The sequence below is a fragment of the Ovis canadensis genome, chromosome 7 (assembly GCF_042477335.2).
Source record: "Ovis canadensis isolate MfBH-ARS-UI-01 breed Bighorn chromosome 7, ARS-UI_OviCan_v2, whole genome shotgun sequence".
Lineage (NCBI taxonomy): Eukaryota > Metazoa > Chordata > Mammalia > Artiodactyla > Bovidae > Ovis > Ovis canadensis.
In genome coordinates, this window is record NC_091251.1 from 80,071,185 (window position 1) to 80,143,273 (window position 72,089).

General features: G+C 38.2%; 1 protein-coding gene and 1 non-coding gene across 2 annotated transcripts; one reads left to right on the top strand and one right to left on the bottom strand.

Moving 5' to 3' along the window:
• Positions 1-18,479: 18,479 nt before the first annotated feature.
• LOC138444514 (U6 spliceosomal RNA) lies at positions 18,480-18,586 on the bottom strand. Its single transcript, XR_011258531.1, has one exon. It is a non-coding gene; the product is annotated as a U6 spliceosomal RNA (small nuclear RNA).
• Positions 18,587-28,996: 10,410 nt separating this feature from the next.
• On the top strand, positions 28,997-50,181 carry NAA30 (N-alpha-acetyltransferase 30, NatC catalytic subunit). The gene is made up of 5 exons (XM_069596700.1): positions 28,997-29,206; positions 29,479-30,241; positions 34,977-35,100; positions 37,010-37,065; positions 46,777-50,181. Exons 2-5 carry the CDS (start codon positions 29,480-29,482, stop codon positions 46,912-46,914), a joined length of 1,080 nt encoding a protein of 359 aa, XP_069452801.1. The 5' UTR covers positions 28,997-29,206; position 29,479; the 3' UTR covers positions 46,915-50,181.
• Positions 50,182-72,089: the final 21,908 nt, after the last annotated feature.

Consider the following 72,089-nt stretch of genomic DNA (forward strand, 5'->3'; position numbering starts at 1 on the left):
CCTGGTAGCTCTGGGGATGATACTCATCATAATACTTATGCTGAGTTAACAAATGGAAGACACATGAGTGGGAACAACCTCCCTTGTGACCTACATCTCTACCTGATCATGACCCTACATCTCAGATTTGTCCACAGAACCCTTTTCAACAAATAGTACTATGATAATTCTACATATGAACAAGTTCCTTTCCAAGAGTGTGTTTCATAAATCCAGTTTGTTCACAAGTCCAACAAAGTTAGCCTAGGTAACCAGCTAACACAGTTGGCTATATAGTACTGTACTGTAATAGTTATAATACTTTTCACACAAATAATACATAAACAGTAAACACAAAAATAAAGAAAATATTTTTAATCTTACAGTATAGTACCTCAAAAAGTACAGTAGTACAGTAGCACAACTGGTAAACAGGAGAGATGATTGAGTGAACAGGCAAGAAGAGTTACTGACTGGAGGAAGGAAAGGAAGTGGGAGATAATCAGCAGCAGAAAACAATGGGCAAGTTGTAATTCACTCACACCTAACATTGATGGAATATGTTTGCATCTCTGAAACTATGCAACTTAAAAGTTCATATGTAGAGGACTTACTCTGTAGACAACAACTAATTTTCAGCTAGACCGGCTTCAGGAGAACAAGCTCATTCACCATAGTACAGTTGTCAAGGATGCCCAATGAGGGGTGTGGGTGGCAATCCATTAAGAAAGGAGACAGTAGGGGCAAAAGAAGGGGAAGTCCTAGAGTGCTAAAGAATGCCACATTGCATTAGAACAAAGTTTATCAAATCTAATTGCTCTCTCTTTCATAGATAGACACATTGATGTCATTATATGGCTTCTGCAGGTGGCACAATGGTAAAGAATCTGCCTGCCAATACAAGAGATCCAAGAAACTCAGGTTTAATCTCTGGGTTGGGAAGATTCCCTGCAGGGGGAAATGGCAATCCACTCCAGTATTCTTGTCTGGGAAATCCCATGGAGAGAGAGGAGACTGGTGGGCTACAGTCCCTGGAGTCACAAAGAGTCAGACACAGCTAGCATGCACACACACATAGCTTCTGCAAAACTATAAGTGATCTTTTTTTAAAAAAAGTACACTAGACTTGAAATGAGGAGCAGGGATGATATTTCTGCTTTATCTCAACTAAACACTCTGGTTTGCCTGCCATATTCCTTTGAGTTTTTTATATGTATTCATTATATACTTAAATTTGTGTATATTCCTGATAACAAACTCAATTTACTCTTATTTTGAAAATTCCACTGTTAGGAAAATATATAAAGAAGAAAATAAGTAAAGAACCTCCATAACACCTCTACTCGGGAGACCACCACTCTTAGTGATTTTGCATCCACTCCTCCATAGTCTTTGTGTACATATATTTAGTTTTATCTTTTTAACAACTATATAGTAGTCTATGTCTGAATGCATCACATTGTATTTAACTAGCCCCCTTACTGATGGTCTTGGGGTTGCAGACAGTGTTATTTCATTGTAAACAGTGCTTAGTGAACATCCTAGTACAAGTGTTTCTGTGTACTTATGCAAAAATTTCTGTAAGGGAAACCCCTAGAGGTAAAATTCCAAGAACAGAGAGTATAAACATTTAAAATTTTAATAAAAAGTGCTAAATTGACCTTCAAATATGTTGTATCAATTTTTGCTCTATTGGTGTATTAGACTGCTTGTTTCTCACTTGTTTTTAAAGGAACACAAAAATGATGAGAGGAAATTATTTAAAATTAGATTCATTTGGTCTTAAACTATAGTACTTATAGAAAACAAACAAACACAAGTCCAAAGAAAACAGTATCAGAGTTGCCAGTTGTCAGGGTAAGTAGTTGTTGGACATTCAATTGATTTTTCAGACTCCTCACCATTATCAGAATGGAAAAATAGGAGAGTACTTATTCGATTTCACATTAAAGAAGTGAGATAACAGGAAAAAGTGAAAATTTCTTATTATTAGTGGGTTTTTTTGGGTTCATCTTCAGTTGCAATATTTTGAGTGAGGGCACGGTACTGAGAATAATTTAACATAAATTAGGTTCCTAAAAGTGATAACCTATTTTCTTCATGGAATTCCTATGTTTGAAAAAACCCAATATAAATTTGGGTGGAAAAAAATACATGCTTTTAAAAAATCACTTCTTGTTTAGTTTAAACACTTATAGCATTGCCTACCTTTATGTGATACTTGTATTGCTTAATACAAAAGGAACTGTAAAGAAGTATAGCTTAATAGACATCACACTTATTAATAGCAATTACCAGTAACTACTAGCATCTGAGTACTAACTCAGGCACCATGTTAAGTGCTTTACATGGATTATCTCATTTAATCCTTATTACAACCCTATGAGGTAAGTATGATTATTATCCCCCAGATCCAATCCACAAATCTTTTCCCCCAGTAAAACACTTTAAGCATAGTCACAAATGCAGATGCTTTAGATAGTCATTTGTAATGTTGGAAAGCACCCTAAATCTCAACTTCCCCCTATGGCTCACATCTCTGAAAGGGGATACTAATTGATTATACCTTTGCTTTTCCTACCTTGGTATTGTGAGGATTAAACATTAACACAAAAATAGGACATGTAATCTGTTCTGGATTTACTTGACAATGAAAGGGACTCAGAATTTTAAACATGCCAATGGATCATCTCAGCTGGAGTGAGCTGAAGAGGCTGGAACCTTGTCCTTGTCGGGAGGGTGGCCCTGATTCTCTTCTTTAATGCCCAGGTGGGTATAACATGGCTGTGCTTGTCTAAAGTTTTCTCCGCACAGAAGAAGGTCTCAACAAGCCCTAAACAAGCAACAGGGATAGATTCTTGGTGCTAATGGATAAGCCATGAGGACAACTTACCTCATAGATGAATTTCTGTTGGACACTTGAGGGTTTCGTTATAAGAGCAAAAGAGGAGAAAGCCCCAGTGTATAGTAAAACCCAAATTACATTCAAAGGGACAGGGATCTATAGAGAAAAAGAAGCTTGCAAATCTTAGAGGGTACATGCTGGGCAGAGCATGGGCAAAACTTTTGAGATTTGTAGAAGAAAAATGGCATTACTGAGACAAAGCAAAAGAAGAGAGAAATTGATTATAATGTACAAAGGGGAATTAACATTCATTCCACTTCAGTCCAAAAGTATATCCTGTTTGTACTGAAATATTAATTCTGAACAAAAACTTCATCTGTACCCTAGTCTGTTTATAACAAAGGTGGTGTCCCTGGGGCATTTTGAAGTAGTCTCAGAAGATGACCAGTTGGAGGGAAGATGATAATGAAGCAGCCTTGATGTCATTTGATCAAAAGTAATGAAAGAGATCGAGAGATGGTGAGTCACCTGTGTAACAAATCCTAAAGTAAAGAACATCAGGTGATACTGGCATAATCTTTGGTGTTTAATGCAGTCCCAAATTAGACTCCATCTTCCAGACTGTCATCCTCCCTTCATCTGCACTTCAGTAGTTAATTAAACTCAGTTCCTAAATGAAATGTTAGCTGTGTCCAGTCATGATTTTGTCTGAGAAGATTCAGCAAGGCAAAAACATCCTAAAATGAATTTCTGGGCTTTAGGTTTCAAACTACTCTCTCTCTCTGGACCCTTAATTGTTTTCTGTCAAACTGGGAAGTTAATCTGGAATGTTTTCAGGATGTTCAAGTTTTTGCAAGCTTTATACCTAAAGCAGAGTCACAGCTGTGCTGAGAATAACCTTTGAAGTTACCATGCTTTGCTAGTATCTCAAATATTTTTCTTTGATCTGGAGGCACCCTTTTTCCTAGGAAACTTTCTTATGATTACTATATTTTTTGTCACCAAGTGTTTTTATTCTATAATGTCCATATTTCTTATGAACCAAGGGTGACAAATGTGCACAAATATTTTGCCAGTTGTGTTGCCTTTGGTAATATAAAGGTAAGAGAAACAGTATCACTGGAACTATGTGATTTAAGGTCTCATTTTAATGAAGTTTGATTAGATAATAATTTTATATTTTCTTTTTATTTTTATCTTGTGGTATTTCAATAAGAAATGTGGAGTCATTTGTAAACATTATGTAAACTGAGAAAGAGGCAGATAAAAATCAATCTCTTGATGAGTTTCATTTTTAATTTGTTATAGGACTGGGTTTCAAAAAGCTTTTTATTGAAATGTTTAATTAATATATGTTTAAAATCTAATTAAGTAGCTAATAATAGTGCATGTGCATGCGTGTTAAGTTGCTTCAGTCATGTCTGACTCTGTGTAATATGTAAATTTTGTATTTATGAAATGTGATGGAGAAAGAGAAAAGTCAAGGGGAGAAAAGAAAAAAAAGAAAATTTAACAAGGGGAAGTAATAGCAGAAGTGAAAAGAACCAAAATCAAGGAAGAACCTGAAAGGAAAAGAATATAGAAGTAGATAAAAGAAATAAAAGGAGGCAAAAGGAAAAAGGGAGTGAACATGCCAAGGTTATTCTCTGCAGATTTTAGTGCTATGGCTGTTCCTATACTTCAAAATATCTATGTGTGCACAGTAAGTAGCTTCAGTCATGTCCAGTTCTGTGCGTAGCCTGCCAGGCTCCTTTGTCCGTGGGATTCTCCAAGCAAGAACACTGGAGTGGGTTGCCATGCCCTCCTCCAGGGGATAGTCCCAACCCAGGGATCAAACCCATGTCTCTTATGTCTCCTGCATTGGCCAATGGATTCTTTACCCAGAGTGACCTGGGAAGCTGATACTTCATTAAATAAATGTCTTTATTTCATGAGTACATACAATTCTAAAAAAGAGTGATCCTGAATGCTTTTCTTTCCCGTTATTTATTTTCTGCTTTTTAAAGTATCTTTATTTCTCCATGTTCTTAAATACAAGGATAATGTAATGTGGTTATTATTTCTGGCTTAAAAAAGCATTGATTGTATAGATTTTCCTGCACTGATATTTGCTGTTAAAGTGTTCATATATTTGTTTATTCTAAAAGATAATTGAATAGCTTAGGGGATACTTCAGCTCCCACCACTGAAAGGTGCTAAAGATATTGAATAAATGAATAAACTGTCTAGAAAAGCCATTTTTGTATTAAAGTCAAATTACTCTCTGAAAAACTGGTATCTAATTCTTCCAGAGGGCAATGAATACGTTTGAGGTTGGAATCTGTAACACGGCATTAAGACAATGTATAATAATCAAGAGTCACTAATCTTGATAACAAACATTTTTAGCATAGTTTTTGTCTTGAATTCAGCTTTACCACCAGTATCACAGTAATTATAAATGCTGTGGTATCAGTTAGAACTCAGCCTACTTCATTCACTTTGTCTATCTGGGCAATTGTTTTTGGTCTCCTGCACACCTTGAGCATACACATCGGCTACAGTGTAAACAGATAGACACATAGTAGAACAGTCTGACGCAGCATCCAGAACAAAAAAAGTATTAGCACTGGGATTTGGATCAAATTTAAGTTGCCTTTTCAAGGTTTCCTCCTTGTTAGATGGTAGCCTTCTGAATTCTGGCCAGCTACTTGCAACACTGGGCACTGAGGCTAACCCATGCTCAGGCTTAAAAAATTCCACTCTTCTTGCTCACTACCTGTATGTTGGCACCTTGTGTTATATTTCAACAACAGAAGTAGCTAGGGATCAAGCCAATTGGCTACATAACTTTGAAAGGCTATTGCAGAGAAAGGTGAAGCCAAGTACAGCCTTCTCTGTAGAGAAGAGCCAAGAAGATTCTAAATATATTTGAGGATCTCAAGAGAAACAGCTGCAAATAGGAACACTACTTAGTCACTGGGAATGGCTGACACTTTATACGTACTCAGCTCCTTTTCTCCATGGAGCAGAAAACAAGACACTTGGAAATGGGCAATCGCCCTGCTCCTGAGTACCAGGGCACCTTTCATCTATTTCTGGTGACTTTTATTTTCTTTTGTTGTTGGATCCTCTACATAATTGCAAGCATATCGCAGACAAGCACAACGGTAAACAGTGGGTGGACGCTTCCTCCTCAAATGCAGACAATATCTGCCTGGCTGGCACAGCTTAATTCAGCCATTAACCCACTTTTATATGCTCTTTTATATGCTAACGGTGCAAAAAAACTCTTAAGAACTTAAAGGAGAAGACGTTTTTCAAATTTCATTTTCTGGTCCAAGATGTTTTGGTGAGTCACTCTGAAAATGCTAAGTAAAAAGCAGAAAGAAAGGCCTTCCAAAGAGTCGTAAACATCCCTGGGGCCTCTTTCAGAGCAAGCCACATGCGTAACCTTTGTCAGAGTGCAAAATACTGCCACTCATAAAGCAACCCCATCAGATGAGTATATTTTGAGCATTTTCTGATGGGGCTAGGAGATCACTCTGGATTGCGGGAATGTTCAAATCACAAGCAAACAGCCCTTTTCTAGGGTCCTAGACTGAGTGCAGGTGCCCTAACTCACTGTCTTTACAAGTTAATCCTTTACTCTCTGACTTCTCTGAGGCTTCTCTGATAGCTCAGCTGGTAAAGAATCCACCTGCCATGCGGGAGACCCCTGCTTGATTGCTGGGTCCGGATGATCGCTGGAGAAGAGATAGGCTACCCACTCCAGTATTCCTGGGCTTTTCTGGTGGCTCAGCCAGTAAAGAATCCGCCTGCAATGTGGGAGACCTGGGTTCGGTCCTTGGGTTGGGAAGATCCCCTGAAGAAGGGAACAGCTATCCACTTCAGTATTCTGGCCTGGAGAATTCCATGGACTGTATAGTCCATGGGGTCGCAAAGAGTCGGACACGACTGAGTGACATCACTTTCAGTTTCTCTGAGGCAGCTGCAGTGGTTCCCTCTCTGGCCATGCTGCCTTCACCAATTCCAGTTAGTTCATTTTCTGCACAGTTACAGCACAGTCTCCTTAAGGCAGCCATGACTGAACTGGGCACTCTCTGGTTGAAAGCTTCAGTGGTTGCCCATCCCCTGGAGTAGGAATGGGCATAAGACTTTCTCCCAGAGTTTTCTTACCTTCTCCCACAGTTTTCTTACATGCTCTCGAAAAACTGGACAAAGTACTTGATGTTTTCTAGACATGCCCTGTGTATCCTACTGACAAGTTTCTATCCATTTGATTCTCTTCTCCTAAGATACCCACCCTTCACCAACTGCCCCCCCCCCCACTTCTCTGTTGAGAATACTTATGAATGTAATCTTATTTGGAAATAGGGTCTTCCTTCGCAGATGATCAATTTAAATTCAGATGAGGTCATGAGGGTATGTCCTAAACCAAAATGACTGTTTTCCTTATGAAAAAGGAAGTATGGATACAGACACAGATAGGTACAAGGGGAAGACAATGTGAAGATGGAAAGGTGACAACAGAGGTGCAGACTGGATTGATGCAGCCATGAGCCAAGCGACGCCAAGGATCGCTGGCCACCACCAGAAGCCAGGAAGAGGCGAGGAAGGATTCTATCCCAGGTTTCAGAGGCAGCATGGGTCTGCCAACAACTTAATTTTGGATATCTAGTCTCCAGAACTGTGAGAAATAAATTTATGCTATTTTATTTTATTTTTTGGCCATGCTGCTTACAGGATCTAGTTCTCCACCTTGGGACTGAACCCACACAATGAAAGTGTGAAGTCCTAACCATTGGACCGCCAGGGAATTCCCAGATTTTTGCTGTTTTAAAGCACTCAGTTTGTGGTACTTTATTACAGCAGCTGTAGGAGGCCAATACATTTATCCTTCCAAGCCCAGTTCACAGGCTATTTACTTCATTCGACCTTCCTTAACTTCAATCTCTCAAAGTAATCTCTTGTGCTCTCCTGCAGCCTCATAATATTATTTTAAGAGCATGTCTGTCTGTCTACATTTTCTGTATTAAATTGTGAGCTCCCTGAAATAACCCTTTATCCATTTATTCACTTAATTTTGTGTCTCCACCAGGGTCTACACTTCTACATTTGGAAAGTTTCCCTTAGATGTTTATTGAACTAAGTAGAATGGAATCTATGTTTTTAAAGATAACAATGACAAACAACTTATAAGAAACTATTTTTAGATAATGTTTTATTATCACCTGTTAACTCTATTTCTGGAAGAGCTCTTGGAAAAAAAATACAATGGAAAAATGAGGAATAGATAGTAACAGGCAATTCTCAGAATAAAATACAAAAAATATGAAAAACTTGGAAAGATATCACATTACTCCTAATTAAAGGATTACCAGTTAAAACAAGTTACTGTTTTCCACCAATCGGATAAGTAAAAGACCCAAGTTTGATAATATACTATGTTGGCATGGATTTAACAAAACCTGAATTCTCATACATGATTAGTGAGGCTACAAATTAGTACAATTTTTTAGAGTAATTTGAACAAATTACTGTTCATCCATAAAATAGATTATTAAGTAGTCCAGAGTAAGAATGGAGTAGAACTACATGAGATGGTAGGAAATGATCTCTAATACATATTATCATGAGAAAGTAAATAAAAATATACCATGCTAAATATAGGGTGCTTCTATCTCTCTATAAGAATGTACATTGTTGTTGTTCAGTCACTAAGTATTGTCCAACTCTTCGCAACCCCATGGAATGTAGCATGCCAGGCTTCTCTGTCCTTAATCGCCCGGAGTTTGCTCAATCTCAAGTCCATTGAGTCAGTGATGCTATCCAACCATCTCATAAGAATGTATAGATACATACATATGCTTATGTATCATCTGATGATTTTTGTAATGGTATGTAAGAAACCAACAGTTGTAGTTGTCTTTGGGAAAAAAGACTGGAAGTCTCAGAGGAAAATCACTTTATACTCTTTTGGTACTATTGTTAAGTTTTATTAGTATAATTATTTTCAATTTTAAACATTTTCTTAGAAATACTCTAGAGTATTAAATATATACATAAAATACCTCAGAATTAAAACTTTTTTCTCTAGGCACAAGTTAAATTAAAAAAATAAATAAATATGTACATAAAATACTATTTGGTGATATCAGACTCATTTTGCTTAAATAAATGATTCATCTAATATGATTTAATTAACTTTAATTTTATACCTGTTAAAATTTATAATTTGGAAGTGCACATAAGTACCTATTTTAGAATCAGACATTCAAAATATTTCACAATTTTATTATAAAAGCAAAACATAATTACTAAAAAAATTAGAAAATAAAGACAAAAATAAATATTCTTATTTCTACCAGCCAGACATCAAGGTAACAATTTGATGAGTATCTATCCAGAATTTATTCTATACTAAAATATATTTTGAACTGTGGTGTTGGAGAAGACTCTTGAGAGTCCCTTGGACTGCAAGGAGATCCAACCAGTCCATCCTAAAGGAGTTCAGTCCTGGGTGTTCATTGGAGGGACTGAGATTGAAGCTGAAACTCCAATATTTTGGCCGCTTGATGCAAAGAGCTGACTCATTTGAAAAGACCCTGATGCTTGGAAAGATTGAGGACAGGAGGAGAAGGGGACGACAGAGAATGAGATGGTTGGATGGCATTACTGATTCAATGGACATGGGTTTGGGTGAACTCCGAGAGTTGGTGATGGACAGGGAGGCCTGGTATGCTGCAGTTCATGGGGTCGCAAAGAGTCAGACATGACTGAGTGACTGAACTGAACTGAACTGAAAATATACAAAGAGAATGGACTTATACATGATTACATGTCTTAGGACAGGCTCATGTATTGTACCAACAATGTATTACAGTCTATGATGTACATCTTGGGACCATGTTCCACCAACTGAAGATAATAAATACTTCTCAGTTGAATAAATAATACTGAACAAGCATTTACTGAGCATTTATTTTGTGCCAAGTGTTGTGTTACATTCTGAGGCTATAAAGATTAAGCAGACACAGTTCCTGGCCTGAAAACCTTGCAGTAAGACACAGGAGACAGATGTAAACAAGATCGTTTTTTCCACTGTGGATCTTTTCCAAGGTTTGTATTTATTTCATGGATGAAAAAAGAAGAGGCAATATTTACAAATCAAATATAAGTAATAATCTGTTTTTCCTTAACATTTTAAGAAATAAATGAGTAAATGGGACCTAATTAAACTTAAAATTAAATTTTAACTTAATTAAAATTAAACTAAACAGCAAAGACAGTATTGACAAAATGATAAGACAACCAACCGAATGGGAGAAAATATTTGCAAATGATATGACTGATAAGGGGTTAATATCCAACATTTATAAACATCTCATACAACTCAGCATCAAAAAATAAATAAATAAACAAACAAGTCCAATTAAAATGTGGGCAGAAGAAATGAATAAATATTTTCCAAAGAGGATATGCAGATGGCCAAGAGGCACATGAAAAGATGTTCAACGTTGCTGATCATCAGGGAAATGCAAATCAAAGCCACAGTGAGGTATCACCTCACACCTTTCAGAATGGTTATCATCAAAAAGAGCACAAATAACAAATGTTGGCCAGAATGTGGGAAAAAGGGAACCTTCGTACCCTGTTGGTTAGTATGTAAATTGGTACAGCCACTATGGAGAACAGTATGGAGGTTTCTCAAAAAAAAAAAAAAAAACAACTAAAAATAGAGCTACCATATGACCCAGCAGTTCCACTCCCCAGTATATATCCAAAAAACCAAACCCACTAATTCCTAAAGATACATGTACCTCAAGTTCATAGCAGCATTATTTACAATTGTCAAGATGTGGAAGCAACCTAAGTGTCCATCAACAGATGAATGGATAAAGAAGATGTGGTACTAAATAGAACGGAATACCACTCAGCCATAAAAAAAGAACTAAAATTTTGCTATTTACGGCAACATGGATGGATTTGGACATTATGCTAAGTGAAACAAGACAGAGAAAACCAAATATTGTATGATATCACTTATATGTGAAGTGTCAAATCACAACAAACTAGTGACTATAGCCAAACAGAAGCAGACTAACAGATAAAGAGAACAAATTAGTGGTTGCAAGTGGGGAGAGAGAAGGGGGAAGGGGATGAGGGAATTGAGAGGTATAAACCATTAGGTATAAAATAAGCTACAAGTATATATTGATAAACATGAGGAATATAGCCAATATTTCATACAACTATAAATGGAGTATAACCTTTAAAATTATGAATCACTATATTGTACACCTGTAACATATAATATTATAAAGCAACTATATATCAATAAAAAAAGCAGAAATAACTTTACTGTTAAAGAAAAAAAGAAATGAGTGAAACACCAAATTGTAGAATACTGCCTTTTGTTTGTATTCACAACATATGTTATTTGTTATGCTATTTATCTCATGTATATGTATTTGATATACCTCTAATACTGATTATATCAGAAGAGAAGTATTGTCTGCAATGGGCAGAGTGGGAAACTTTCTTATTTATTTTCAATTTACTTTTCTTGTTGAATTTTTATATTAAAATATTTTATTTGATAATTTTAAATAAAAATATCTGTAAATAATCTCCTTTATTTCAAGAATAGGAGTGTATTTTCTTAGGATCCTTTTAAATCATAAAGTAAGTTCTTTAAGAGACTTAACTGATTTTGAAATTCATAAAATCAATAAATTTAAACAAGTTTGCCCTGTTCCCAATAGCTAGCACAGTAAAAGTGCTTGTGGTGATTAAAATATTTCTGCAAGACAAAATAGGTGTTAGAAGAAGAAGGTTTGGCATCAGTTCAACTCAGTTTAGTCACTCAGTTGCGTCCAACTCTTTGCGACCCCATGAATTGCAGCATGCCAGGCCTCCCTGTCCATCACCAACTCCTGGAGTTCACTCAGACTCACGTCCATCGAGTCAGTGATGCCATCCAGCCATCTCATCCTCGGTCGTCCCCTTTTCCTCCTGCCCCCAATCCCTCCCAGCCTCAGAGTCTTTTCCAATGAGTCGACTCTTTGCATGAGATGGTCAAAGTACTGGAGTTTCAGCTTTACCATCATTCCTTCCAAAGAACACCCAGGACTGATCACCTTTAGAATGGACTGGTTGGATACATTTCCAATAATTTTGTAAAAAGTGTTCTCTCAAATTGAAGGGACCATCTTCAGTCCTGTAGTTTCTTTGTGGACTTTATCCTATTTCAGGCTTTGTCTTTGGATTAACCAGAGCCCATATCCTTCCTAAGGAGCACAAATTAGATGCAAAGCTGCAATCCAGCTGATAGTGTAGACATACCTACTAAGAAAGAAGTCTCAATAGAATGGTTAGGTAGGAAGTTAGGCATGAGCAACAAGAGGTGGCCTAGCCAAAGAGGATGTAAGCTGATCTTTAAACCCCATCCCAGACACACTCAGGAGAACTCACAAATATGCTACAAAAATAACAACTGAGACCTTTTCAACTCCTGCACATGTGCCCTAGGGACACAGTGAATGCAAACTAACCACAGGGGCTTCTCCAACTGGCACCCATGCACTTGATGCACAGTCGTGTCCTCTAGTAACCTTCGGCAGCTAAGAGCCCATTAAGGCTTTATAAATATTCTATATATACATAATATCTGATTATAACAGACTAAATTATGGGAAAGACATGTGCAATAGAGCCTGTTGCTATATACCTTGCAACTGTCAATCGGCTTTGAGGGTATGCCTATTTGCATTCCCTTTTCTGATTGGTGGTGGGTACAAGCCCTATTTTGCCCATGGCAAAAGCAAGAGGAGGAGCTGGAACATATAAAAAGGGAAGCCAAGAGTGACTGTTGCCACTTCTCTGGGGTCAGCCTGCTTATACATCTTGGGAGTGTACTATCTATTTAATAAAAGATCTGTCTGCTTGAGCTGTAACTGAGTTGTAACCAGTCTGTTGTTTTGAATCCTTGCTATGATGGGACAGGAGCTGAGAAATCCTGCCTGAGATATAGTTGGTCCATCATTTCAAATCTTTGTTATGACAAAACAAGAACCAAGGGAGAGAAATAAACCCACCTGACAGAATCATACAAAGTTATTATACTGTCATCAGCATGATCCTGTCATACTGTCCTTGTAACTCATATTTTTGCAGGCCAGTGGTGGTTACATCAAACCTCAATATAAGTAGGACACTAGAATAGTGGATGCAATCTAAGAATCAATAATAATGATGATAATGAAGAATCCACCTGCAATGTGGGAGACCTGGGTTCAATCCCTGGGATGGAAAGATCCTCTGGAGAAGGAATAGCTACCCACTCCAGTGTTCTGGCCTGTACAGTCCATGGGGTTGCAAAGAGTCAGACATGACTGAGTGACTTTCACTTTCAATGATAATAGCAATATTGTTTACATGCAAAAAATACTGTGGGTGACAGAATAAAACAACTATAAGGTAGCTAACAAGGGTGAAAAAAAGCTATGGTTTCTCCAGTGGTCATGTATGGATGTGAGAGTTGGACTGTAAAGAAAGCTGAGTACTGAAGAATTGATGCTTTTGAACTGTGGTGTTGAAGAAGACTCTTGAGAGTCCCTTGGACTGCAGGGAGATCAAACCAGTCAATCCTAAAGGATATCAGTCCTGAATATTCATTGGAAGGACTGATGCTGAAGGTGAAACTCCAATCCTTTGGCCACCTGATGCGAAGAACTGTCTCTTTGGAAAAGACCCTGATGCTGGGAAAGATTGAAGGCAGGAGGAAAAGGGGACAACAGAGGATAAGATGGTTGGATGGCATCACCAAGTCTATGCACATGAGTTGAGCAAGCTCTGGGAGTTGGTGATAGACAGGGAAGACATGGGGTTGCTTGGCCATGACTGAGCAACTGAACTGAACTGAACTGAATAGGAGTGAAAAGATCGAGTGCTGAAAGAGAAAATTAAGAAAGGATTTTTTAAAATGTTTTAGCATTATAACAGAAAGAGTAATGATAGACAAAGCATGAGGTGTCTCATGGTGACAGAACCTGGACAGATGACAGTATTTTCCCTTCACATTTCACATAGTCTGGTTTTGCTTTGTTTTTGCATTTTTTTTATTATGGTAAGACATACATTATGTAAAATTTACCATTAACTGTATAACTGGCATTAACTATATTTACAATATTGTATAATTATCAACATTATCCATTTCCAGAACTTTTTCATCGTCCCAAACATAAACTGTGTACTTATTAAATTCTCCCCATTCATACTCCCCTCAGCCCCTGGAAACTTATAGTCTACTTTCTCTATGAGCTTGGCTATCCTAAGAAACTCATATAATTGGAATTATACAATACTTTTCCTTTTGTGTCTGGCTTATTTCACTTAGCATAATGTCTTTGAGATTCATTCATGTTGTTTCCATGTGTCAGAACTTTATTCCTTTTTTAAGGCTGAATAATATTCCCTTGTATATATGTACATCATACTTTGTTTAGCCATTTATCTGTTGATAGATATTTGGGTTGTTCCTACTCTGTAGCTTTTATAAATAATGTTGCTATGAATTTTTATACGATGACTGGATGGCTATTTCCTGCTACTTCTGAGGCATGGACGTTTGATAAGAGCATATATTAACTTTGGAATGGTTTATTTTGTTTTTGCCTTGAGTGTTCATACTGTGGCACTAAAGAACCCCAAAATTCAGATGCTTGGACGAATAACATTAATACATAGTGAAAGACAAGTCTCTGAATCTGAAAGAACTCTTTATTTTCATACAACTTGATTTGCAGTAATGCAATATTTAAAGAAAGAAAGTATCAACAGTTGGAAATGGCTTGTATGAAAGTATAGAAAAAGCATAAGTTGAAGATGCAATTTGAAGTTGGAGACCCTTGATAAGCAAACTGTAAATTACAAATCTATGGAACAGATATATCCATTGTGGAGAGAGTCACGGCAAGTTATTACAGTAAGATAACACATATTTAACTAAATAAAGTGAAAGTGAAGTCTCTCAGTCGTGTCTGACTCTTTGCAACCCTATGGGCTGTAGCCTACCAGGCTTCTCTGTCCATTGGATTTTCCAGGCAAGAATACTGGAGTGTAAATAAACAAAAGACCAGATTGTAAACTTTAAAAACTCTTTCCTCATGATCTACTTGAGGAGCATACCCAGTCATGGGCTCTATAACTCTGAAGGCTTTTTTACTCAGAGTTTTTGATTTAATAATAAGTTGTACATTTACTTGTTTCTTTCTATCCCTTAAGATCAATGAGAATGGGGATTGTGTTTATCTTTCGCACAGTGCTTGCTGCATTTATACACCAGTTTCTTATAAATTTGGTTGGCCTTCTCCACTCGGACCAGAACCTAGAAGTTAAATGCTAGAACTTGGAAATTTAAAACTGTAGACTTTAGGCAGTTCACCAAGTTACCTTATAACAAAGTCAGCCTTTCCTGGAAAATCTTTCTAGCACACTGGGAGCCACTCATACCCCAATAATACTCAGAACTGCTCAAGTATCTCAAGGATATGATAGAAATTTTCATTGGTATTCCAAAATGATCTCAGAAATGTGCACAAGCACTTAAATTACTAAAATCATTTCTTCCTACAAAGATATTGCAAGATTTTAACCACTCTGAAGTTGTACCTTAAATATAAATGGAGTAATGCAAAGCACAAGTATAATATTGTTAATAATTTTCATAATGACTCATTTATGTTTCTACTTGGATTTTTTCAAACAATTTAGAAACCATGATAATGAGGATGAGAAAGTTGCCTAGAGAACAAACAGAATCATGGAGAATCCCTTACCTGTTCTCAGAATGGAGCAATGGCAACCATAGGAATAGAACTGGTATGTCTTGAGTTTCCAATTTCAGGGTTTTTTACCCCGGCAAAAAGTACTTCCTAAATATGAAAGTGACCTAAGTGAACTATCCTCCACTGTGAGTCATGATGCATATTGCAGAAATAAGCTTTGTTACGCAGCTCCTATAAGCAGCTGTGTATCTTCTTTGCCCTTTTGGAAAGCCCATATCCTAACACTATCATTCAAATAATACTCATCAGTTAAGATTCTGTCAATACTAGACCATGAGGACTCCTTAATAGAGGTTTATGAGCACTGAAGAAAACTACTCTAGAATGACTCACCATTCCTCATACTGGAATTAAAAGCAGGCATAGTTTTCTGCATGGTGAAATGAACAAAACTCCTGCAGCATTCAGTAAGTTATTTTACTTGTTCTTCAGTTGCTAAGTTGTTTCTGACTCTTTGTGACCCCACGGACCATAGAAAGCCAGGCTCCTCTGTCCTCCACTATCTCCCACAGTTTGCTCAAATTCATGACCACTGAGTCCAATATTCATTGGAAGGACTCTTGCTGAAGCTGCAGCTCCAGTACTTTGACCACCCGATGCAAAGAGCCGACTCATTGGATGAAGTTCTTGCTGCTAATTTTGGATTCCTTCTCCCTGGGAACTGCAGAAAACCCTTAACCAAGGATAGCTTGAAAAAGGGTTATAAAAGTAATTTTTCCTCTTTCTGAGGACCCTCTTTTTGTATGGCCAACTGAATTCCTGCTTATATTTCATGTTCTGATATCTGTGTTCTTATTTCCATTAGAGATTTTCCTAGGCACCCTTGCATAACAGCAAATACTTATATAAAGTTTATTTTGTACCAGATACTGTGTACCATTATAACTGCATTATACAGAAAAAGAAAATAAGGCACAGAGAGGTTAAAAATTGGCCCAAAGTCACATAGCTAATATGTGGCAGAACCTGAGGATTCAAATTCCACATGATTTGATTAACTATTGTTATATTGTATTTCTAAGTACCAGGTACTTGATCACAGAATTCTGAAGGCTTGCTCCCACCAGTATGCTCAGAAAAATAACTATTTCTATTCTCCCTCTGTTTTTTGAATCCCATTTGGCATTCTAAACACAAAATTAGTTTGGGTGGAGAAGGTCTATGAACTATGAGAAGTAACAGCACCACAGATACTATCTCTGTGTGTTTTATCGATGAAACTAAGATCTCTGAGAATTAGCTCCTACAAAATTGCATGCAACTGCCTTAAACCTCTTATTTTCTCATGCCCTTAATTTTTAGGGTATAGTGAGTTAACCAAAATTACAGTCCTGTTTAAGTGTCAGGAAATTAAAATTTGTAAAAGGCCATACATGTTTTTAAATTTAATCATTAGACCAAGTCCTGCCTTTAGCAATTCATTAATTTTTTTCATTTTTAAAAGTAGCCTTTTCAATGAGATTTAATAGATCACTTTACTAATTAAAAAAAGATATCAGAAAAAATTAAACAATTTCCATTTTGAGACACAAATATATATATACATATATATGAAGAGTGAATCCAGAAGAAAATATTTTCAGTGTTTCTTTTATAGTAGATCTATTTCCTTGCTTTCTTATCAACTGAAACCAGGCCATATGGTTCCAACAATGGAAAACAGATTCACTTCTTTTCAGGATTAACAAATAGATTTGAAATACATGCAGAATTTATTATATGGCTGCTGACACTAAATTTCTTTTCAAAGCCACACTTCCATCACTTAATAAAAAGATAATACATATTGACAAGATTTCAAATGTCTATTGGAAAAAAATCACAATTAAAAATGTGGAATTATTTCTTCTGTCTTATTCAAACACATTTTATTGTTGTACAAGATTGCCCTCTTGTGTTTTCTCTAGTAAAGTCATTATCATTTTTTATCAATTTAATATTTGACTTGTAACTTTTTAATCTTAGCAGCAGCAGCAGGAGCAGCAGCAGCAACTTTTTTTTTTCTTTTTTTAAAATATTTTTTATTTTTATTTTTTAAATTTTAAAATCTTTAATTCTTACATGCGTTCCCAAACATGAACCCCCCTCCCACCTCCCTCCCCACAACATCTCTCTGGGTCATCCCCATGCACCAGCCCCAAGCATGCTGCACCCTGCGTCAGACATAGACTGGCGATTCAATTCTTACATGATAGTATACATGTTAGAATGCCATTCTCCCAAATCATCCCACCCTCTCCCTCTCCCTCTGAGTCCAAAAGTCCGTTATACACATCTGTGTCTTTTTTCCTGTCTTGCATACAGGGTCGTCATTGCCATCTTCCTAAATTCCATATATATGTGTTAGTATACTGTATTGGTGTTTTTCTTTCTGGCTTACTTCACTCTGTATAATAGGCTCCAGTTTCATCCATCTCATCAGAACTGATTCAAATGAATTCTTTTTAATGGCTGAGTAATACTCCATTGTGTATATGTACCACAGCTTTCTTATCCATTCATCTGCTGATGGACATCTAGGTTGTTTCCATGTCCTGGCTATTATAAACAGTGCTGCGATGAACATTGGGGTACATGTGTCTCTTTCAATTCTGGTTTCCTCGGTGTGTATGCCCAGCAGTGGGATTGCTGGGTCATAAGGTAGTTCTATTTGCAATTTTTTCAGGAATCTCCACACTGTTCTCCATAGTGGCTGTACTAGTTTGCATTCCCACCAATAGTGTAGGAGGGTTCCCTTTTCTCCACACCCTCTCCAGCATTTATTGCTTGCAGATTTTTGGATCGCAGCCATTCTGACTGGTGTGAAGTGGTACCTCATTGTGAAAAATATGGAACGCTTCACGAATTTGCGTGTCATCCTTGCACAGGGGCCATGCTAATCTTCTCTGTATCGTTCCAATTTTAGTATATGTGCTGCCGAAGCGAGCACAGCAGCAACTTTTCAATCTAAAATTAACTGAGTATTAAATGAACATCAAAGCTGTATGTTCAAAACCATATAGATTAGAAATTAATGTTATGCTATGGTTTCTGGTACATTCTATTCCTTTAAATCTCTGAATTAATCTAAAAAATACTATGGCCTAAAGTTAAGAAAAAGTAGAGTTAAGCAGAATTAATTACATAAAGAAAAATTTAGAATTATGTCAAGAAATTCTAAAACTCTGGTATTAACTACCCACTTTACCAAGTTATGGAAAATGCAATCAATTAGTATAGGTCTGGCACAATATCCTTGCAGTCAGTTTCTCCTTTTAGATACTTAGCTATTATGGGTACATAAAAGCACTATTATAATTTTTTAATTATTTTGAAAAGTTTTTCCTTGTATGTTAGCAATTTTCTTTTAAAAGTTACTTAATTAACAAATACTCTTGTATGTTGAAATGTAAATTTGGTACACTCCTTGTTTGTTAAGGCAAATTGGTAGCATAAGTTAAAAAATGCTTATCAGGTTTGCTCCTAGGAACTGGTCTCAAAAGCACGAACTTAAATACCCCCCAAATTTAATGCCTGTAACACTTATCATAGTATTATTTGAAGTGCTAACACATGGGCTACCCTGGTGGCTCAGCTGGTAATGAGTCTTCCTGCAATGCAGGACATCCCAGTTCAATTCCTGGGTCAGGAAGATCCCCTGGAGAAGGGATAGGCTACCGCTCCAGTATTCTTGGGCCTCCATGGTGGCTCAGACGGTAAAGAGTCCGCCTGCAACAAGGGAGATGTAGGTTCGATCCCAGGGTTCGGAAGATCCCCTGGAAGAGGGCATGCAACCCACTCCAGAATTTGTGCTTGGAGAATCTCCATGGACAGAGGAGCCTGGTGGGCTACAGTCCATAGGGTCACAAAGAGTTGGACACAACTGAGCGCCTAAGCACACACAAACATGGCTGTGTGTTGAATTAGAGTGGAATATAATGACACAGAGGAATTTTTTGCAACAATTGAAATTTAATGCAATATTTAAAATAACTTTTTTTACAATGCTAAGTTTTAAAAATTCAGGATATAAATGTGTGTGTGTATCATAATGATCTAAAAGCGGTTCTCCCAAAACTAAAGAAAGACTAAAATGAAATTCCTTAAAATATTATTAATAATGGTGGTTGTCATTTGGGGGTAGCACTATAGTAGGTTTTTCTATATTTTTTTACTTTTCTGTATTTTACCATGTTATTATGTTGAATACTATATTACTGTTATAATGGGGAAAGTCCCTATGTTCCAAATATCAGCAGAATGAGGTACTGCCTTCTTTATATAGATCAGGAATTTCCGGAGCTTTCTGTATAAGCTCAGAAAGCTTTTTTAAAGGAAACCAAGACTTCAGCAACTAGCACAGGATGTAGCCAGTTGAGCCATTGAAGAAGAGTGGAGGGGTCTGTAGATCACTAAAAGAGTGGGAAAAGTTCTTAGGATGGATACTTTCTCTCCAAACACTTGATCCTTTGAAAGAAAAGAGAAATAGAGCCTGGTGATGAATTCCTTCTCCAAATACATGAAAGAGCAAACAAAACAACAATCACTTATTAAGTGCTAAATATGTGATGTGTGCTAAGTTGCTTCGGTCGTGTCTGACTCTTTGTGACCCCATGGACTGTAGCCCACCAGGCTTCTCTGTCCATGGGATTCTCCAGGCAAGAATCCTGGAGTGGGTTGCCATTTCCTTCTCCAGGGGGTCTTCCTGACCCAGGGATTGAACCCAGGTCTCTCGCATTGCAGGCAGACACTTTAACCTCTGAGCCACCAGGGAATCAAAACACTAAGGGTTATCAAAAGTCTCTATAATAAAATGAATTTATTTATGTGTAGGCTGTTATTTCAAAATTGGTTTTAAGACTAAAGGGAGAGCATGAATATTTTTCATGTATCACAGATATACTTAAAAATATTTTATACTGAATAGACTTAATAAGGCAATGACCTTTAATGCAGATGCTATGAAAAATACTATAAAATTATAATCTTAAATTTGACTTCTCAAATATCTTTATGTTCAAAATTTGTCATATTTCTCAAGGGAAAGCAATTTTATTAAAAAATATTTACTTAGAAAGTAAATTAATACACATATTATTAGGTTAAGCACAAATAAAATGACATTTTAAAGCAAGATTAAAGGATAGGCTAGATGCAATCAACTAAGCGTATAGTTACTTGAAGTGGATTAGGCAAGAGGCTAACTTGCACAGAATTACCTCTTGAAAATAGTCAGGCATAAGCAGCAGTTTAGACTGCCTGTCTGGGAAAATCCCTCACCTGCACTACCTATCTCAATACATCTAGGAAGTTCCTTTTTCCTTTGCTTTAACAATAGGTCCAGTGATAAGCAAAACTGCCCTCCTCCAAAGCTCCCTGAAGTGCAAAAAGACTAAGAAGATCAAAGAACCCATTAGCCACTCCCTGAACTTCAAAGGTTTCTCCTCTGGGAACTCTGAGGAGCAGCTGTGAGATTGCTCAGAGGCTTCCATTACAGTGTATAAATATATCAATAACATTACAAATGTCTTGGTCACTATATTCTTTTTATATCCTTACGAAGACTGCATTTTAGGTTTCACAGTCTTATACACATATTAAGATGAGTAATAAGCCAAAATATATTAAGACTAGAGATCTACTCAGTGAGCACTGAGACACTCTTCTTAGCATTATGCTTTTGCGCTTTCTAAGTCTAGCTTTTCAATGCCTTGATTATTTCTATACTTCCTCATTTGGAAAAAAAAAGTAACAAAACAAGCATTTTATTTCACATAAGTTTGTGTTTTAATGCAATATTCAAACAAAGTCCACAAAAAAAAAATAAGTTACCTTTCCTGGACTAGTTTCACAGACAGTCCCTGAGATGACCTAAGCGCCTCTTCTAACTAGCTTTAGGATGGAGCTGACTCTGAACAGCAGGAGAGAGGGGAAAACCTGTGTTTTCAATAATATCACTGAACAAACTAACCCTGAACTTCACCCTACCTCTGATTTCTTTTACATGATGAAGTTCACTTACTTATTTAAAAGCTAGAATTTGTTTTTCTGTAATTTGTGGCCAAAGCACCCTACCAAAATTTGGATTCAATTATTAGGCAGTGGAGAGTCACTGAAGAGGTTTAAGCAGGAGACTGACATAATCAGTTTGCATTAATTACTAGGACAGCAGTGGCAGAAGTGCTGAGGAGGGAGGGGTGGGATGGAAGATTGGCTAAATGTTACAGAGGGCTTATTACGTGCTTTGTATTATACTCATCTAACTCTTTGCATATATTAATTCATTTAACCCTTCCCAAATTCTATGAGGCATGTAATATATTATTGATGTTCAATGAGAGGAATCAGAAGTCCAGAGACATTAAGCTGTCCAAGACTACACAGCTAGTAAGTGGCAGAGTCAGAATTTGAACCCACTTTAATTATAGACATTTCTTTATGCCTCCCTCTCACCCTCCAAGCCATATATATCAGGAGAAGCTCATCTCACTCTCAGCCTCAAATAGACCAAATTGATATCAAAGTAAACCTAGCCCCTTTCCAATGATTGACACAGACGTAGACTGACAACCCAATTCTGGTCTATTTATACTGCATACGGTTACTGAGAAAACTGAATGGCTACTGCTCATAACATAGTTGGTATGGAGTAGGCCCACAACAAATGCTAGCTACTACTGTTATGATTATGGACCATGATAATCAAGAAAAACAGAAGTGATGTTCAGAGAAGGAGAGCAAAGGAGAGTAGAATGGCAGAAACCAAGGGAAGAGCTCTCGGTAGAGTACATCAGAATCAAACAACATGGAGGAATGAAGTGAAATGAGAGTCAAAAAGAAAAGTTCATTGGGTTTAGCCTTTGGGACATAATGGGTTACCTTTGCCAGAAAGGGGTTAGTGGAAGGGCTGAGGTGGAAGTCAACCAGTTGAAGTGCAAACTTGCACCTGAATTGGAGACAGTGGCTACCTATTTATTGCAGATTAGCAGTTTCACTGTGATGTAAAGGCTGGGTCTCCAGATGGAGCACATTTATAAACTTTGAGCACTGTACTGGTCAAGGATAGTCGCTTTTGGATGAAGTAAGCCTGGAAGATATGTAAAATAATTCTCGAGTGCTGTGCTGAGAGTATAGCTAAACTGAAAACCCTGAGTTTTCAATGCTTTAATCAATTCAGTTCAGTTCAGTCACTCAGTCGTGTCTGACTCTTTGCAACCCCACGAATCGCAGCACGCCAGGCCTCCCTGCCCATCACCAACTCCTGGAGTTCACCCAAACTCATGTCCATTGAGTCGGTGATGCCATCCAGCCATCTCATTCTCTGTCGTCCCCTTCTTCTCTGCCCCCAATCCCTCCCAGCATCAGAGTCTTTTCCAATGAGTCAACTCTTCTCATGAGGTGGCCAAAGTACTGGAGTTTCAGCCTCAACATCAGTCCTCCCAATGAATAGCCAGGACTGATCTCCTTTAGGATGGACTGGTTGGATCTCCCTGCAATCCAAGGAACACTCAAGAGTCTTCTCCAACACCACAGTTCAAAAGCACCAATTCTTTGGCGCTCAGCTTTCTTTATAGTCCAACTCTCACATCCATACATGACCACTGGAAAAACCATAGCCTTGACTAGACGGACCTTTTTCGGCAAAGTAACGTCTCTGCTTTTTAATATGCTATTTAAGTTGGTCATACCTTTCCTTTCAAGGAGCAAGCGTCTTTTAATTTCATGGCTGCAATTACCATCTGCAGTGATTTTGGAGCCCAAAAAAATAGTCTGACACTGTTTCCACTGTTTCCCCATCTATTTCCCATGAAGTGATGGGACCAGATGCCCTGATCTTCGTTTTCTGAACGTTGAGCTTTAAGCCATCTTTTTCACTCTCCTCTTTCACTTTCATCAGGAGGCTTTTTAGTTCCTCTTCACTTTCTGCCATAAGGGTGGTGTCATCTGCATATCTGAGGTTTTTGATATTTCTCCCAGCAATCTTGATTCCAGCTTGTGTTTCGTCCAGCCCAGCGTTTCTCATGATGGCTTTAATGTGAGTGAGTGAGTGAAGTCGCTCAGCTGTGTCCGACTCTTTGCGACCCCGTTGACTATAGCGTACCAGGCTGCTCCATCCATGGTATTCTCCAGGCAAGGATACTGGAGTGGGTTGCCATTAATATGTAGGTACAAATACATAACTCTCCTCAGTTCAAATAGAAATATATGAATCAGCCTGTCTATGTCTTTACGCAGGTTATGAAAATTAGAGTGAGGTTGAAAATAATGGAAATGGGGACCATTTGACCATAGTGCTCTTTGGTTCCTCATGTTTTTCTGGGGCCTCAGTTCTACAAACAAAATCTGTGCTTATAATTGGGATTGCCAACCACTGTTATCAAATGGAAATATGGTCAAAGAGTAGACTGACAACATTTGCCCCCCTCTCCCCACTCCCACAAGTTCAAAGGGAAGAATCAAATTGTTAACGAAAGCATTTTACCTGTGAATCTCACAGTGTTCTAGGATTACATGTGGCAAAACAATATACTAATATCCATCCTTTGATTAAATTCTATAGCCCTCAAATTTGATGTATGCCTCTTTTTTTTTCTTTCATCTAGGATAAAACAAAGCTAAGGACACTCATATTTATGGCTTTATGTATTATAGGATTAGTAGGATTAAGAACCACATGGCACGTAAAATAAAACTACACAAATATTTCAGTTATTCAGTATGTGTGCCTATGGTACATACTGTTGAGTTAAGGGAAATTAAAGCATCTCTCCATTATTCATATCATCATTCCCACAGCTATGTTTCAGGTAGGAACACAGCTAGGTCTCCCCTATAAACCTTGGCAATAAGAGGAAAATGTCTTCCTGTTAGAAAGAATTAGAAAGGAACTTATCTCCTTCTAAGCTAATTTCAGGAAGCTGCTTTAGGATGCTATTTTGAAAATGCTGTTGGTTATTTTAATTTATTTAATGAGGAGTTTTCTGCTTCTAAAAACTAAGGTGTGTCCCTTCACTGTTCAAGAAAGAGCAAAGACAAGAGTAAGGAAAAAAAAAAAGTGACTACTGCAACACAGTATATTACCAAGCAATGAAAATACCAATTATTCAAATAGAGAAGTATCACTGTAGACTTCCCCTGCTCTAAGACCATTCCTTCCTATGCAGTCATTGCTCATAGTGATAGTCGTCTTTTCAGAGTGTCAAAACAGGCTGCTGCTGCTGCTAAGTCACTTCAGTCGTGTCCGACTCTGTGCGACCCCATAGATGGCAGCCCACTAGGCTCCTCTGTCTCTGGGATTCTCCAGGCAAGAATACTGGAGTAGGTTGCCATTTCCTTCTCCAATGCATGAAAGTGAAAAGCGAAAGTGAAGTTGTTCAGTTGAGCGCGACTCTTAGCGACCCCATGGACTGCAGCCTACCAGGCTCCTCCGTCCATGGGTATTTCCAGGCAAGAGTACTGGAGTGGGGTGCCATTGCCTTCTCTGTCAAAATAGGCAGATATGCCTAAAGAAATAGATAAATAGAACTAATTCTATTTCTTTGCCTAAAATAATGCTATTATCATATCAGCATATTACTCAAAAACGTGAGTAAAAAACCCTGAATATTCATTGAAAGAACTGCTGCTAAAGCTGAAGCTCCAATACTTTGGCTACTCGATGTGAAGAGCCAGGTCACTGGGAAAGACCCTTATGCTGGACAAGATTGAGGGCAGGAGGACAGAGGATGAGTTGGTTGGATGGCATCACTGACTCAATGGACATAAGTCTGAGCAAACTCCAGGAGTTAGTGAAGGACTGGGAAGGAAGCCTGGCATGCTGTAGCCCATGGGTTTGGGAAAAAGTCACACATGACTTAGTGACTGAACAACAGCAACACGAGTAATAAAGAAAAGATTTCTTAAGTAGAAGGACAAATTTCCTAGAGAAATCATCTTATTTAGAAGCTCATCATTGATATTTAAACACTGGGATATAAAGCAGAGAAACTGGAGCTTAGATAGCAGAAATCTTATTAGTTTATTAATTAGCAAGGAGGCCAGAATTTATTTGTAATTATAAATATCCTAAACTAATGAAGGAATAGCATAATTTAGTCAAAAAACTTAACAAGACCCCTTTTTATGTGTTAGATAAGTGAATACAAACTGAATGACTCAGTTCCTGACCTCTAGGAGTTCTTTACAAATCTCATCTTTCTGAAAATATCTTTCTGAAAAGATAGATATTTTCTTATCTGAAAATATCTTTCAGAAAGAAACAACATCAAATCAGCCCTCTAGTGTGAGAAAACTCAATGACAACATACAAGGTAGAAAGAATTTGAACACTTGTGGCCACTCATTCAGGACAATGGAATCACATCTATTTAAGGACAAGCTTATTTTCCACAGTTAATGAGTAAGAGAGTTTTCTCAGCAAAAATGACACTTCAACCTGTCTTGAGGAAATGGTGAGACCATTTTGGCCAGTTTTTCCTGCATGACTTGAATGGATCATTGTTTCTTTGGCTGAAGACCCAGGTTATACTTAGAAACTATGTGGTTTGAAAATACATATCTTTAAACATTGTGTGTTTACATTTGGAAATATGGTTTTGTCTCGAATTTTTTTTAAAACCCATAAATGGGATCACAGTGTACTTATTATTCATCTCATTTATTTACCCTTAAGGAACTTAGGAGTTCCTTCCACATAAGCACTTGTAGCAACTTGCAATTTTCCAGAATGCCCACATGCTCTGTAAGAACTTTGCTTCTCCTCAGTCAAGAGGTAGGGTCTATTTCCCCCTCCTCTGGAACTTGGACAGATAGAATACAGTAGAACCAACACTGTATAACTTCTAAGGCTCAGTCATTAAAGGTATATGCTTTTTACCTGGCTCAATTTCGGTCTTGGTCTCTGTCTCTCTTGGCATACTTGCCCTTGGAACCCAGCCATCAGGTTGTGAGGAAGCCCCAAACCAGTCCATACTAAGAGACAACATGGTCTACATTAAATCAAACTGAGGTTTCCAGCCTGCAGCCTCCAGTCAGCATCAAACATCAATAGGAGAGTGAAAAGTTTTCAGATGATTCCAGTCCTCAGCCTTTGGCTCTTCTGGTTGGGGCTCTGTGCATAATGGAGTAGAGAAAGTCATCTCTGTTGTGCTCTATGTGAATTTTTGACCCATAGAATCTGTGAGCAATATAAATGATTGTTTCATACCACATTGTGGGGGTAATTTGCTATGGAGCCACAGTAATATGAAGAGTACCAGTATAAGTTTATTTCAAATGATACAGAATGAATTGTACTGACAGATACTCAGATGACTTGGAATTATTTATTCCCTGGTAGCTCAGTCTGTTCTTGCCTGGAAAATCCCAGGGATGGGGGTGCCTATTGGGCTACCGTCTATGGGGTTGCACAGATTCAGACACGACTGAAGTGACTTAGCAGCAGCAGCAGCTCAGTCGGTAAAGAATCTGCTTGCAGTGCAAGAGGCCAGGATTCAATCCCGGTCGGGAAGATCCCCTGGAGAAGGAAATGGCAACCCACTCCAGTATTCCCGCCTGGAAAATCCCATGGCTAGAGGAGCCTGGCAGGCTACAGTCCACGGGGTCGCAAGAGTCAGACACAGCTCGGTGACTAAACCATCACCACCACCATTCCTACTATAGAGAAGGCTGAAATAAATAAGTTTCTGCATGTCTATTTGTCCAAATATGTATTTCTTTTTAAAAAAGACATATTTATTATTTTGCTGTGTTGGGTCTTAGTTGTGGCACACCGGATCTTCATCATGGTGCCTGGGCTTCTCTCTAGTTGAGGCAGGAGGGCTTAGTTGCCCCTTATCATGTGGGATCCTATTTCCCTGACCAAGAATGGAACCAAGGTCCCCTGTGTTGGAAGGTGGATTCTTAATCACTGCATCGCCAGGGAAGTCCCATAAATGTATTTCTACGAAAACCTATAAAAGAGTTAAATACACATATTTAGGACAGTGCCTAGCCCAAGTAACACATTATGTTATTGTTATTATTATCACTATAGGTTGACCTAGATTGTTGTTGTTTAGCCTGTAAGTCGTTTCTCTTTCGTGACTCCTACCAGACTGTAGTCCACCAGGCCCCTCTGTCCATGGGATATCTCAGGCAAGAATACTGCAGAGGGTTGCCGTTTCCTTCTCCAGTGGATCTTCCCAGTCCTGGGATTGAACCCACCTGTCCTACATTGACAGGTGGGTTCTTTACCACTCAGCTACCTGGGAAGCCCTTGTCCTTCTAGATAGGTGAGAGTTTTTCTTTAACATCTTTAGTGACAGGGATGCTAACAATTTTATCTAACAGCTATGCTACATTGTATCCTATTCTTTTAGTTTAGATTATGGCAAAAATTAGTCAGAAAATTTTATCTCTGAAAACATCCATCTATTGCACACGTGCCCAGCTCTACATTCAGCCTAAAAGACTTGTTCCGTGTGCTGATGCGTTGCACTACCTGCGCTCCTCTTAGAACAGAGCGACTGAACATCGCGTCTGTGGACCAGAGCCGAAAGGGCAGAGCCTCGCGCTCTGGAGCGGAGGGCAGTTCTTTTCCCTCTGCCTCCGCACTGGCAGATTACTTGGCAGAGGGGACAGAGCGGGGCGGGGGCAGGTTCAGGACACCTTTTGGCCGGTGCTTCTCACCTATCACAATTCAGTTCACAAGTTTAGGAATGTGCTTCTTAGCCATTGTCATTCTCTTTCAACATCTCTAATTCTTCCCCAGGTGTGTTTACAGCTGCCGAACACCTGTTAATCCCATTTACTTCCAGTCTTCCTGGGCGGGGTGAAAGGGATAAATAACGAAGGAGAGAGGGAAAGGACTACCTGTCAACTTTCTCTTGTCTCGAAGAGGCAAAGACTAAATTCACGTCGCAAACGGACCAGTTTTCATCAGTCATTCCCATATTTTTCACAGTTCAAAGTTTTAAACTTCTTTTCTTTTTCGGGGATTTTTCTCTCCTGATTGCTCCATTTTTAAGGGACACGGGTAACCCTCCCCCTATCCCCGGCCAGAGCAAAGGTTAAACGTAGTACAGCTGAGGAAAAGTATTTTTAGGAGATTGGTCCAAGGCCCGGGGAGCAGGCCCAGAGCGGGTGGGCTTTGAGGCAGCTTCGTGGGAGCACCAGTCTGGCCCATCCTTCCCGGGCTCCGAGCTGCAAGGTCCGCCGGCTAAGCAGCCCGCAAGGCCGAAGACAGTGGGTTAAGGGTTGGTGACTCCCAAGCCCTCTCCAACTTCCCTGCCCTACAGCCCCACCCACTAGCAAGCAGCAGCCACCCGGCCGCGGGAGACACCTTCGCCCCTCCCCTCCACAGGTCACCTCCCTCCACGCCCTTTTCCCCCGGCCCGGCAGCCGGCAGGCAGGGAAGTGTCGTAAAGCCAGGCCCAGGAAACTTTACTCGGGGTAACAGCCGAGGCGCTTTACGGCGACGGCGGCTGAGTGTGAGCCTTGGCGGTGGCGGAGGCAGCCGCGGCGGCGAGGGAGGCGGCGGCGGCTGAGGAGGAAGAGGAGTGGCGGCAGTGGCGGCGGGGACCTGTGCGGGGTGAGCCGCGCGGAGGGGACGGGGAGGGGCCGCGGGTGACAGGGCTGGCGGATGGGCGCGGGCGGACGGGGACGGTGGCCGGCTGAGCAGCTGGGCGGCGCTGAAGAGACGGGGGCGGGGGGTGGCGCGGAACTGGGGGGCCAGCTCTGTTAGGGACGGTTTCTGCCTTTGTTTCCCCCCCTACTCCCGCCGCCCCCTGCCCTCGGCTTCCTCTGCTCCGCGCTCGTCCGCCGGGTCTCATGGCCTCCCCTTTCGGTCTGTGTCGCCTCTAGGATGGCGGAGGTACCGCCTGGGCCTAGCAGCCTCCTCCCACCACCAGCACCTCCGGCCTCGGCCGCGGCCGAGCCCCGCTGTCCCTTCTCGGCGGGGGCCGCCCTCGCCTGCTGCAGCGAGGACGAGGAGGACGACGAGGAGCACGAAGGCGGCGGCTGCGGCGGGAGCCCGGCGGGCGGCGAGGCGGCGGCCAAGGGGCATCCGTGCCTCCGCTGCCCTCAGCCGCCGCAGGAGCAGCTGCAGCTCAACGGATTGATCAACCCCGAACTGCGGCACCTCCGGGCGGCCGCCTCCATCAAGAGCAAGGTTTTGAGCTCGGCCGAGGCGGCCACGATCGCGGCCACCCCCGACGGGGGCCCCAGAGCGACTGCAACAAAAGGAGCCGGGGTACACTCGGGCGAGAGCCCCCCTCACTGCCTCCCCAGTAATGCAAGAACTGCGCTCCCCAGCCCGGCAGAGGCAGCGGCGGCGAGCGATCCCGCGGCGGCCCGCAATGGACTGGCGGAGGGCACGGAGCAGGAGGAGGAGGAAGACGAGCAGGTGCGGCTGCTGGCTTCATCCCTGACCGCAGGCTGCAGTTTAAGGAGCCCCTCAGGCCGGGAGGTTGAGCCGGGGGAGGATCGGACGATACGTTATGTCCGATATGAATCCGAGCTACAAATGCCCGATATCATGAGACTGATCACCAAAGATCTGTCTGAACCCTACTCCATATATACCTATAGATATTTTATCCACAACTGGCCACAGCTGTGCTTCTTGGTAAGTGGATGGAATGAAAAGCGGGTGAACCCGGCAGAGATCCAGGCCGTGCGGGGCAGGGAGTGTGAGGGCTGGAATGTCAATGTATGTATTCTGCATTTCATAGTATGATACATGATGTAAAGTGCGTGTACACACTCTAGGTATTTAATGAACAGTATGAAAGGTAAGACTTCGTGATCCGGGTCAACGATACTGATGTAAATGCAGCAAGCTGGTATGATGCAAGTTGGGGGTCTCCTATCCTGTTTACACTAGCTTATCATCATGTTTAACCGTCTTTAATTATCCTCCCTCATCCTCAAAGCACTTTGCAATCATTTAATTTGCGCATGGTTCTGTTCAGATACAGGCCTTATTAATCTCTCAATTACAGCCATAATCAGGGAAGAGTGTATGCATAAACATGTTTTGGTGAACATGATTGTCGGTAAACTTGCTGTGGCCACATTGGAGAATTAAATCTTACAAGCATATTCTGTAATTATGGAGATTGTTTCCTTTTACTTCAGCAGGACAATTAGCAGTTGTAGCCAGCCTGTTTTCTGCTGCACAGTTGCAGAAGGCGATACTAACACTTCTGGTGGTTGAAAGACTCCTGAAACTTGAGCAAAATACCCTTTTTGGGAGTGTAGGAAACTAAGTGTGAAATTGTTACTAATCTATAATTTTTTTAAGAAGTTGATCACAGGTATGTCTAAATGCTAGTACTAATGCTGGCTTGTGTGAAATATAATAGACAGAAATTTTTTACTTATATCTGAGTAAGAAAGACTTGGCTTACCAAACAAGCTGAATATATATGTGTGTGTATATACATATATATATTTAACTTACATAGTACTGGTAGTACCAATAGTTTCCCAATAATATTGACCAATTTCAGTCTGAATGAAACCTTTCACCTAAATATTGACTACAGGTATGTGCTTTGTATCATGTGCTCACAGCATGTTGTTTCCATTGAATTTTATTGAAGAAAGGCAACATGCTTTTAAGGAGTGTTTTATGATATGTGAAGGGAAAAGCCACTACCATTATTTATTGTTTAGAATTGACTTAGTTTCACTTGTTAATTCCTTGTAAAATGCTCTGACCATACTTTAGAAATCTGTCTTTCTGATTCCATAGCTTGGTGGTAATCTGAAAATGTAACCTCTGTATTGTTGTAATGGTAGTTGTGCTGTTTTCTGCATTCACTTCACTAAAGCTTCAGTTTAGTATGTTTGTTTAAGCTGGGAACTGTTTTATATTCTACAAAGCTACTCGTACAGGATTCTAACTGTTGCATCAAAGTAGAAGTTCTAAGACATGTCTGTGTTAATGAATATGGGAAAATGGGTTTCATAACATTATTATAAATGTCATTATCAAATCCCATTATAAATGCTAAAGATTGTAGATTGTAAGTTAACTCACAAAAGCATACAGTTTAGTTACACTTTAAATTGAAATGGTGTGTGTGTGTATTTTTGTTAATTGCAGAAGATGGTTGTGTATGTATGATAGTCAACTTTTGAGTTCTGGTATTACTTCAACTTGTCTGCCATTTAGACTCTGATAAACTAAATAATAGTAAACTTTAGTTTGATTATACATACACTCTTCCCAGTTCACCAGCTAATTGAACTTTAGCCCTTAATAGCTAATTTGTTTAACATTAAATTCTGAATATCTAAAAATAGTGATATACACAGTAGTTGACCTATAAGATTTACTAATACAAGTATGAAACTGGAGTATTGAACATAAAACAATGGTTAAACAGTCAGACCATTTGGAACTGGGGCCTTTATATTGGAATTAAAATTTTTTGAATTTCTCATGAAAACAATTTAAAATAAATATAAATGTATGTTTTTTCAAGTCATACCATTTAAAAATTATAAAGGATCCCAGATATAATCTAGTTCAACCTCTTTTTTTTTTTTAATGAAAAAAATGAAAGACCAGAGAGACTTTAAGTTTTCAAGTCTCCAGATATTTGTGTCCAGAGATATAAAGCTAGAACCCAGGTCTTCTGGCCTCTCATTATGGAAACAACTAAGAACTTGAAAAATGACATACTCTTGACTAATTCAGCCAAGATCCTGTGTCCCAAGTTCTGCTTCGCTAAGGAATAGTTGTCCTTGCGAACATCAATCTCAAGAGACTAGAAGTCTCCAGAATGTTCCTGGTTTCCTTAAGTAACCTGCAGTAGATCAAATGGAGTATATAAGATTGTTCCTTAGAAAAATCACCAATCCTTGACCATACTTGACTAACAAAAATGATGGTTTTTAACGATTCTTCCTAATAATTGTAACATGTGAAAGTATGGTACTGTACAAATAGGGACACTATCATTTACTATGTTCTTAGCTAATTTACCGCTGTCTCTTTGAGTTTGTGGTATTTTCAGTTGTTGCCTTTTTGAACTTCTTACCAGCGATATTCTATAGTACTTCTGTTATTTGTTCTAAATTTAAATTGCCAGCTTCTTCTGTTCTGCTGTTTGTGGTATTCTGGAATTTAGGAATCTATTTCACACAACTTATGTTTTTCAAGTTCCATAGATTGATAAGCATTTGACCTTTTAGAGTTAAATTTTAATTTTGCCTGGAATTTTTCAGTTCCCATCCTTGAAAAAAATGAACACATTTTAATAGCAAGAGTTCCAAATGTAGATACAGAAGCTTTTATCTGGAAAAAATTGACATGCCGTTTAGTGATTTTTGTGTGTATATTCATCAACAGTTTGTCAGGAGAAAATACAGCATTAACCTTCCTCGGTACCAACATCTTACTAATAACTGTGTATCATATATTGGACTTTTATTTTTAAATGATGTTTACAGTTTGATTTTTTTCCTTCAGATTCATGACTCGTAAGAAATTAACCTAGCCTAAGAGTGAACTCATGTGATACTTTTGCTAATTACTTTCTTGGTCAGAGGACAAAGATTTGTTTGAAATGGCTATCCAGTTTGAAAGTATTGTCTAGTTGTGTGCTAGTGGTTTTAATTTTTCCTCTTTCAAGTGGTTTATTTACTGTGAAATCTAAGTGTCCTACAATTTTGTATCATAGATTTGTCTAGATTTCCATCTCCCCTAGTTTATGAGGTCAGGCCAAATTTTCTTTAATGTACCATCTCATCTCTGGCATATACAGACAGATACCACACACACATATATTTGAAGTAAGTTATGTCCAAGTCAGAAAATGCTGTTCAAACAGGCAACTTTTGTATATATTTCAGTACTTAGTACAGAAAAAAATTTTACTTTCCAAAAGAGTTTTGAAAGAACCAAGTTGATTTATCATGAATAAAAATAGCAATAACAATTTTAGAGGTTTACTGGCCCCAAGTAATTTTGGATTGTGTTGATAAAACAGAAATGAATTAATGTGAATCATTGAATTTAATATCCTTTCAAAGTAAATCAGCTGCAATTAAATCAGCTGTACTTCAATTAAAATAAATAAATAAAATTGATATCCCTTCAAAAGGATTTTTCTGACCTAGTTTAGGCTTGCGTGAAATGGATTAGAATTATCTTGCCTAAAGATTTCTCCGCAGTTGGAAAAAGGCTTTTTAATAAATTTACAGAATGATGAACTAAAAACAAGTCATAACAAATTCAAGATAAAAGAGGTATTAAGTATATGTTGGGCTTTGCTTATTGATTTTTTTTTAACCCATTCCTGGTTTTGTTGTTGCAATCATTTCTGAAAAATTAATTTTATTTAGAGATGAATTGAAACTTTCATTTTTTATTAAAATGAGGGCTCCTTAATAGCAAGGTATTTCTACCTGACACATTAAACAATTGGAGCTGTTGCCTTTTTATGTTTGCCAGAATACAATATTTAACTGGGACTTCTTGTCAGGGATGAATACTGGAAAAGCATGTTTTCAGTGGTGATACTGGAAATTTTAATGAAAATGGAGGCTGATTAGCTCTTATTTAATATATAGTTTCTGTCTGGAAGACTGTACATTTTTATTGAAGTAGGATGCTCTGTAAAAATTAAACTTTTACTTTAATATGAAACTCTGAGTATCAGATATTCTGTGAGCTTTAACGGTAATGACTCTCACTGTCAGGAGAGTCCTAAAAATGAGACCATCATATATCTAGTTTTTATAGTCCCTCAATAACAAAACTACTTGAGTAGGATCTAGGGAATACCTTAAAAACAATCCTTTTTCTGAAAATCTTTTAGTTTTTTAATTTTCCTGATCAAAATCCAACTCTGCTATTCAGGTATAAATGTCTTCTATCTGTCTTTTGCTAAAACTTCATCATGATTAAATATAAATTTGTTGTACTCTGTTGATAAGTTTCACATCATAATATCTAATGAAAAGACTTTTTCTTAAATTATTTTCATGTCTCCTCTTTCCCAAATCTTAAACATATAGGTCTTTATTTCAGTTGATTATAAGTGCCTCTTATAAAGTACTTCAGTGTTTACCATGTGGAAATTTATTTTCCCCCTATATAATGATAGGCTTTAATAATGAGCATAAGAAATTCATGTTGTAAAGAATGTTGAAAAATTTTAAAACTAGAACATTTGAAGGAGTTCTGGGATTTAGATTTCTGAAATTTCTGTGATTGCTGTTGCTAAAATTCTCATTATTTCTTCCTCCTCCAAAAACACTGACCAGTGGTTGGTTGCTCTTTTCCTGGGTAGTTGTGCAGTACTTAATGGCAATGTATTCTTTGTAACTGTTTGTTTATTTTTAAGGCCATGGTAGGGGAGGAGTGTGTAGGTGCCATCGTTTGCAAGTTGGATATGCACAAAAAGATGTTCCGCAGAGGTTATATAGCCATGTTAGCCGTGGATTCCAAATACAGGAGAAATGGCATTGGTAAGAAAAATATTATGTCAAAAAAAGAATGCCTAAATTATTTTCATTTTTTTTAAGAAACAGAAGACTTAATTGTAAATAGTATGTAGAAATGAGCATGAAGCTGAGAGAAGACTATTGATTGCTTTTGTTTCAAAATATTTTCAAAATGTTTTTAAAATGAATTGTTTCCTTTATTACTGTTGAATTATTTGAGACATTATCTTTCTAACAATTACTAGGTGATCAGTTTTCACCTCCAAACATTTTTTTTGATCACATTCAAACTGTATTGTATTGAGTTCTACAGTTTTTAATAGGGTGCTTGATCACAGTGCTCAAGCAGCTGTGTGTACTTGGGTTATGGGTTCAACAGTCTTCAATCAAGGCAACATTATGGAGAAATTACCATTATTTCATACTAGTCACCAAGCATTGTATTAGCAATTCAGGGAGGTCCAGAAGAAAGCAGAATTGTTTGTTACTGCTATTCCCAAACTTCCTGGGTTACCTTTCCTGGTATTTTCAGTTAATTTTATGGTTTATAATGGTCATTAGAATCATCTGTGTGGTTTACAAACAAATGCTTAGGCCCCTCCCCTTAAGAATCTTGTTTGTCCTGTTAGAAGTAGGGCTGAAATCTCCCCAGGTGACTATGTTGTCAGCCACTTAAGAACCACTGTCCTAGAGTCTTGGACCTACTGACTTTGTTCAAAAATGGAGGAGCAGGTAGACAAGCACTTGTCTTAACATGGCAAATTCTGAAATGCTCTGAAGCTAAGTAAGTATTCATGAAATAAGATTTGATGCCTGTGTGTGCGTGCTAAGTTGCTTCAGTAATTTCAACTCTTTGCAACCCCCTGAACTGTAGCTTGCCAGGCTCCTCTGTCCATGGCATTCTCCAGACAAGAATACTGGAGTGGGTTGCCATTCCCTTCTCCACGAGATCTTCTCCACCCAGGGATTGAACCTAGATCTCCTGCATTGCAGGCAGATTCTTTACCACTGAGCCACTAGTGTGTAATTACTAGCAGCTTTTTCACTTACAGTTTTGTTTTTTTAAGCCTCTTATGAGTGGCTCCGTTCAATTGAAGACTGGTTTGCACAATCTGAGACATGAGATATCATTGTGAATAGATTTACTTAATACATTAGGTTTAACCAACTTTTCTTACAGTGTTACAGTTTGCCACTAAGATTTTTAATGAATTGGGATTATTGTATAAGTTAAGTTCGCATCTTAGATGTATTAATAAGAGCTGATAAGGATTCATGGCAAATGATAGCAAATTTTCTGGCTACTTCAGAGGGCAGAAACCAGTACCTTGAGGATTGCATCTTGACCCTCGAACTTGTTTTGTATGGCCCATGTAATGGGTGCTTGCTTGTGTACATGATTTGAAAATTTAAGGAAGTTCCTATAAAATTTGGATTTCTTCTCTTAAAATTAGATCTGGCATTTGTTTTCCTTTTAATGTACTAAGTATATCTACTCGAAACTAGAATACAGATAAAGCACTGAAACCATCTGGTGTGCCCAGGCTTACTATAGTGCCCAAACTGCAAGGTTTGTAGGAACTAACCCAGTATCTTGGGCCCAGTTCGGGTCATAGCAGTTCTTGTATGGTCTTTGGCAAGATTGGCTTAGAGGTCACGCAGTGAGTTCTTGCCAGCTGAAGGAGTTCCTGGGTGGTTCTGGCTGTATCTTGCCTTTTTCTTGGAATAAAATAGCATTTACCTCTGAGAAAAAAAATATATATCAAGAGCTAGGTCTTTCAAAACGAAACTTATTGCTATGCATAGGTTCTGTTGGGCCTCTCAGAATTATAAATATTATAATTTAGAATGTAAATTATAAGTGATATAATTTAGGTATCTATAAGAAACTAATTACATTTTTACTTCATTAATACTCAGTTCTGTATTCTAGGTACTAACTTGGTTAAGAAAGCTATATATGCTATGGTTGAAGGAGACTGTGATGAGGTAAGTCTTCCTAAATGTTTCAGACCTTTTGTCCTGGGCTATATTCTGTACTGGGTATTTATATAAGTATCTCAAATAAATCATACTGTAATTTCATTGCAGACTATTATTATATAAATATAACTTGTGTTGAAAAATGTATTCCATTTAAAAACATATGAACTTTGATCTAGAACAAATTTTAAGATGATAATGGGAGCTAAAATTTGTGTCAAAATATAAAGGTAAAATTTTAGATATTTTCAATAAATAATTGGTATTCAGCACTCCGATTTGTTATCAGTCAAATCATTTAAGGTAGTTCTTATTATAAACCTTACTGTGATGTAATTGCATATTGGCCTTGGTTTCTCTCTAAATAATAATTTTTCCCCACTGTGGGTCAGCTATCAGCCAATATGAAAAACATTTCACATTTGAAAAAACTCTCAGCATTAAATAATAAGACTGGAGGGGGGAAGACAACCACTTTTTAAATGTAGAACTGCCTGTATATTAACATAAAAGCATCTTTTCTCTTCAGCTTGTTTGTAAAGCCTTATGGCAGGTAGTTTCTTTGTATGCTGCAGCACTGTGCTTTACATATGGTAGGTTCTTAATAAATAATGGCAGTGGTTGGGAATATTAAGATTTACTACTATAATGTGGAAGGAAACAAGTATAAACTAGGAAAGTATGGATATCTTTAATAGTGGTGACTAAGAAGTACTAAAGTTGCATTGTGCTAGTAATTTTGTGAGTAGTACTTCTAACACTTGTCTGTCTTATTGGAGGGCAAATGTTCCTTAGAGAGTTCTCAAAGTACTTGAAGTTAGGTAATTTTTTTCTCAGACTGATGCCATTAAGTAGCTTACTTTGGTTACTTTATTTTTAAGTGGGTTTTTTTGGTACAGAATTTATACACAAATCATTAACCTTTATATATGTGTGTGTATTTGGGATGCAAAGTCTCCTTCCGCCCCCCCCCCCCCCCCCCCCGCATCTCCACACTTTTCAACTCCTCATCGTTCTTTCTACTTAGAGCTGCTATTCATCTTGCAATTTGCATCCTCCCGTTTTCTAAGCACACTTGAATGCAAATATTCACACTTTTTTTTTAATAGAAATGAAATCACAAATTATTACTTGGTAATAACTACTTTTTCCACTTAACAGTATCTCATGAACAGGATTCCATGTCAGTACAGATGGACTGCAGAGTTATTATTCTCACGCTCCTTGTCCACTTTTGTAGTTTGTAGCCTGACAGATCCCATTAGATGGTGGTTGTATGAGAAGGCCTACAGTAATTGGACAGCACAGGGAAGTCATCCTGGGATTTATGGTTATTTAATTATTTTACCCCAAATAAGAAAAGTCACACATGATGAAGGATCTCATATTCACAGCTTTTAATCTCAAAAAGTAATAGGTGCCGTAACCCTGATTATTTATATCACTGGTAACTAAAATATGAGTATAAAATTGAGTATAAATTTTTTCATGAATGTGGGTCTAATATGGACCATAGCTATATTGGCTTAAATGGTTTATCAAGAAGGGAAGTTGGGCTTCACAAAAGCTATTCCACAGTTTGGATAAATCTTTGGATGAAAAGACCATGTTTTGTTCCTTTACTGAGTACTGTGGTTCCCAGTGAACAGAGATGTTATAAGGAGGGAGTATTATGTTCCTAATGGATAGCTGTTTCTGATTTATCCTAGTTCCACCTGTGAGATAGGTAGTAGGCTTTATCTTAACTGATCAGATGTTTAAATAGTATAGTTTTTCTTTGAAAGTTCTGAGGAATGATGAGATTTTGGTTATACTGTTGTAGTTTCAAGGGTAAGTCCTGAATTAGTGATACATTTTATGGTAGAACTATTCACTGTGGGCCTAGGGTTCTAACTCTGATTTATTTTTCTTACTCTTGAAGCAATGGGTTTTACTCAGTCTTAGAATGAAATGGGAATAGTTCCATGAACCTACTTCCGTTTTATGATTTTTGCATTTTAAGTAGCTCTGCTTCTGGTTTAGGGTACTCTTCTATGACTTAAAAAGATTGGTTATCTGTGTCCCATTTTGTCCAGATAAAGAATTTGCTGTAGAAAGGGACAGAACTCTTGTTTACTCTTTATTAGGCTTTCCCTTTCCCTTCATTGAGTTTTAAACCACATAAGCAGCAAACTCTTCTATCCCCTTTTTCTTTCTAATTTTTGATGGTAGTGTGTTTGTTGGTTCTACTTCCTTATATTACCATTTCATCCTGTTTGGTTTGGTTTTTTCCCCTCCACTCCAGTGTAACTACTTTGTATTTGCTAGACCCAGTAGTTTCTTGGTCTTCCTCTGCTTATTAAAAAACTTCTCAGTCTTTTAAGACCCAGGTCAAATATCAACAACTTCTTTTAAGTTTTCCTTGATCCATTTGGACAGAATCAGTTGCACCTTCCATGGTTTTTTTGACCTCCCTTTCTGTAATACTTACTGTGCCTACATTTACTTGTTCAGAGTCTGCCTTGGGCACTGAGAGCAGAGATACCATTTCTTATTTACTGCTGTATTTTTAATGCTTAGTATACAGCATTTGTGATAGAGTACATGATTCATAAATATTGGTTGAATGACTAGTTCTGTGCTTTACCATCTTAACTATACCTCTTTTGGGGGAGGGGGGAGCTTTTGAATTTTGATTTGTGTAATTAGTTTTTAACTTGTCTTTCTGTCTAAGCTTTCTAGCTTTTTCTTATTTTTTTTGCACATAAAAATATATCTGCAGGGTTAACAAGTTATTAAAATACCTTTTGATCCAAGCAATTTTATATAAAAATAGTCTTGTATATAATTCATTGTTCTGAGGAAAACTTTGAAACTATAATTTTCCAAGAATATAATGACTATAAAATAACCAACTTGTGATTTTACTTTCATTAGGTTAGGCCAGCCTTCATTTCTCTTAAAGTTAAGAAACTTAAGTGTTAAGAAACTTTGACAAATTACCAGAAAGACGTTTGGGAAGGCTTTTAAATTACATTTTCTACTACATAGGTTGTGCTGCTATTTTTTTATTCTTACAGAGAGAGATTTTTTTTTTAATCTATGAGAAAAACATTAAGATAAATACATTTGGAAATTTGGAAATCTCTATGAAGCTTTATTGTATGCATCCAGTCAATTTTTACTTTCCTTCTGTTTGCAGAATTTATGACCTTGAGTCATGTTGTTTTTGGTTGCCACTTGTCATTTTAAGATAAATTCAGAGTAAATTAAACTGAGGTTAGTTGAAATACAGATCTGTATATTTCACAGTCGAGATGTAAATCATGCTTTTGCCCCAATTACAATATTACCCTTCTGGTCTGATAGATCTTTCCATTTTGCCATTCTATGACTTTCCTAACTGTTTATATCAGAATTAGACATGTTTAAACAGTCTAGGGAAAGTTTTTTTCATTTTCTGTATATTTGGAGCTGACTAAAAAGTTACAGCATCAAAAAAAAAAAAAAAGAAACAGATAGATGCATTCCTTCATGAGTAAGAAATGCATTATGTGTGTTGCTGATCTGGCCTGAATTTGGTTACTTCCTTATGTGCTCTGCCTGCCAAATGTTTAGTAGCTACTAGGACAAGCTTCTTTGGTTTGGTTTTACATTAGGGGAAATAATAATACATACAAATAATATATATGAATTTTCTTGTGTACCTAAAATAATGAACGCACATGTGGCCATTTACTTTTATGCACTTTAAAAAAATTTGTTTAGATTTATGGTATGGTTACCATCATAATAATACTCAGAACTAACTCATAAATGATGAAAATATATTGGAACCAAAATTTCTTAATGGAGTTTAAGAGTGCAGTATGACCTTGAAAACATTTTTAGTTGACCAACATCTTATTTCCTTCTTTCCCCAGCCCCTGGCAGCCACTGTCCTAAACTCTCTTCTATTAAGTTTGACTATTTTAGTTTATACACATAAACAAGCTCATGAAATATTCGCCTTTCTATTTTGACAATTTGCTTAGGGCAGTGGCCTCCAGGTTCACCCATGGTTGTCCCACTGGCAGGGTTTCTGTTTTTAAGGCCAAAAAGTATTCTCTGCGTGTGTGTAAGATATGCCCTCCAGGTTCACCCGAGTGTGTGTGTAAGATATATGCCCATATGCCCTCCAGGTTCACCCGTATGTATGTGTGTGTGTGTGTGTGTAAGATATATGCCCTCCAGGTTCACCCGTGTGTGTGTGTAAGATATATGCCCATATGCCCTCCAGGTTCACCCGTATGTATGTGTGTGTGTGTGTGTGTGTAAGATATATGCCCTCCAGGTTCACCCGTGTGTGTGTGTGTGTGTGTAAGATATATGCCCTCCAGGTTCACCCGTGTGTGTGTGTAAGATATATGCCCATATGCCCTCCAGGTTCACCCGTGTGTGTGTGTGTGTGTGTAAGATATATGCCCTCCAGGTTCACCCACGTGTGTGTGTGTGTGTAAGATATATGCCCTCCAGGTTCACCCGCGTGTGTGTGTGTGTGTGTGTGTAAGATATATGCCCTCCAGGTTCACCCGTGTGTGTGTGTGTGTGTGTGTGTAAGATATATGCCCTCCAGGTTCACCCAAGTGTGTGTATAAGATATATGCCCATATGCCCTCCAGGTTCACCCGTGTGTGTGTGTGTGTGTGTGTGTGTGTGTGTGTGTGTGTAAGATCTATGCCCATATACCTTCCAGGTTCACCCATGGTTGTACCACTGGCAGGATTTCAGTTTTTAAGGCCAAAAAGTATTCTATGTGTCTGTGTGTAAGATACAGCCAACTTTTTCTTTATCCATTTGTTGGATGTTTAAGTTGTTTCCTTATTTTAGAAATTGTGATCATCATGAACGTGGGAACCTTTTTGAGGTCTTGATTTTACTTCCTTTCGTTATGTACCCAGAAGGGTGATTGCTGAATTGTATGATAGTTCTTTTTTTAATTTTTTCAGGAACCGGCACACTCTTTTCTATAATGACTGTAGCAGTTTACATTCCCACCAACAGTGGCTGAATTTACTTAAGTAACCAGTAATAAACCTGTTACATGTTAACAAAATAACATACAGTTTATGGTAATATACAGGATGACTTTAAGTTTTTTGTGTTTAATAATTATATGTTTGACATTTTTAGTTTTTTCACTGGAAACATAGTTTATCTATGAGACAGAGGCTGCCAGGTGAAGAGCAGAGTAAAATGGAGTTATTTAAACTAGAAGGATTTTTGGTTGAGTAGTTTGGCCTAGTTAAAGAACTGGGTATGAGAAGCCTGGGTTCTAGATACATCTTCTATCAGTATAGTTGTGTGATTGTAGGAAGGTCATTTAACTTTTCATAATCTGTCTCTTTGTCTCTGCAGTGTGATGGTAAAGGGATGTGATCTTAAAGGGATGTTATGAAGAGAATAAAATTGTTTATTCAGCCCTACCTCTAGAACTCCTAGCCGGTAGTTTTAAAAAAAGGCTTTCTAAACTGTAATAGCTTGGCTCATCCTGACGGTGGTTTTTTCCTCAGAGAATCTGTAGAATTTCACTGTAACCCGTTTTTTCTGTTGAGTAGAATTCAACTTGGCCAAATTTCTTTAACATTAAAATAACCTTTGGCTTCTTATGTAGTATTCCCATGATGCAGACTAGATAATTTTATAGAAAATTTCCAATATAAGCCCAAATTCTGTTTTTGTGTATTTATAAAACTCACTAATTTTTACAAAGTAGTTACTTCTTTGTGGAATTTTCTGTTGTGTCAAATAATACATGATTTCTTTGTTCATAGAATGTGAGGGTGCTGAGAGAATCTTTTCATTTTAATCAAGGTGTTAGTCCTCTGTGTAATGTTTTGCTATAAATTGGGGTTTATAATCTGTTAGGATGCTAACAAACCTGAATTCAGCTGTTAAGTTATACCTCAAGTGTGTATTTATGTAGTCATAGTTAGCCTCAGCTGTTTTGAATATTTTAGATTACTAAGTATTAATGAATATGAACTTGGATTCTCTGTATTATGTAGATCTCCCATTTGCTGCTTTGTTTTACTTTTGGAAACAATCAGAGTTACAGAAAAGTGGATACTATTAAGTTCTAGTTCACATTTTCAGTCTGGGGTCTATTTTTGTTCTACTGGTGACTTTGAGTTTCATTCCCTTATAAGTTAGAGATACATCTATTTCATAGGGTTCTTAAGAAAATCACATTATGCCAGATGCATGTAATATGACATAATGCATGTGAAATGCTTTATGTAGCACTTAGCCTTCAATAAATAGTATTTTTTTTTTAAACTGTCACTCTCCTTTTCATTTCTGTGAAATCTGTTCTAAGTTATGAGTTGTTGGCGCTTTATTGCTTTCCATATTAATTGTTTTAACATTTTAGCTGTAATTAGGTGCTGGCCTGAAACAGAATTGTAGGAATTACTCAAGAGAATAGTTCAAAATTGGTAAATTGCATTGTCCAGATGGGAGTGTTCCAAATGGAGGATGGCATACGTCACTGATGGCATACATCACTGTTAAATTACAGTCTTTTAAGAGCAGAGAGAAATTGTTGATTTCTTATTCTCACATTAAACCAGTTTGCTTGCTATATAATTTTTATTTAAGGCCTTCTTAGGAACATTTTTCCTTGATCCTGAACCATGAATTACTTGTTTTTAGATCTTTTTAGAATTTGGATTTGGTATGTGATTTGCCTTCATGAGTTTTTTTTGTATAGGTAATTGCCTCAAGATAATACTTTTTCTCAAAGTACTCTGGTCATATAAAAGCTTGACAGCACTTTTGTTTGTTTCATGTTTATGTAATATATGTAATATAATGAAAAGTGCTAAGGATGTATATAATTAACAAATGTTTAAGAGCCTTCCATGTGTCAGGCAGTATGTTAGGTGCAGAGGAAATGGCTGTGAACGAGGTACCCATGATCCCTGTCTTTGTTGAGCTCACCAGCTGGGAAAGATGTCATAGCTCATCAAACATTAGACAAGAGTACAGTTGAATGAGGAGCAGTGCAGAGTGCTGTGGGGCAGTCTGAAGGGAAAGAGATGTTCTACCCAGTATGGAAGTGACATGCTAAAGCCAAAAGCAAGAATAGGAGAATGGGAAGAGCATTCTTCCAGACAGAGAAAACTGCTTATGTGAAAGGTCTAGGGTGGGAAAAATAATGGTGAGTTCTAAAAACTGTAAATTTAGTGTTGTTCATGGGGAGGAAGGGATGGGGACCTAAAGCACACTCTTGTGTGTGTGTGCTCAGTTGTGTCTGACTCTTTGCGGCCCCATGGACTGTAGCCTGCCAGGCTCCTCTGTCCCTGGAATTTTCCAGGCAAGAATACTGGAGTGGGTTGCCATTCTGTCTTCTAGAGGATCTTCATGACCCAGAGATCAAACCTGCCTCTACTGTGTCTCATGCATTGGCAGGAGGATTCTTGACCACTAGCACCACCTGGGAAGCCCAGTTATTAATAGCAGGGTAGGTGGAGGCCATATCTTGATGGATCTTTCAGGTCTCTTTAGATTACTGTTAGATTGTGTACCCTTTCTTGAGGACAAAAGGGGTCAGTAAATGGTGTTAAGCAGGGTATTAACAAGAGCATCACTCAGAATTGAAAGTGAAAGTGAAGTCGCTCAGTCGTGTCTGACTCGACCCCATGGACTGCAGCCCACCAGGCTCCTCTGTCCATGGGATTCCCCAGGCAAGAATACTGGAGTGGGTTGCCATTTCCTTCTCCAGGGGGATCTTCCCAACCCAGGGATCAAACCCGGGTCTCCTGCATTGCAGGCAGATGCTTTATCCTCTGAGCCACCAGCGTCCACCTCCAATGCGGGAGACCCGGGTTCGATCCCTGGGTCGGGAAGATCCCCTGGAGAAGGAAATGGCAATCCAGTCCAGTATTCTTGCCTGGAGAATCCCATGGACGGAGAAGCCTAGTAGGTTACAGTCCACGGGGTTGCAAAGAGTCGGACATGACTGAGCGACTTCACCTTCACCTTCACTCAGAATAGGAGATGTTAAAGCTAGGAGGTAATAGTTGATGGCAGCTTAGACTAGAATGTTATCAATGGGAGCAGAAAGAAGAGGGTCAATTTGAGAGAGATTTAAGAGATAAACCTGAAATAGTGCTTGGAGTATATATACAGGGGAGTGGAGAGGAATGAGGAATGAGGTACAGAGATGACTCCCAGGCTTTAGGTTTGAGGCATTCATGGATGGACATCTTGTTACTGATGTGCAGAATTGTAGAGAAGCTGGTCATGAGTTTTTTGGATATGATGAGTTTTTTCTCATATCTGTTGCTTGAATTCTTGTCAGTTTTTTTGTTTTAAATAGCTTGTGATAGAACAAAAAGAGAGTCACAGGCTTTGCTTGGGCCTTTGTTTAATTATACTCTGCCCTTTTTTTCCACTCTATAAATACCAGAGGGTTATGACATCCCAACAGTTACTGTGGCTTACCGTGTTGAGTCTCAGTGAGGTAGGTTGAGAATCAATAGAAAGGCAAATAGAGCTATGTATGTAAAACACACATAGGGAGGATGGGATAGAGGATACTTTGGTAGAGGAATGTAGAAGAACATCACATAATATTCAAAAGTATCAGTTCTTCATTGTCAGGGCCATTGGTTCAGTAGTATTTAAGAAGACCTAGATAGAAGTTGATACTTGTATTCCTCTGTTAATATTATATTGATATCCATAATGTATGGACAGTGGTTCTCAAAATGTAGTCCCCTTAGCAGCAGCATCAACATCACCTGGCAATTTTTTAAAAAATGCAGATCCTTGGGCACTACTCCAAACCTACTCAGAAACTCGAGTTGATATGCAGTTGATATCTGTTGATATCTGTTTTAACAAATACTCCAGGTACACTAAAGTTTTGGTATCTTTGATCTAGTTTTGGCAAACTTTCTCTGCAAAGGGCCTGATAGTAAATAGTTTAGGCTTTGCAGACCACAAGTCTCTGGTGCAACTGCTCATATCTGCAGTTATATTGAGAAAGCAGCTAAAACATTGTGTAGATCAGTGGACATGGCTGTGTTTCAATAAAACTTTACAAAAACAGGCAGTAGGCACATTTGGCCTGAAAAGGGCTACAGTTTGCAGACTCTGGTCCTGACCGTAGATAAATGCGGTAGTTATCACCAGGATAAAGAATGACATATTAATGACAATGTAGGAATTGAAGGTCAGTTTGAATAGTTTCAAGTACTGGTTTATTTTCTTAAACCTTTGATTGTTGATTTTTTTCTTTTCTTCATCTTTTTGTCACACTACTTTTCTTTACAAGAAACTAATTCATCATCGTTTTAGTATAAAACATATTTCTCATTGCTAAAAATTCCAAAGTGAAGGTGTTAGTCGTTCAGTCGTGTCTGACTCTGTGATCCCATGGGCTGTAGTCCATGAGGCTTCTCTGTCCATGGACATTTTACAAAAACCAGTAGAAAAGAAGATGTTCCCAGTTTTCCTACTTCCCTTGCCCTGAGAGATAATGAACTTTTACAGTTCTGACACTTTTTCTGGATTCTTCCTGTATATCATTAATGTTTATGGTTTCACCGTCAGTTTTAAAACAATTAAATGTAGTTTGTTTTTCTTAAATATTTGGTCATATTGTTTATAAGTGATTTGTCAAATTATGAAATTATAAATTAGTTTAAAATATATAAAATTGTAACTTAGTTTTCTCTTTTTATTTTGAAGGTTGTTTTGGAAACAGAAATAACGAATAAGTCTGCTTTGAAACTTTATGAAAATCTTGGTTTTGTTCGAGATAAGAGGCTGTTCAGATACTATTTAAATGGAGTTGATGCACTGCGACTTAAATTGTGGCTGCGTTGAGAAACTGACATCAAGGAACAACTTTCCAACTGTGCAGAATCGACCTTTGCATGCAATGCAATTTGTACAGAATTGCTTTGCAGGTGGATTTAGTGATTTTCATGCAGCTCTTATCTGTCAGTGTCTCATTTGAGTGTCGCACAATATTTGTTGCACTTTGGCATGGCGCATTTCTTCTGAATTAAAAGAGATTGTTTTAAACTTAAAGAGTTCTTTTGGTACCAACAAGATGTGCCAGTTGATAGCCAAGATTTGTTTGTTCATTTGGAAAGTCTGCTGACATTATTTACACAGTGATAATTTTATTGCAGAACCAGGATGTGGAACATGATTTTTGTTCCTTAAAAAAAGCCAATGTAGATTGTAAAAATCTCTGAATATACTAACATTTCACATGAAACCTGCCATAGTTTTTCTGAGGGGATGGGGGAAGAGCTTCAATTTTAGGTTTTATTTTTTCAATATTAAATTTTCCATTCTTGAATATTGGTACCTCAGTGATTAGTGAATTAAAAAATTGTTATGTAGGGTTGGGTGTGTCTTACAATGAGTAAAGATAACAAATTGCGTCTGCCAGTGCCTGTGTAGATAAGTATATTTGTCTTCATCTCTAGTTTTTGAATGCATGCTGTCTTTTCCTTTTCTTTAAGGCCTTTGCAAGCAAACTTGTTTTTATTTAAATTCTAAATTGGATAATAAATTATTTCAGATTTTTATAATTTGGATACTTTTTCCAGGTGAGTGACAGAGTGGTTTACTGTAGAAGTCCCTTCTTATCTTACAAGTTAAATCTACGTGGAGTATCTTTAAGAAATGACTCAAAAGGGATGAGAAAAGTTGATGAAGCCGGGAATTGCTGGGTTTTAGATGCACTTTTTTTGAGAGTGAGGGAATTTTTGGAAAAGAATAGAAAAATTAATGTAAATTGGTATGATTTTATTTAATCAAAATTATTGCTCAGCTGTGAGGAACAGCTTTTACAAAGTAGTTGAACTTTTTTCCCACTTGGTTTGGATTCACATTGCTTCCACTTTAAATGCTTTGCTTTTGGTTCTTGGTGTTGAAAATAAATTTCGAGGTGCACTGTATCTGTTTTAAACTGATTTTATTTTATTTTCATTTATTTGTGCAAATTGTTGGGGGAACTTTGCTTAGTTCCCAGAAAACAAAAGGGAGACATGGAAATTTTTTTTTTGGAATGAGTTCTGTGGGTTTTCTTAATAGCCATCACCATGTTCATTAGTTATATTTTGTTTCAGCCAATCTGTGCAGTGTAATACATTTTAAAGTTGATTGCTTTTAGTTAAGAGACCTGTGATGGATAATTTATTTGACTGGAAAACCTAGGTACCCATTTAAAAAAAAAGATTCATTCTCTGTGAAAAATATTTTGTTGAAATCTGTTATTTTTTCATTAATTTGCATATGCTTTTCTTCTGCTCTAGAATTTGGTTTGAATTTTATTTTATGGCTATAATTACTGTATTTTTTAAAAACCCTACCTCCATTAACAGTTGGTAAAAGCCCCCTTTCAGGAAAGTTTGTTGCCTTTTTTTTTTAAAGGAAAGCTGCTCCTTGCTCAGTGTAGTGTCTTGAAAGTGAACATGGTAACAAGTACTTTTAAAATAAAGATTCATAAATTTGGTGAAAATGAAATCTTCCTGTTGATGGGATCATTTATATTAATAGTTGCTTATTTTTAAAGAAAAACTTTTTCTTTCCATTTTATATTGCTCTTGAAAGTTTAATGGACAGAATACTTGGTTACATTAAAAATATGAAGACCACACAATACTCAGCTTTCAGGGTGATCTTTTTGAGTATGTTTTGCTCAAACTTCATTTGGACTCTAGCACTTAGAGGACTATCAATTATAATGATGCTTCTGTCATTCTTGATATGGAGGGAATTGAACGAAGTATATAGTTAGTACTTTCACTGTCAAATTTTATCTTACCACCTTACATTTGACTTGCTGGTTAATGGGTAATGATTGTTGATGAACATACATTTGCTTGACTCACTAATAAGGACAGTTCTAAAGTAAATACATGCTTGTTTTTTAGCCCAGCCATTAATTTTTTGGCAGATTGTCAGTGAAACCATCACTACTGACCTTTTCACCAAGGTCAGTTGGCCAATTTTGCTGAATTGACTGGGTGTTTTAATTGGGTATTTTAAACATGAACTTAGCCATGTGACTGAAAAGTGAAATGGTTGTTGTCTTGTTTAGATGGTGTATGTTGAATATCATTGTCTACCTTGTATCTTTAATTGGCTGTGCAAAAATTGTTTACTTAAGTGTACTGAAATTTTTCTCTAGCTGATAACCCAGCACCAAAATTAAGTCTCGAAGTATCATCAAATGAAATTTTTATATTGGGCGTTCATCTTTCTTATATAATCGTGAAACAGTTCCATTTGAAATTGATAGAGTGAGTTCACTTGGCTAAAACTGAGCAAAGTTGGTGCAACTTTCTTTTAATGGGGTGCTGCCTCTTTAAGACTGACTGTACTCTCCACTGACACTGGTTTGGCAGTTGGTGCTGCTGAACATTTTTATACATGCTACCATGAAGCTATATATGTTAGTGCTGAAGAAGCTAACGGGTATACTACCATTTTTGATGTGTGGGCTGATTATAATTTCCCTTACATGAGGATGAAACTACTCTAGAGAAGTCCACAGATCATAAACCAGATAGTAGTTTCTAATCTGAAGCCAGCAAAATTAAAAAAAAAAAATTACTATTAAAATATTGGTTTTAGTATTTTCTGCCTCTTCCCCAAAGTACCCTCCCCATTTGCTTGACAAATCTGTGTAAAGTTTGTTTGTCACATGTTTTAGCTTTACCTTGCCCTGTGTTATGGTATTGGCTGACATGTATAAGACTGGATGTGTATATTTATTATGGTGTCTAAAAATCATGAAGTTCATCACTTTCCAGGAGCATAGATAAAAGCAAATTGGTAGTGCATCAGTTACTTTTCAGTGCACCATGACATCACTAAAACGAGTGCTATATTGTTACAGGGCTTTCAGGTTTGTAAAAACATAACCATAAATTATATTGACGTCAGATATGAGTTGAGTATCTATAAAGTATCACGTGTATCTCAAAATATTGGACTGCTGTTTGATGACTGGATATTGCTGCATAATTTTCTTCTATTGTCCCAGATCCTTTTGGAGAGAGAGATTTAATGGGATTTGAAATGTGCAAGCTGTCTCAATAAGATGCAGTCAAATAAAGTATGGTTAAGTTGTGTTTGCATTTTTCTTTTAGATACAGGTGTGTGCATTTTATGTTTGAGTTGTTTTACCTACTAAGAAGTAAAAAAAAGGCAAATCTATTCTGTTCCCCACTTCCTGCCTTGCATCTAAGAGTTATTTGGAAGAAGTTATATATAATTGTTATCTCTCTCACTTTGTGTTCTGACAAAGAAAATGTGAAAATAACAACGGGAACTTGATTTTCCTAACAGTATTCAAAGTTAGCTCGTATACCAGCTATCAGTACAAATGAGAGCATTTTTGCATGCATTAAACCAAAAGTTACTTTTCTGTCCTTATTCTGTAGAAATTTATTTGTAAGACAGTTTTTATTTTAATTTTTTTTTGTTGGTAACCTAGGTAATGTCCCCTCACCCTCAAGACCAAAGTAAAATAGAGCAATATCTGAAGGGCTTTTGGTCTCGTTCTTGTGAGAAACTTTAAATGGCAGTTGTGTATTCTTTCTTATTTCAAAATTTATGGATAGTAGTGGAAGATCTGTTATAAATATGGCTAAATTACTTTCATCATGCATGTCAAATTTTTACTTTGTTCTTTTATAGTCATGTAGTGAAAATAGAATGTGAGTTCATATTTTACTTGGCCCTATATGGAACTCTTAAGTACTTCATAAATTGTCTAAATAAGGACAAGAAAGTTGATATCATTCTTTCACACATATAAACAGAGATCAATAATAACCTGTAGCCTAAAGATATGATACTTTTAAACAGCTTTTTAAAAATGAGTTTGAAAAATTTCATGAGTATTGCACGATGCACTTTCTTCAGATCAGAGCTGTTCTCATGGCACTTTTTATGACGGACATGTTATTTGTGCTCTCCAGTATGGTAGCCACTAGTCACGAAGCTACTGAGCCCCTGAAGAAAGGCTAGTATGATTGAATAACTGAATTTTTAGTTAATTGAAATTTACATAGCTACATGTGACTAGTGGCTCCTGAATTGGATAGCATTGCTTTAGGTAATATTTAGACAGTAATAACTGGGGAAAGCAGTTTTTGAAAAGGATTTTTTAAGATCAGCTTATTGAAGAATGAAATAGAGGGCTCGTGATTAAAAATTGCCTCTGAGCAATGTACACTATACAAGAGTAAAGCTACAGTATTTATGTTGACAATATTTCATTGAAATAGTGTCTGTCATAGCACTTTTTCATAGTGTTCTTGGTATGAATTAGCCCTTCTGAGAAAAGCAGCCCTTTCAGTTTTTTACCATTTGGTAGTTGTCTGGGTTGCAAAGGTGCACAGATTCAAGTGCCAAAAATTGGTTTCTGATAAGACTGTCATATTCTTTTTAGCTTTAAAACATTTTACAGCATTAAGCTAAATAACCTCTCATTTTAGATGAATTCGAGATAATTTCACCTCCATATGAGATTAGTCATTTCTTGTTTTATGAGTGGTCAAACAAACATGGAGGTATATCATTTTTAATCCATTTAAAAAATTCTAGATTATGTGTGTTGATACAAGAGCAAGTGTTTTTGTTTCTGAGAACCAGATTCATTTTGCTGTGTCTCTGTTCACAGCATATCACCCTTGACTCTAGCCGGACATCTAGTAAGTATAATTCATCAAGAGAATAGGAGTGCAGATAGGAAATACCTGGCACCAGGGAGTGCCAGGCTTGGTATGACGCTGTTAACACTGCTGGAGAAAGCTCAAGGCACATGTTCTATTGATAGTAATCAGTGTTATTCTTCATGTGAAAAAGATTTAGGAATAATAAAGATCACCACATTGCCAAAATTGATCTTATACTACTTAAAAAATGTAAACAATGCAGGGGTTAAAATGTAAGGTTTTTATAATACTAAGAAGCATATTTTTAGTTGATTAATTTTCATGACTACCTCTGTGCTGTATGAATATATCTCAATTTTTTAATACCTCAATTTCCTGAGACTCTGTATGTACGTTTTTGTAAATAATTTACCATATGCTAGAGGAAAGGACCTGACTTAAAAGAAATTGTATGAAGACATTTGTTACTGGATTTGTTACATAGTAAATTGATTTGAAATTTCTTTAAAACAGCCTTTTCTGCCCCCCTTGATTGAGGTTTTCTTTTTTGTTTTTGCTTTTGTTTTTGTTTTTTTCAGTAAACATATTCTTAGTGAGATTTGTGTTCCAGAAAGCGTGTATCCTCATTTGTTCTGCAAAGATTTGTATGTCTCCTGTGTTTTCCTTTCATGCCAAAGAAATTCACTCTTTTAAAAAGTCAGCAGGTTGCACTAACTGAAAAAATTTTTTGCCCCTTAAATAGGCATTAAGTTTTACTTCCTGAGACTTAAATATTTTCCAAAGGAAAATATATTCAATTTTTTGGTTAAAGCCATTAGTAAAAATTTGTAAAAATGTGTTTTTAGTAATTCACTAGTTCCATAGGAAATAATATTGGCAATTTTAAGGAACTGTGCTGCTTTAAAATCCACTTTTGTTTGAAACTTTTGCAAACTGATACATAAAGTGATTGCTAAATTTCATGTACATTTGTGTACTGTTCAGGGTTCAACGCCCTAACATATAGGGGATAGGTCACTAACATCTGTAACGCCAGATAACCTGTGATTATACATGTTTATTGATCATTTTAAAGGAGCTGAAGCTGCTGCCTTATAGCTAAACCTGCTGCCTTAAACTTTGCTACCTCCCTCTAATCGTGGCTGTAAACAGTGACTGAAGAGTCAGCTAGCCTTATACTTGATTTTATTGTGAATGCTAATAAAATTTACAAGTCCACCAAGTATTGACTTAACTAGGAAAATGTAAATTGATTTCAGCTGTGTCTTTGGCCAAGTCTACTTGATAGCTTATTACAATATGAAATGAAGTACACTAATATGGATGTGAGCATTGTGTTTGAGTTATTGTGAGAATAATTATTTTCTTAATATTTAGAACTGATAATGAGCATTCAAGATGTCTATTTCCATCCTGATGATACTGAGCAAATTTCTTAATCTCTCTGAGCCTTTAGTGGTAACTGCTTGATAAACTTAGTATGAAGAATAAATGAGATAATTTATGTAAATTCACTGTAATGGTACCTAGTAGCCTGCTGTGCTGTGCTTAGTTTCTCAGTCACGTTTGACTCTTTGCAGCCCCATGGACTGGAGCCCACTAGGCTTCTCTGTCCAGGGGGATTCTCCAGGCAAGAAGGAATACTGGAATGGGTTGCCATGCCTTCCAGGGGATCTTCCTGACCCAGGGGTCAAACCCAGGTCTCACACATTGCAGGTAGATTCATATTGTCTGAGCCACCAGGGGAGCCCAGTACTGGGGTGGGTAGCCTATCCCTTCTCCAGGGAATTTTCCCAACCCAGGAATCAACCCGGGGTCTCCTGCATTGCCAGCGGATTCTTTACTGGCCAAGCTACCAGGGAAGCCCACTAGCAGCCTAATACAGGGTAAATAAAACATGATAGCTATTGTTAATATATATATTCTATAGTGTACAGTAATTTTGTGTTTTGGTATTGGATTTTGTAGCACTTTTTAAATGGTACTGGCTTCCCTGGTGGCTTAGAGGGTAAAGCGTCTGCCTGCAATGCCGGACACCTGAGTTCAATCCCTGAGTTGGGAAGATCTGGAGAAGGAAATGGCAGCCCACTCCAGTACTTTGGCCTGGAAAATCCCATAAACGGAGAAACCTGGGAGGCTGCAGTCCATGGGGTCGCAAAGAGTTGGACATGACCGAGCGACTTCACTTTGACTTTGACTTTTAAATGGTGAAGATCATCCAAATATTATATTAGGTCTAGTGAGAGTAGCCCAAACCGTAACAAGTGAAGAGAAAAACTTCTTTATTGTGGAGAATATTAAAATAGACTGAAGAGTGTAATCTCTCCATGTACTTACCAACTGTGCCCAAAGCCCATTGCCAATCTGGTTCTATCCATTCCCCTTTCCCCTTCTCATAGTTTTTTTTTCCCCAAAACAAATCCTAGAGATTATATCTTATCTATAAATATTTCAGTACTTATTTCAAATGGTAAGGTCTTGTTTTTAAAAACAAAACCATAATATCATTACACATAGACGCAGACACAAATCGTCAACTGTATAACCAGTATTAATGCTTCAATTTCTAGGAAATTGTAGTATGAAATACATAAGAAATATAATGACTACAGAAGAGGTTACTCTTTCAAAGAACAAAGATTTCTGTTACAGAACAGTTGACACCTTAGTAGACAAGTTTGGTGGTATAGACAAATGATTAAAGGAAAGATACTAAGTGAAAAGTAGAGGTAAGGTTGAAAGTAGGTGGCTGTGTCTTACATATCCCAAATATGTAGTGTTTTTCTATGGGCATAATAAGACACAAATGTTTATTGTGGGAAAAATGGAGATAAATAATGGTGCAATTGCCAGTGGCAATAAAGGAATGACTTTGAGAAAGGGTTGGGTTTGTGAAATATAATCAGCAAAACATAAGAGGAAAGATCACTGGGTAAGCAGGAAAGAAAAAGTGGATGGTAACAGGCGCAGAGTTTGAATAGAGATTGTTGAATAGGTGAAGACCATTTTTCTTTTTTCTCTTTTGGAAGAAAACAAGATAGGGAAGGATAAGAACAATGCTATATTCTAGCACCCCAGTGTTGTGTTCCAAAAGGAATTAATAGAGAAATATTTCCAGATAAATTCATCACAGTCTGAACTTATAAAGAAACCTTAAACCACATGGCTAAATAGAGTTGCCATTAATGCATAAAATCAGGAGATGGTGAGTATGAGCTACAGAAATGTGGTTCTCATGCTAGGAGTACAATTTTGCGCCTGTCTACAGATACAGAAGAATACTCACACATCTTTGTGATCACTGTTCTGTCCTGATTGTGAAATGCTTACCACCATTGGGATGTGATCCCCCAGCTTGGGGTGGAGAGATCTATGATGAATGTTCTTTCTTCACTGCCAGGAAGGGAAAGAAAAAGTAGTAGTTGCTCAGTCCTGTCCAACTCTGCGATCCTGTGGACTGTAACCCATCAGGTTCCTCTATCCGTGGGATTCTCCCGGCAAGACTACTAGAGTCGGTTGCCATGCGCTTCTCCAGGGGGTCTTCCCAACCCAGGCATTGAACCTGGATTTCCCATGTTGCCTGCAGATTCTTTACCATCTGAGTCACCAGGGAAGCTCTTGCCAGGAAGGCAGAAGGATAATGATAATAGCATGCACTGAGATGGTCCTTTTACAGTTTCCAAAGCAGTTTCACTTATTTTTACTCAATCTTTAGAAAGATCTTTTGAGATGGAAAGATTACTACTCAAAAGTGCTTAACTGACACCTCTAAGGTCACAAAGCAGTGATGAGACCTGAACCCAGGCCTGAGTCTCCTAGATCTAGTTTTCTTACTGCCACACTGCACTTGATGAAACCCAAAGAGGATAGAGTCCAATACATTTAATTCTGTTTGATAAAATTAAAATTTTAATGAATCCTACTAAATTATTTAAATTCAGTTTTGATTTGATTCAGCATAAAATTTAAACACTTTAAAAATGTTTAAGAAGTCTAATTTGTAAAATTCATCAAAGGATTTAGGATTAAGTGGTTTTCTTAACATTTAATTGGTTTCTAATAATGTCTATTGGGCTTCCCAGGTGGTGCTAGTGGTAAAAAACCCCAACGACCAGTGCAGGAAACCTGAGACATGGGTTGGATCCCTGGGTCAGGAAGATCCCCTGGAGGAGGGCATGGCAACCCACTCCAGTATTCTTGCCTGGAGAATCCCGTGGATGGAGGAGCCTGGCAGGCTCTGTTCCATGGGGTTGCAGAGTTGGACATGACTGAAATGACTTAGCATGCATCTTTCAAGGGAACTGCAATTGATTTCTTCTTTAAAAACAAACTTTTAAAATGTCTTACCCTTTGCAAGTTGAACTGAATCCTCATTTATATACTTATAAATATATACTTGAAATTTTCTAAATATGCTCTTACAGGTAACTCTTGCCATATGTCCAGTAAACTTTGTCAAGTTTCAAATAAGCCAATAGAAATACTTTTTCTAAGGAAAAGTTCATAGAAAAAAAAACTACCTTGATTATGAATCAAATTCGAAGTCTAACTAAAATATGTAGAAATACTTAAAACCACTGCAAAATCAGGTCATATTTGTAGTCTCTTTAAAGTGCAAAGCCTGTAAAAATACGAACACCAGGAAATTATTTTTGTGTGTATATGTATGTGTGTGTATAATGTGTGTGTGCATGTATAAGTATATATCAGACCCTTTCCCTGATGGTAAAAACTTGCTTTAATTAGAGTATCAGCTACTGGTAATACAATGTTAAATATTTAGGTTGGTCTATAAAGCTGCCTTCAAATAGAGTAGGATACTAATATGCAAAATCCATGCCATTGAAACCACTGGACAGTTGAGGAAGGTCAGTCATACTATTTTACTCATAAAAATGGAGTTATAAATACTTGTCTTTTAGGATGGTGATGTGGGTGCCACTGGAGTGTAATTCCATAACAGTAGGGAATTTGTTCATGGCTGTATTTATTCACTGCCTAGAATAGTGCCTGGAACACATTAGGCGTAAAATGGGTGCTTATTACATAAATGCTTTAATTGATGCAGAACTTTTTAAGGTGCACAGCAGAAAGTTTTGAGGCATAAAATCATCAGAGTTATCAGTGGTGTTAATGGCATACAATCTATGTGTTTCCCTCCCTCCTTTTCTTTCTCCACCCCTACATTTTTCATGATAGTGTACATCCTCTACTAATGTTCTTTACCTTTATATCATCAGGTCATATGAAGTTTATTTTTTTGCCATAAGGCAGTAATAGCTCTATTCAGTTATGCATGAACCTGCTCTGGGCCAGGCATTGTGCAAGGCGCTAAAAAGACAAAGTCAGACAAATGGCTCCTGTGGGGCTCACAGGCCTCCCTGAAGCTCTGATTTACAGAGTTGGTAGCTACCTTACTTTTTATGGTGCCAGAAATGTTAGCAAGGCAAAAACTCTGGAGAATCAGTAAGATCCTAAATATTCTTCCTTCTGTATTATTTGCATGCATTTTCCAAAAAGAAGCCACGACCTAGTGTATTTGTTGTGAATTTAAAGGAGATATTTTAAATCATGGCAAATGTTTAATTCACCAGACACATAAATCCAAATACAATTATCCCCAAATTGTAACTTAGAGTTAGAATTTTTTTTTTTAATTTTTATGTATTTAGTTTTGGCTGTGCTGGGTCTTTATTGCTGTGAGGGCTTTTCTCTAGTTGAGTGAGTGCTACTCTAGCGGCGGTGGTCGGGCTTCTCACTGTGGCCGCGTCTCTCGTTGCGGAGCACAGGCTCTGGGGCATGCAGACTTCACTAGCTGTGGTGTGTGGGCTCTAGAGCACGGGCTCAGTAGTTGTGGCACTTGGGCTTAGTTGCTCCGTGGCATGTGGGATCTTTCCAGATCAGGGGTCAAACCCATGTCCCCCACATTGGCAGGCGGATTCTACCACTGAGCTACCAGGGAACCCCCTAGACCTAGGAATTTGAATGAGAAGATTTTATGAAAATTGAGATCTCTAATTTACGTATTTTATCCAAATGAAACACTTTTGTATAAACCTAATGCGGTTGGACAGATTTTATTTTAATGTTCTTTATACATGCTCTCGGTTATGAGGAACAGCTTCAGTGCTTTACACCCAGCAGTGCTTTTACAATGTGCAGTGTACATTTGAAAGATTTTCTAATCTGTAACATAAATTTTCACATTCCTTGGCCAACCTGATATGCCACTTCTGTCTTCCCCACCCACAGAACCTTTGCCAATTTAGTTATAAAGTCAATTGATTGGTGAAGCCAAGAACACAAACACACCTTTTCAGTAAAAGCAGCCTACTGACAGCATGAAGAGTCAATGCCAGAAAATGGTCATTTTTATATATAGAAAAACAGACGGAGGCAAAGGGGATCCAGCTAAGGCCAAGAGTCTGCTTATTTAAACAGAAGAAGGGGGAAGAATATCAGAGAGATTTTGTGAATTGAAATAGAAGCGTCTGAGTCTTAAGCCCAAATAATTTTATTTTTACAAAAATGTTTTTAAAATATTGTAAGGATAAAATTTTTTCCAAGTGCAGTATCGGCAAGAAACTTTACATCTACTTTGAAAAACAGGTAGCTTTTTTGGCTAAATTTAGTTTACCAAGGAAAAGTGGTTGACTTTTGTGTATGTGTGAGTCAACCATATTTTTTACTTAATTGCAAATTACTGAATTCTCTTTTGAATGATAACTATGTGTGAACCTCACTTTGTGTTTCAAACCTTAGGTGTTTAACTAAAGTAAGTGCTAGCCTATGTGTTTGGATACCTGGGTAGAGGGCTGCCTAGGAAGTAATCGTAATCCTTTTGGTTCCAAGTCTGAACGTAGTTCCTGGAAAATGGATCTGTGCCTTGAGCGTGTGCTAAATCACTTGAGTCATGTCTGACTCTTTGCAACTCTATGGACTGCAACCCACCAGGCTCCTCTGTCTATGGGATTCTCCAGGTGAGAATACTGGAGTGGGTTGTCATGCCCTCCTCCAGGGGGTCTTCCTGACCCAGGGATCAAACCCACGTCTCTTGTGTCTCCTGCATTGGCAGGTGGGTTCTTTACCACTACTGCCACCTGTGCCTTGGGTAGCCAGTGGGAGACCCTGTGGCACAAACCCTGAGGGAATGGTGAAAGGTTACTAGCATCAGAAGAAATGTTTTAAGTTTTCAACTAAAACGCACCATTTAGTTATCTGACTAATCTTTATTGAACACCTACATATGTGCCAGACACTGCACCTAATACCTAGTGGAAGGAAACCTCCACTCCTTTAGCATCACATAGCCTGTGAGGTCCAAGACAGCAGTAGTCTAGGGAAGGGAAGAGAAAGTACTGATTGAAAGCCTGCTGGTCTCTGTGGAGTTACCTATATTCTCGGAGCAGAGAGCAGTCCCCAAATTCTAATGGGAAGCATTCAGAGGTATGGTGAATCAGAGTTATGGAAGGCAAATTTTGAAAGATTAATTAAGTGGCAAGGGAAAAGTCCTCTTTCTTGCAAGCAGTTTAAAACTGAGGAATACAGGAGTTCCCTGGTTGCCTAATGGTTAGGATCCCAGGCTTTCACTACTGGTCCAGGAACTGAGATTCTGCAAGCTGTGTTGCATGGCCAAAAACAGACCAAAAAAAAACAAAACAAAACTGGGCAGTACAAGTAACACAAACATGTTTTCAGCAGTCTTAATTCTCTCTTTTCAGACCATAATCAGTCTTTTGTAGCAACTTCCTTACTTCTCTTAAAAAATCTAAAAGGCACTGGGTAGTGCCATGGATTGGAGAGAGAGAGAGAGAGAGAGAGAGAGAGAGAGAGAGAGAGAGAGAGAGTGTGTGTGTGTGTGTGTGTGTGTGTGTGTGTGTGTGTGTGTGCGTGTGCATGTGTGTGTGTGTTGGGGAAGGTAGCAAAAACAAAGATCCTGAAGGGGGTAATTTTATCCCCTTCAGGAATGAAGACCTCAATCTCCCCTAATGCTGGGAGTGCTGCTGCCAATCCGTCCTGTCCTCAGCTGTCAGTCTGCCTCAGAAAGTAACTCAACCCAAAAGAGCTGCTTTGCTCAGACTTATACCTCTCTTCCCAAACAGCCTGGATTCAAATGTCTAGTTGTGGCATGTAAAGGCCCAGCAGCCTTGCCCCAATTCTGAAGGACCCCTCAGGGCCAGAATTAACCCTGGGGATTGAGCAAATCCCCTCAATTTTCTCATCTGGAAAACAGAAATAATAAAACTAACTTCATATATTTGTGATTATATAATAGTACTTGCTGAACTTCCCTGGTGGTACAGTGGATAAGAATCTGCCTGCCAATGGAGGGGACACAGGTTCAATCTCTGGTCTGGGAAGATCCCAGTGCTGCGGAGCAACTAAGCCTGCAGGCCACGACTACTGAGCCTCCTCTATAGAGCCTGTGCTCTGAAACAAGAGAAGTCACCGCAATGAGAAGCCCATGCCCCACAACTATAGGGTAGCCTCCCACTCTCCACAACTAGAGAAAGCATGCACACAGCAACAAAGACCCAGTTCAGTTCAGTTCAGTCGCTCAGTCGTGTCCGACTCTGCGACCCCATGAATTGCAGCACGCCAGGCTTCCCTGTCCATTACCAACTCCTGGAATTCACTCAGATTCACGTCCGTCGAGTCAGTGATGCCATCCAGCCATCTCATCCTCTGTCATCCCCTTCTCCTGCCCCCAATCCCTCCCAGCATCAGAGTCTTTTCCAATGAGTCAACTCTTCGCATGAGGTGGCCAAAGTATTGGAGTTTCAGCTTTAGCATCAGTCCTTCCAAAGAACACCCAGGACTGATCTCCTTTAGAATGGACTGGTTGGATCTCCTTGCAGTCCAAGGAACTCTCAAAAGTCTTCTCCAACACCACAGTTCAAAAGCATCAATTCTTCGGCGCTCAGCCTTCTTCACAGTCCAACTCTCACATCCATACATGACCCTGGAAAAACCATAGCCTTGACTAGACAGACCTTTCTTGGCAAAGTAATGTCTCTGCTTTTGAATATGCTATCTAGGTTAGTCATAACTTTCCTTCCAAGGAGTAAGCGTCTTTTAATTTCATGGCTGCAATCACCATCTGCAGTGATTTTGGAGACCAAAAAATAAAGTCTGACACTGTTTCCACTGTTTCCCCATCTATTTGCCATGAAGTGATGGGACCAGATGCCATGATCTTCGTTTTCTGAATGTTGAGCTTTAAGCCATCTTTTTCACTCTCCTCTTTCACTTTCATCAGAGGCTTTTTAGTTCCTCTTCACGTTCTGCAATAAGGGTGGTGTCATCTGCATATCTGAGGTTATTGATATTTCTCCCAGCAATCTTGCTGCTAACAAATAATTTTTTAAAATAGCACTTGCTGTGATGTGATGTACTTTATTACTACTAATGCATCTGTTATTTAATGCCAAAGTATTCAGAGCCTGTTTCACACAAGGGCACCAAGGGCAGAGCTAGGAGGTGGTATGCGTGGCATCAACCTGTCCAGCTCTCTGGGTTCTGGGACTACAGGTAGAACACAAATATAAGAATATACCACAGTGGCAGCCACCTGGACTGAGGAACCCATTCTCTGGTCCTTTTGGATCTTAACCCCTATCTTGTCACCTTTGAGTCAAATGTGCCTACCAAGGTCAGGCCACCAGGGCCTGGCTGATAACATTCTACAGCCAGAGGAGTCCTGTCCATGGGAATGACATAGTGAGATGAAGACTGCGTGATCTCACTTATAAGTGGAAACCAAAAAATAGTCAGACTCTCATAAAAGCAGAGAGAATGGTGGTTGCCAGAAGCTGGAACTGGGGGAGGGGAATTAGTAGATATTGGTCAAGGGGTAAAAAGTTTCCGCTATGCAAGATGAATGAGTTCTGGAGAAATAATATACAACACAGTGACTGTGGTTAACAATACTGTATTATAGACCTGAAGTTTGCTAAGAAGGTAGATCTTAAGCCCTCTTAACCGCCTCCCCCCAACACACACAAAGAATGAGAAGAAAATAAAAACTATACAAGGTGATGGAGATGTTAAGTATCTTGATTGCAGTGTTCATTTCACAATGTATGTATATCAAAACATCAACTTGTACAACTTAAATATATACACTTTTATTTGTCAATTATACCTCAGTAAAGCTGTTAGAAAGAGAGAGGTGGGCAGGGCCGAGAGACTGCAAACCCTGCTGTCCAAGCCCTGCTCTCCATAGCCCAGTTCTCAACCACCTCTGTCCCCCAACTGATGATAGAGAGGTCCTGACTTAGTATCAGTTCATGGGCTGGCTCAACAGACTTCTGTGCTTCTGTCATCCTTCTCTCAGATATGCTGTGATAGGGATCTAGGTAAAAACAATTGGAAAAGAGGAGAAAATGCAATAACGCTAAAACAAGCAACAATAAAATTTAACCTAGAATGTATACAAATAATATGTGTCATATCTGTAGCTATTTGTGACTTATTACCAATAATAGTTGGCACTTAAGTTTACAAAAGGTATCCTTTTTCATAATTAGAATCAATGGCTTCCCTATAATAATGTCACTTGAGCTCACTTAATTCTGATAACTTACCTTGAATGAGAAATGAGCAAGGTTTCAGCTGATCCTGTGGGAAATGTACTAGGGAGCATGTTACACTTTGATTCTCCTCCCTTGTGTATTGAAGCAGAAAAAAATCCCTAGAACTGAATTAAGAGTTGGGGATGAGGATATTCTAGTTTGGCCCTAGTTCTTTGAGGCTCCCATTTTATTTTAGTAGCTACTGTGTAGGAACAGCAGTTTGACACATTTAACATTCAACTGTGGGAAGAAAGAATGCTGTCAAGAGTTCCTTGAAAAGAGAAATTAATTAAATAAGTAAAGGAAGAAAAAATTCATTACAATTAGAGATGATTATTTTTCACTATCTTTTCCAAATAACCTCTCCCTCCTGACCTTTAACCAAAGCAACTAAAGACAGCTGAACCCTGATCAGTTTGCCACAGTAGTGAGGCAACCTGGATTAAGCAGTATAATGTGAGTCAACTATAACCTAGGGTAGCTCTTATTTGTAAAGCAGCTCCCCTCTTTTTTGGGGTTTATATTGAGATGGTTACCTTAAATTGGTTTCCTTTTTGATACCTCAGGATTTTTTTTTGAAGTATACTTGATGTACAATGCTGTGTTAATTTCTGCTGTACAGCGAAGTTATACATACATGCACATTCTTTTTTATATTCTTTCCCATTATGGTTTATCCCATGACGCTGAATATAATTCCCTGTACTATACACTAGGACCTCCTTCTCCATCCATTCTGTATGTAATAGTCTGTATCTGCTAATCCCAAACTCCTAACCCCTCTCTCCTCTACTCACCTCCTCCTTGGCAACCAACAGTCTGTTCTGTATGTCCGCGAGTCTGTTTCTGTTTCATAGATAAGTTCATTTGTGAAGGACCTTTTAACTTTGAAGATCTGAACATTATGTTATTTTCTTAAGATAAGAATTTAGGCAAGAAAATCAAACTATGGACACAAGGTCATCTTTGCAATGGGTTATAGTCCGGAAAGCCATCAACAGAGCCTTCTTGCTGAATGATTGTCCTACACTCAGCCTGAGATTGGTTGTCTGACAGTAAGGGCTGCATTTCTTACTTCAGAGCACTGAGGATGCTGAATAATACCCTATTCTTCCTGGATTAAGTTATTAACGTTCCTTACAGGGCCCTCTTCCTCAAGGATAGATGCTTACTACTCACTTATTTTTAGAAATTAAACCTTTCCCTTGACATTCAATCCATTCTTCATAGTTGCCACTTCTTTAAGAAACAAATGAGCTGGCAATATTTCTAAAACTAAATTTCCAGTTTGTTAGGATGGGGTGAACATACCTTTAAAAGTCTTTGTTTTTGCAATAATTTCAAATTTATAAAAAAGTTACCCAAAAAAGTACAAGAAACACCTATACATCTTTCATCAAGATTTCCCACTTGTTAATACTGGGACTCACTCGGAACCCCAGAGTTATTATAAAGATTATTTTAAGCTCAAGACATTTGAACATCAACAGATGCAGAGAGAAGTCTTCTTGGAGCTTTCCATATCATACTAAAAGAAGCAGTGTCTGGAAAATAAGGCTGCCATAAATTCCTTCTTTGGGATGGATTTACTCCCAGAAGGAAGAATGTGAATAACATCTACCCCAAATTTCTTCTCCAGAGGAGTTTTATGGCCCTGAAGGAGATAGAAAGACTATTTATATCTGTACAGACAAACATTATCTCTAACTTTCTTATCTCAGTTTGGTCTCCTAAAAACCCATTTGTCTTTCCTAAAGAAACCTATTTATTTTACCCAGAAAAGCCTTTCCTCCTCTCTCCTTTCTCCTGACTTAGGTATATAAGTCTTTAACTTAAAACATTTAATAAGCCAGCTGTTTCTTCTGCTGGCTCCCCTGTGTACATAAATAAGCCTCTTTCTGTTATTAAGCTGGTTTTTGGTAAGTTTAATTTGTAGACCTCAGAGACAGAACATAGTTGAATAGAAGATGATATTTTTCTCCCCTACATTAACATTTTACCACTTTTTCTTATTATTCCTTCTCTTTCCTTTTTTGTTATGTTTTCTAAACCATTTGAAGGCTATAGGCATGATACTCTATTGTCCCTTAATATTCAAATGTGTATTTCCTGAAAATAGTCTCTCTTACAAAGTAGTAGGAAATTAATGTTGAACAATGCTATCATCTAATCCACAGACTTAACTAAAATTTGCCAGTTATCCTAATAATGACCCTAAAATATCCTTTGTAAGCCTAGGATCTAATCTAGGATCACATTGTGTGTTACAGTGTGTTGTCCTTTATTTTAGTTTCCCTTAGTCTAGAAGAGTTTTGCAGTCTCTCTTTATCTTTTTAACACTGACAGTTTTTAAAATTTACTCTGTAAAATGTTCCTTAGTTCGTTGTCTGGTGTTTCCTCATGATTAGATTCAGATTACACATTTCTGGCAAGAATACTACAGAAGTGATATGTTCTTTTCAGCAGTATAAGGAGGCACATCGTATTTATTTGTCCTGTTAACTGTTGATGTTCACTTTTATCATGGGGTTAAGATGGTCTCTGTCTTGTTACTCTTTTATAAAGTTAGTAACTACTGTATACTTATTAATAAGCATTCAACAAATATTTCATGGACAGATGCTTTGAGACTTATGTAGATATCATACTTATTAAATTTTCACCTATTCGTTTTATCATCCATTGATAATTTATGATTAAATCAATTGTGACAGTTGTCAAATGGTGATATTCTAATTCCTCTGTTTCCTTTATGTTTTTTATTTGACATTTTATTATAAGGTAGAGCTTTTCACTTCCCTTCATTAATGTATATGCTCACTCATTTATTTATAAATTTGCAGGCTTTTGTTTTGCTCAGTGTTCTTAGCTGTTACTATTAGACTCCTAAAACTGGCTCCTATGTCCTTTTGTCATGTCTCTATCATTTCTGAGCACTTCCTTACTTTCTGGCACAAAACAATATTCTAGGCTCATCTGCCACTCCCCTGCTACAGCCCTGGACTCATTTTTTTAGAGCCCTGGTTCCTTCAGGGGAGAATGTAATTTAGAAACCATGACCTTGGTTCTCACTGGTATTGGTTGTCATTGCTTTTAGTTCTGAGCAGACTAGGATGTATGCATACACACACATCCATATGTATACATCCATATGTATACATCCATATGTATACATCCATATGTATACATCCATCGCATTGACCCCTTTGATTCTAATCCAACACCACAGGTTTTATTCTTTCTTCTTTTAACTATTTGTAACTCCCTTCAGCACTGAAACACCTGGCCCTCATTAGCCTCGATATATTTACTTCTTGGTCAATTCTCCTGAGTGTAACCAGTATCCTAACCACCAAGCTGCCTCTTTGACCCCAGCCACATATACAGATAAAGCCTGACGTAGAATTTCTACTACTCAGTGTAATGTAAAGTATTTTTCCTACTTAAATCCAATTCTAAGTTCAAAATCGTCGTGTAAAAACCCAAAGTGAATTCAGCTGTCATAGCCTTAATAGACTTGGCAAGTGATTATCTACCTTGCTGTTCTTATCATTGGGCTTCCCAGGCGGCGCTAGTGGTAAAGAACCCGCCTGCCAGTGCAGGTTAGATGGAAGAGACTCGGGTCGATCCACGATTGGAACGATCCCCTGGGGGAGGGCATGGCAACCTACTCCAGTGTTCTTGCCTGGAGAATCCCATGGACAGAGGAGCCTGGCAGAGACTGATGTAACAGCCAACTGAACCCATTAAAATCAATCATTTTATTGCAGAGTAGACAGATTACCCATTTGAGGGCAACCAGTTTGAGTGCGTGATTCATGTAGGTAAAATTCCCCAAATCTGATTTTCCATTAGTTTATGCTTCTCACATAGCACTCATTAAAAAAAAAAATCAAAAAACATTACCGAATATTGTGGAATTCAGCGTTTTAACATATTTAAACATTGTTCTGATTTGAAGTATTATCTGTTACATATAGCCCTTGAAGCCTTAGTAGTTTGAATGGTAATTGTGAAAGTGAAGTCGCTCAGTCGTGTCCAACTCTTTGCGACCCCATGGACTAGTAGCCTACCAGGCTCCTCCCTCCATGGGATTCTCCAGGCAAGAGTACTGGAGTGGGTTGCCATTTCCTTCTCCAGGGGATCTTCCCGACCCAGGGATCGAACCCGGGTCTCCGGCAGGATTCCAGGCAGACGCGTTAACCTCTGAGGCACCCAGTCCTCAAACTGTCTCTAGTCCTCCAGAGTGGGGCCGCAACAAGGACTCTTCTGCCTGATGTTCCTGGCACCAGTAGTACCAGATGAAGTTCTTCGGTTGGGAAACAAAAGACAGCTCTGTTCTTTGATTAAAGAATGAAGAGGTGAGAGCGCCAGCTCTAGAGCACGTGCTCTGCCTACGGGCTGTGGGCGGGGCTGCTTTACAGGGACCACATCATGGGGAGGGGTGGGGTTTTCCCTAGGCAGCCTATGCCATGCTGCTTAGGCTCCAGCTCGTAGTGCGGGGCGCTGGGTCTCTGCACACGGTTCCGCAGCTGACCCGTCGCGCTGCCTTTTCGCACTGGGAACTCTGGTCCGAAGTGCCAGATGCAAGGCTTCTACACATGGCACCCCACGAGCAAGTGAAACTGGATGAAGCATAAAGGAAAGAAAAAGGTTAGACTTTATTACCCAAATTGTATTTTTATTCCCTGGGAACTGTTTATGGGCTTTGCTGGTGACAAAACTTTAGTAAGCATGGTGGTGCCTGATATCCTGTGGTGCTGGTGCTGATTCTGGGTCCATACCCAAAGATTCTGATTCAGTAACTCTGGGGAAAGTCTGCATTTTAATGAAATTCCCAGCAGGTTATGGAGCTGGAGGCCCATGGAACGCTGAATTAGCATGCTTTTTACTCTAGTCCAGGAAAGTCCTACCTTAGAAGTTGTGGTCAAGCATTCCTGGTCATATGCAAGGATGAACTGGTCATTGAGACCTATCAAAGATTTCATAATCGACAAGCAAATCAGTGTGTTGAAACTTAGCTGCCAACACCTGCAATTACAGGACAAATGTGCCAGTTTGTTCATCAGCTTTCCTGTATCAAGGCCATGATAGTGTGTCTGAAAGTCATTGGTTGTGATCATTTAGCTGCTAAGTTGTGTCTGACTCTGTCTGAAAGGGGTGGCATCAAAGCCAGAGCCCTGGCCTGCCTGGCAGAGCTCAATAAACTCCAGGATGCCGCCTGGACAGCCCAGGCCTTTGGGTTTGGCTGGTTGGCATTCTTATTAATTAAGGCTGTGAAGGGACTAGAGACAGACTGGGTCCACATGCTCCACTTGGTTCAAGTTTGTCTCCTTTCTCCAGTTTTTCTTATGGAAAAAGAAGAGAGCATTGGAAAAATTATGCTCTTCCTCAGAAAGCAAACTATCAGCATTTATTTAATCACTCATGCTGAGTGCTTTCACGAAGAATGTTGCAGTCAGGCTTCTAAATCACCTGATGGGTGGATGACTTATGATCACATTTCCACAGATGTAGAGAGGGAGAGGCATTATCTGAAGTGTGCACATGATCACACAGCTAGTGAGTGGCCGTGAAGAGTGTTGACCCTTGTCCTTTGTCCTTAAAGCCAGTGCTTCATGTTGTAAATACTATATGGACCAACTTCTTCTATTTTGACTTCGTTTTCCCTTCCCATGGGATGATCTTCAGGAAAATAGAGACACTATCTTGGATGAATTTAAGCTTAAAAATAGGATTCATTTTTGTTGGGAGCTTCCATACTAGCAGACTTCTTAAAGCTGAATATAGAAATAAGGGTCAGTGATGAATGTGAAGACAATTTTTAAGATAATTAACATCTGTGCTTAACTTGTGGCGGGGGAGAAAATGAGAGCGATTTGACTGGTTTGTTTCACCTGAGGGTAGGAATCTTTCACAGGCAGGTAGTCTTGTAGAAAGAGAATGTAAGTGGTGATCAGAGCAGGTATTTTCCCAGGTGTAGGATCTTGCTGCTGCTAGTTAACTGGTTTTATTCATCATTTATATGAGATACATATTTTGTTACATGGTTTTACTCTTCTTTTGTAATCTATCAAATGTAATGTCAAATATTATCAAAGGTTTACCTGTAACGCTGCCAGGTTTTGGCCATGCAAATTTAAAGCAAAGACCCGCTTCTGAAATGGAAATATTTCATGGAGGTTCTTTTCTCTACGTTTGTACAATACAGACCATTTGGATATTTTCACAAGAGAAAGGAGGAGCCTTCTTTCCTTAGAACCTGGTGGTGGGGGGGTGAATGTATGTGTGCACAGTGGGCCAGGGTGGCAAGGCAGCTCTTTGCACCATGTTTTCAAGGATGTTTGTATGGTGAACAGTCTTGGAAGAAAGAGCTAATACCTTCCACTAGAGCAGAGGACAGGCAAGCTGATTATATAGGACAAAATATTAGAGTTCTTTAGGCTTGGAGTTCCTTTCCTAATGCAATCCACTACATGTATGGGTCTTTTGTGTCACTGTTGGAAACAAGGCTCGGGGAACCAGTGTGAAAGTGGTGATACTCTGACTACTGCTATTGCTGTAATAGACTGTTCTTGGTTTCTCTATTAGTGTGGGTTCTCCAGATCTGCCAAGATCCACAGTCAGCAACCTAGAGATCCAGAAGAACAAAATGTGTAAGTTCCAGTCCAAGTCCAAAGGCCTGAGAAGCAGGAATGCACATAGTGTTAGAAGTTTCCATCTAAATATGAAGGTAGGAGAAGACCAATGTCCCAGCTCAAAGGCAGAATCCTTTTATTTTATTCAGGCCATTGAGAGATCAGATGGGGCCCCGCAACATTGGGGAGGTGAGTCTGCTTTACTTAGTCTACTGATACAAATGTTAACTTCATCCAGGAACACCCTCACAGACACACCCAGAAATAATGTGTAACCAAGTATCTGGGTACCTCCTGCCTCAGTCAAGTTGACAGAATAAATTAACCATCAGCTTCCATGAAATTGTGGCAGGTTACTTTGTTGGCTTGCAAATAGAATAAAATCTGGACCCTTCACTGCTCTTGGTACATACTTTGAAAAATAATAGATTCTTCAGTAGGTTCAGGTGGTGTCAGTTTGACGTGATTAAGAAATACCCATCAGCTTTTCAGCTAGGTTTAGTAGCCATTGGTGTCTACTGCTTCAATCCATTATTTTATTAGAGGTTGCACTATGGTGTCACTCTAACATTCTGTTTGTGTGTATTAGTGGAAATGTTTCTATAAAGAATTTTCTTTCATCAACTATTTGCTTGTGCTGAAATCCAGTTTGTATAAGAAATGCAGGATTAATTGCTAGTCCTTTCCTGTTATTTACCAATTTTAAGACTGAGTGAGTGTGCTAGAAATCTTCAAGATGATCAGTATATTCATCTTCTGAGTATTATGAACTAATTATTTTTATATATTTCATATTTTAATTCATTGCAGTCTTTTCATCTTCAAATTGGCCAGGTGGAACCTCTTCACATGGCTATTATACCCTTTAAACATAGTATCAATAGTATTTGATAATTTTCTTTCTCTTGCGCACAATGAAATGGTCCAGGAGCATCTTGCACTTTCCTGCTGTTTACTGAAATCAGTCATTTCTCCAAGTAGCCCTGATTCTTTTTGGTAGGAAATGGTCTTCAGAGAACATAATTTGGGTGGTGGTAGTGGTATTGTTTTTGTTTCTAGGCTTGTTTAATGGCTAGAAAATATACATATACTGATATACTTTATGTATATATTATGTAAGAAAAAATGTGTTATATTGAAATTTTAGAATATAGAGTTTTACTGAACTTTGATTTTACATTCATCTTTTATGCTGAAAATCTTGGTTCATAATTATCTATATTTGTTTTACTTTAAACATACATATGATAGAATCAAATATTACCGCTGTCAGTAAGATAATTGATATAATTGTTTTCTTCATGATTCTTTTATCCCAAAGGATAAAAAAAAAGTCTTTCACTTTATATCCCACTCAAGATGTGGAGTCAAAATGCTGTGTTTAACAGTAACTTTAAATGATTATTCTCTGTATGGTTCTGCCAATAACTTTATGTTCCTTTGTTTTCAATATTTAGAGATTGTAATTTTTAATTATAAAAAATAATTATGTAATTCCAAATCTGCTACCTAATACGTTAAGCTGTATCAAAACGTGAAGTGGTCTTTTCATACCAAATATTCACTCATTCACTCAATAGATATTTGTGGAACAATTGTGCTGAGCCAGTGCTGGGTCTCTAGTGTTGAACAAACCAGACAAATCTTTACCCTTGTGGAGCTTGCATTTTAGCACCATGTTCAGAGAAACAACTCTCTTGACAGTCTCTGCTGTTGTCTCCTGTGCCTTCTCTTCCTGGATCCAAAGAAAAGCAAAGGCTTCTCTTCTCCAAGGGATCTGTGTAAAGCACAAGTTACGAGTGGTCTGGGGTAGTTAAGGAAAAGGAAGACTTCTTTGGTTCTTTCTTATTTCTCTCCATTATATTAGTCAAGATAATTAATATTTCTGGGGCTGAGTTTATACATATGAAAATTAGGGGAAATTTTTTAAAGTGGAAAAACTGATTACCATTTCATAGTGTTTTGAAGACAAATGATGTGTATGTCATTTGTAAATATCACATAAAGATTCGAAAGGATGGGGAAACACCCTGATCTCTCCACGGAGAGAGTAACAAGGAGTTCATAGAGCAGCTCATCCTCTTGAATCTGGGCTAGACCTCTGACTGTTTTGACCAACTGAATGTGGCAAAAGTGACAGTGTGCCAGTTTGAAACCCAGTCTTTAAGAAGTTAGGAGTTTCCACTTCCTTCTTGGAATCAGTTGCCATGCCGTTGGGAAGCCCAGGCAGACACGTGGAGTGATTCGTATTGACGAGAAATGAAGCCCTGGGCTGACACTTCTCAGCTGACAGTGAATGACAGTTTGCCAACCATGTGAGTGAATCACCTTGTAATGGATCCTCCAGGACCAGTAGAAGCACCCCAAACTGATGTCATTTGGCTCAGAGATACGTGGTGTTACCAAGCCCCACCCAAACTGCCACATTGGAGCAAATAAATGATTATTTGAAAACCATTAAATTCTGTAGTGGTTTGATATGCAGCAGTAGAGAAGCAACATAATAGGTACTCATTGAGAGGCAGTTCAAATCTGGGGAAAAGGTGTTTACAAGCTTAAACTTAAACCTCTGACCAGAAACGGTTTCTGCTCGGTTTGATGTAGCTATGTCTCATCAAGGATTTCTCTTAATGGCTTAGCATTTAGATAGAGAAACTGAGACAGTGGCTGTCACCCCAAGTTTAAAGATTTGTGACCCTGGTAATACTTTCCTAGTCTGTATCTACTACAGTCTCCCTACTCCTAGTTTTTGAATTTCCATTCTCTTTTGCTAATGGTCATTTTTATTATCATTAGAAGCATATCTCTTCATAAGTCATAGTTTTTTTATTTTTTAAACTTTTGTTTTCTATTGGGGTGCAGCCATTTAACAATGTTGTGGTAGTTTCAGGTGAACAGTGAAGGGACTCAGCTATACATATACATATATCCATTCTCTCCCAAGCTCCCCTCCCATCCAGATTGCCATATAACATTGAGCAGAGTTCTCTGTGCCATACAGTAGGACCTTGTTGGTTATCCATTTTAAATACAGCAGTGCGTACTGGCAACCATAAGTTTGTTCTATGAGTCTCTGTTTCGTAAGTTCACTTGTATTATTTCTTTTTAGAGTCCACATATAAGGGATGTCATACAATATGTCT

What these genes read in the sequence shown, in the direction of transcription:
- NAA30 (XM_069596700.1), top strand. Translation starts at nt 29,480, where the DNA reads ATGGCGGAGGTACCGCCTGGGCCTAGCAGCCTCCTCCCACCACCAGCA. An exon ending in GGCCACAGCTGTGCTTCTTG is followed by an intron (nt 30,242 to 34,976) that starts GTAAGTGGATGG and finishes TTTATTTTTAAG; the next exon opens with GCCATGGTAGGGGAGGAGTG. An exon ending in ATACAGGAGAAATGGCATTG is followed by an intron (nt 35,101 to 37,009) that starts GTAAGAAAAATA and finishes TCTGTATTCTAG; the next exon opens with GTACTAACTTGGTTAAGAAA.